Source organism: Eubalaena glacialis, chromosome 4, assembly GCF_028564815.1.
Source record: "Eubalaena glacialis isolate mEubGla1 chromosome 4, mEubGla1.1.hap2.+ XY, whole genome shotgun sequence".
Lineage (NCBI taxonomy): Eukaryota > Metazoa > Chordata > Mammalia > Artiodactyla > Balaenidae > Eubalaena > Eubalaena glacialis.
Genome location: NC_083719.1, coordinates 186,895,602 through 186,962,861, shown reverse-complemented (window position 1 = coordinate 186,962,861; position 67,260 = coordinate 186,895,602). Strand labels below are relative to the sequence as shown.

At 60.1% G+C, this 67,260-nt stretch overlaps 5 protein-coding genes across 8 annotated transcripts in view; 3 read left to right on the top strand and 2 right to left on the bottom strand.

Annotated features, from left to right (window-relative positions):
* Positions 1-22,451, bottom strand: part of SHC2 (SHC adaptor protein 2) — a 29,783-nt gene extending 7,332 nt beyond the window's left edge. For both annotated transcript variants that reach the window (XM_061190971.1, XM_061190972.1), the window contains exons 1-9: positions 21,950-22,451; positions 8,076-8,146; positions 6,300-6,360; positions 6,058-6,177; positions 5,525-5,578; positions 5,345-5,396; positions 5,131-5,257; positions 3,712-3,868; positions 3,009-3,066 (exon numbers count right to left, since the gene is read on the bottom strand). In XM_061190971.1, coding sequence (XP_061046954.1) covers positions 3,009-3,066; positions 3,712-3,868; positions 5,131-5,257; positions 5,345-5,396; positions 5,525-5,578; positions 6,058-6,177; positions 6,300-6,360; positions 8,076-8,146; positions 21,950-22,435 — 1,186 coding nt within the window. In that variant the 5' untranslated portion in view covers positions 22,436-22,451. The remainder of the gene's footprint in view (positions 1-3,008; positions 3,067-3,711; positions 3,869-5,130; positions 5,258-5,344; positions 5,397-5,524; positions 5,579-6,057; positions 6,178-6,299; positions 6,361-8,075; positions 8,147-21,949) is intronic.
* A 2,645-nt stretch (positions 22,452-25,096) lies between these two features.
* On the bottom strand, positions 25,097-30,827 carry CIMAP1D (CIMAP1 family member D). Its single transcript, XM_061189085.1, has 4 exons — positions 30,701-30,827; positions 29,690-29,797; positions 27,017-27,130; positions 25,097-25,581 (listed from the first exon to the last, which is right to left on the bottom strand). The coding sequence occupies exons 1-4, from the start codon at positions 30,825-30,827 to the stop codon at positions 25,097-25,099; spliced, it is 834 nt and encodes a 277-aa protein (XP_061045068.1).
* Positions 30,828-42,276: 11,449 nt separating this feature from the next.
* MADCAM1 (mucosal vascular addressin cell adhesion molecule 1) lies at positions 42,277-47,069 on the top strand. The gene is made up of 5 exons (XM_061188923.1): positions 42,277-42,346; positions 42,519-42,791; positions 43,150-43,470; positions 45,402-45,857; positions 46,727-47,069. Exons 1-5 carry the CDS (start codon positions 42,286-42,288, stop codon positions 46,834-46,836), a joined length of 1,221 nt encoding a protein of 406 aa, XP_061044906.1. The 5' UTR covers positions 42,277-42,285; the 3' UTR covers positions 46,837-47,069.
* Positions 47,070-48,179: 1,110 nt separating this feature from the next.
* On the top strand, positions 48,180-54,947 carry TPGS1 (tubulin polyglutamylase complex subunit 1). The gene is made up of 2 exons (XM_061190970.1): positions 48,180-48,553; positions 54,178-54,947. The coding sequence occupies exons 1-2, from the start codon at positions 48,180-48,182 to the stop codon at positions 54,710-54,712; spliced, it is 909 nt and encodes a 302-aa protein (XP_061046953.1). The 3' UTR covers positions 54,713-54,947.
* Positions 54,948-59,914: 4,967 nt separating this feature from the next.
* On the top strand, positions 59,915-66,153 carry CDC34 (cell division cycle 34, ubiqiutin conjugating enzyme). 3 transcript variants are annotated; one of them, XM_061190969.1, is made up of 5 exons: positions 59,915-60,248; positions 63,023-63,109; positions 63,198-63,295; positions 63,847-63,981; positions 65,647-66,153. In XM_061190969.1, exons 1-5 carry the CDS (start codon positions 60,072-60,074, stop codon positions 65,858-65,860), a joined length of 711 nt encoding a protein of 236 aa, XP_061046952.1. In that variant the 5' UTR covers positions 59,915-60,071; the 3' UTR covers positions 65,861-66,153. The 3 variants fall into 3 exon arrangements, with proteins under 3 accessions (XP_061046952.1, XP_061046950.1, XP_061046951.1); XM_061190967.1 differs by having other exon boundaries at positions 64,900-66,153; XM_061190968.1 differs by lacking the exon at positions 65,647-66,153 and adding an exon at positions 64,871-65,120 and having other exon boundaries at positions 60,015-60,248.
* Positions 66,154-67,260: the final 1,107 nt, after the last annotated feature.

Sequence of the window (67,260 nt, the reverse complement as noted above, 5' to 3'; positions counted from 1 at the left end):
GCCCCGCCCACACCTGTCTCCCTCCCGGAAGGAAGCCCCGCCATTTTGCACAGCAGGGTCAGGAGTGAAAAACCGCATAGAAGCCCAGCCCGGCGCGGGGGCTGTGCGGACGCGGAGGTCCACGGGGAGCCGCGCCCCCAGCCGCCCCCACACACACCCACGCCCGTCTGCCAGGCAGGAAAGCGGCCTAGGGGGCCAGAGCTTCCCAGTTTCAAGGGAAGGCAGGAACCCCAATGTTTATGTTAAATCTCCGCGTTTAAAAAATAATAACAAGGGCTTCCCTGGTGGCGCAGTGGTTGAGAATCTGCCTGCTAATGCAGGGGACACGGGTTCGAGCCCTGGTCTGGGAAGACCCCACACGCCACGGAGCAACTAGGCCCGTGAGCCACAACTACTGAGCCTGCGCGTCTGGAGCCTGTGCTCCGCAACAAGAGAGGCCGCGATAGTGAGAGGCCCGCGCACCGCGATGAAGAGTCGCCCCCGCTTGCCACAACTAGAGAAAGCCCTCGCACAGAAACGAAGACCCAACACAGCCAAAAGAAAGAAAGAAAGAAAGAAACCTTATAAATAAATCTGTCCAATCTTAGGAAATAATAATAATAATAATAATAATAACAACAATAAAATTCTGCTCTCCCTGTAATTATGTTATCAACATGATGCACGGTCAGGTCATTTGTTTGCTTGCGTTCTATTTTAGGCTTTCCTTTCTTTTCTTTTCTCAGTTTTGTTTTTGAATGTGTAAAGCATTTACATGGTTCAAAAGTCACAACTCCATGAAAAGGTACCCTGGTGGAGTTTCTCCCCGGGTCCCTCAGCACCTGGGTCCAGATCTGCTGGATCCTCACCAGTTTGCCTCTGCCCTGTTCCCAAAGCCTCACCACCGTGTATTATTAGACTGTTGGATTTTCGCTGACCCGATAGGTGAGAAATTGCATCCTGGGGGAACTTAATTTCCATTTCTCTCATTTTGAGCAAGGTTTAGCATCTTTTCCTAGGTTCAAAGGACACGTGTGTATTTTTTTTTCCCCAAAACTGTCAATCCATTTCTAAACGTCTCCATTTTTAATCGTTGGCAGGGAAATAATTATCTTTGAATACACTGTGGCCAAATGCAGCCCAAGGGCCTGCAGCCGCGATCTCTGCTTTATGCCAATTATATCCTTAACCCTCGCAGACACCTGGGCTCATACATTGGCTCCACCCTCTGTGGGCATGAGCAAGTAAGGTCACCTCTCAGTGCCTGAGTCTCCTCCTCTGCAAAATGGAGAGAATGGGAGTAGCTTCTTCACAAGTAGGGGTGAAGATGAAACCCTCTGGCTATGATTCAATATGTGTGCTGATGCTGCTCCAGCCCTGGGTGGTTGATGGGAGCTGAGGGGCCTCAGCCCAGGCTTCCCAGTCTGCACAGAGGAGGCACAGATTCTCCCGGCCTCTTATAATCAAGGTGAAGTATGAAGGAAGAAACCTGGGTTGCAGGAGTCCAAAGAGAGAAAATTCCTGGGCATTGGAGCTGGGGCATTGACATATTGGTAGGAGTTCTTGGCCAGAGACTTGGGAAAGGCATGATAAGAAACATGATAAGGCAAGATAACATCATGTGCAAAGGCTCAGGGGTAGGAAATGCTAGTGAGCCCTGGGAGTCAGGCCTGAGCAGCCCATGTCCCAGAGAAATAGCTGACCAGGGCCAGATGACGGCTGGGCACCTGCTGGGCACCCAATGCCACGCGTGTTCTTTAACCACAAGCACCGGGAGCCAGTAGGGTTCTGATGCTCGGCAGTGAAATGCCCAGATTGTTTGGGAAGATCTAAAAAAAAAGGCCCAACACATGTCAGCACGGCTGTGAGCGAACAGGCAGCCACAGCAGGGCTGGTGGGCAAACACACTTCCCGGCCACATCGGGGAGCCATTTGGCAGCTTCCCTACTGTGGCTGACGTGTGCACTCCATCCACAGCTCAGCATCCGTGGGAGGGACACACGGGGGGGGCCCAAGGGGTCTGCCACCCATCAAGAGGGGGCCACGTCAATAAGCAACTCCAAGGACAGGGGACTAGCACACAGCTGTTCAGAAGAGCACATGGGCGCAGCCAGAGCCCCAGAGACCGAAGGTGTCCGCAGCCTGCCTCGGGGTCCTGACTTCTTTGGGGGCCTGTTGGTGATAAAGGCTGAAAGGAGACACAAAAGTGCCAGGGGGGTGAGGTCGCAACCTCGGAGCTGGGGCAAAGGGGATTTTAGCCTTCCCTGTCACTGTAAATGTTGTATAACGTTAACATTTAAATGGCTGAAAACTCTACCATTTTGTTAAAAGCTCATGATACCTGGTGGAAATGTAAATCGAAAGGGCAGCTGTGTGATTTCTATCACATGGAACAGCGGCCACCGTCCCGGGCACGGATTCTACGGAGGCCCTTGAACAGAGCTGAGTGGTGGAGACGCTGTCGTGGTGAACAGCCGGAAAGTGCCCAAATGTCTGAGCGAGGACGGTCCTTCACGTGGCAGGGACTATGCCGTGGTGCAAAAAGAAGGGGGGCGACTGCCGTGCCCTGATGTGGGGAGGATTCCAAGCTGGGTTGTTACGAGGGGAAAGCAAGGTGGAGGGGTAGATAGCACGCCACCGTCTAAAAACCGGGGAAAGCCATGTATGTCTGAGTTGACTTGAATGTGCATGCAAAATTCTGGAAAAACCATGGAAACTACTAACAGCGGTTACCTGATTAGGGAGGTGGATAAAACAAATGGGGCAGGGGGACTGACTTTTCACTGGATGCCTTTTTATACTCTGGTGCTTTGAACCACGAGATGCAGTATCTATGCCCAAAATACAAGGAAACGGGTCTGCACAGAAAAAAAAAAAGCAGACGCTGTCAAATCTCTAAGAGCGCGGGGAGTGAACACAATCTCGCCGATGAAAGTGGAGTGACCCAAAGAGTGGAAGCAGTGTGAGGGGCGGTGTGGACCCAGGGGGAGGGCCGGGCCCCCCACAGTCCAGAGAGCAGCCGACAGTACCTGAGGGGCCCACGTCCCACTGCGGGCCTCGGGCGTCTCTTCGAGCAGGAGATGCTCCCTGAAAAAGAGAGCAAGGGGTCCTCCGGCAGTGTGCAAGCCCAGACCCCAATCTCCCACGGCAACCCTCCTGATTGGCCTGTAGCACCCCCTCTTCACAGCACAGCACGCCAGTCTCCCACGCCAACCCTCCTGTAAGCCAGATTCGAAGCTCAGCTCTGAACCCGTCCCCCGCTCCCTGGCCTCAATCTGCCCGCGTGCCCACCACACACCTCTGCTGCAGCCTCAGGGGCCGTCCCCACTTGGAACGCCTGCCCCGGCACATGCTGTCTCTTGCACCTTGATGTCCTTCTCTGCACTGCTCTCCTGGGCAACGCCTACTGACCCGTCAGGGCCCAGCCCAAACCCTGCCCTCAGGGACATCCTGCTGACCAGGGGTAGTCAGTCTCCCCGGTGTACGTTCTCATTATCCTCCTTGGAAGCCCTGATTCAATCACTGCTGTACCCATTTCCTCAATGTCTGCGATGGGAATCCCGTCTGAAGTGTCAAGAATAGGGCCGAGCAGATCTGGGCAGTCTGGGGAGGGAGGAGGGAGGCGGGGGCGGCGCAAGAGACCCTCCTCTAGGATCATGGAGAAGAGAGAAGGAGGAGCTGGGGGTCAGGCCCCCCTGGGACGCCCTCCCCACGAGGTCCGCAGAGGCTGACCTGGCCAAGGGCCCCGAGGGCACAGGGCTGCTGTGCGGGGGTGAGCCTGGAGTCCACCAGCCCGCCCAGGGGCGGCTCCTTCCCGGGAGTGCGGTTGTAGTAGTTGTGTCCTGCCTCGTCCTCGTCCCCCCAGGCCGAATCCTCCGGCCCGGTCAGCCTGCGGACACAGAGCCAGCAGGAGCACAGGCCCCAGCACGTGACGGGGGAGGGGGGCGGCTCCCGACAGGGTGCCCAGGACTCCAGGCTGAGCTTTGCAACGTGCGGCGGGCAAGCCAGGCCCAGGGACCCTGACCGCCCCCCATCAGCTGAGCGGTGGCACCAGGAACTGTTGCTGATGGAGGGCCTGGGTGCCCCTTTCTGTCCATCAAAGGGGATTCTGCACGAGTCTCAGCGCTTTGGCTGAACCAAGCAGGGCCTCAGAAAAGCTGGTCTCCGCCCCCTTTCCCCACGCCAGTCCCACCAGAGAGCCAGGGCACAGCGCCAGGCTTGCACCCAGAACCCGGAAGCCATGGCTTAGGGTGGTGACACCCCTCAGCATTGAAAACGCCCTCGCCCTCTGGCCCTGGATGGCGCCTTCGAAATTTATGCCATGGAGGCTCATCCAGGCAAGTGTGGTTCCTAAGAGCAAAAGAGGGGAAGCCGCTGACTGCCGCTCAGTCAGGGAGGGACAGAAGGTCGCAGTGGGGGCCCCAGAGGAGGGCCCTGCAGCCCGGGGAGGAGAGGGACTGAGGCCGCCCCAGGGTGCGTGTGCGAGGGGCATGCAAGCCCGTGCGAAGGCCACAGGGGCGTGTCCAGCTATGCAGGCCGGCCCCTCATCGGTGCATATCGGACTTCTAACAAATTCATTTATTCACTACTTATTCTAGCCAATTCCTGTCTGTCCAGATATTTAAATAGCCGACCGCAGGCCACTGCCTGTCTCTGCCAGCCCAGGAGCTAAGGACGGTTTCTACACTTTTACGCCACAGAACTGTTAAATGGCTAAGAAAACATCCGAAGAACACCATCTGATGACATGTGAAAGTCAGATGAAATTCAGAGTTTGGGGTGTCCATAAATAAAGTTCTGCTGGCACACAGCCCACCGCCGATTGCTCACACATCCTCCTTGGCTGCCTTCCGCCACAATGGCTGAGACGGCAGGGCGTGCAGTCTGGCCCTTTGCAGAAGAGCCAGCCACCCCCGTGCAGACTTACGATGACATATGACGGCCACCACCCGCAAACCAGTTCCCTGAGCCCTCACCTCAGCCGGGAGTGGGGATGTTTTTATCCCAGTTTTACAGACACGGAAATGGGGTCCTGGTGGCCGAGCCGTGGGCCACGAGGGGCACAGAGCAGGGAGGGGACAAGGATCCAAGCCCGGGGAGGAGGGGCAGGGCCGGCAGAGGTGCGGGAGGACGGGGCGGGCAGGCCGGTACCTTCCCGGGGGGACGACAACCCTGGGGGGGCTGTGCAGGTACTGTTTGAAGCGCAGCTCGAAGGCTTGGCCCACGGTGCTGATGACGCTCTGGGCGAGGCCCTCGCAGCACTCCAGGATGTGGCAGGCTGGGGGTCGTGGCGCAGCATCAGCGGGGCCTCGGCTGGCTGACGCGCTCCAGCCCGAGCGCCCCACCCGCCCCCACCGGGCCTCACCTCTCTGGTTGATGGGGTCCTTGGCCACGTAGGCCACATAATCCGCCATGTCCTGGGGAGAGAGGGCAGCGGATGGCGGAGTCCCAGCAACACGGGGGGTGGGACCGATGGGCACAGGCAGGGGATCTCGGGGCTGGGGGGACAGAGGGGCCGGGAGTCCACTCCCAGTCCCGGCCTTACCGTGTCACCACCCGACGCAAAGGAGATGGACTGCATGTGGTGGTTGGCGATGATCTGGCCGAAGAGAGACCACCAGTCACGGGGCTGCCGCTTCAGGGTCGGGGGAGGAGACAGGGGCTCGGGCCAGTCACTAGACCAAGGCCACAGGGGGGCCGGAAGGACAGGGGTGAGGGGATGGAGCCATCCCCTCGACAGGACGCCAAGATGACCGACAGCCCCACTGGACGGGCAGCCCCGCAGCCAGGGCAGGACGCAGAGACCCACGGCCACGCGGACAAACCCGCCCCGCACTGGTGGACACTCTCACACGTGCACACGTGGGCGCCAAGCTCAGACATGTCACCACACCCCCGACACAGACACACAGACACACGTGCTAAAATCCACACGTGTCCCGGTGAGCAGTTCACACCAACACCTGCACTTCACCCAAGGGCCCGGGCCCAGCGTGCCTCCAGGCTTCACCTAGGTGAGTCCACAGACCCTGCCCTGGGCGGGGCTGGCGGAGGCTGGGGGGGGCGGGCGGCGCTCACCTGGCGCGTGGCGGGAACGGAGAGGTTGAGGCCGTCGATGGAGATGCTGACAGCGATGCTCATGCCCGCGAAGCGCAGGTTGCTCTTGCCCAGGATGGAGGCCAGTGCCTTGTTGGGGGCCTGTGGGGGGCACAGGGCACCAGGAAGGTGGGCCCGCAGCGGAGCTCCAGCTGGGGCAGGCCCCGGGATGGCCATGTGCCCCCCACTCGCTCCCACCCGGAGGCCATGGGCCCCTCACCCACCTTCTTCTTCCAGGAGCCCCGGATGCCAGGCACGGCCTCATGGAGCCGGTTGATGGCTTCCCTGTGCGGGCGGAGGGGGGAGGGGGCTTAGAGAGCTTGGAGTGGAGGCAGCAGGAGCTCAGAGAAGGGTGGGGGTCAGAGGGCGATGGGCTGAGGAAGGGGTGCAGTGGATCCTGAGCGGGGAGGGGCTCAGAGGAGGGAGGGATGCTGGGGCACCTGGAAGCCTGGACCAGGGGCTCCGGGCTCCCAGCCACCCACCCCGTGTGCCCTGCAGGTGCCCCTGCCCTCAGCTCTCCCCTTCCAGCTCTTTCTTTCTCAGTGACCAGCGGACCTCTGAGCCACAGCCCACTTGACAGATCTGGGGGTCAGATTTGGGGCTGCTGACACAGCCCTTCAGCCTGAACCCCAAGTTCTGTGTGGCCACAGGCTGGCCAAGATCCCCATCTGTGGCGTAAGAGGATGACCTCTGCTCTGGGCCCCCAGACACAATGGCAGAACCAACCCCCCCAAACAGAATGGGAGAGACTTCCATGAAATGGCTCATCCCTACGGAGGGGCTGGAACTTTTACAGGATCCTGAGGGTCAGACGGACACACAGCAGGCTCTCAGCAATGTCGGTGCCGTGAGGGGAACCAAGCCCTCACCCCGCAGGTGGGAAGGTAAAATGGAGCAGCAGCTCCTCAAAATGTGAAGCAGTCCCACCCGCAGGTGCACAGCCTGGAGAACCGAAAACACACGTCCACACAAAGCCACACGGGCAGCCACAGCAGCCCAACTCGCAACAGCCCGCAAGGCAGACACCACCCGAACGGCCATCAACTGAAGATGGATAAACACAGTGTGGTCCCTCCACACATGGGAACATCACTCAGTCCTGAAAAGGGGTGAAGCCCTGACACTCGCTACAGCGTGGATGGACCCTGAGGACACGATGCTCAGTGAGAGAAGCCAGACACAGAAGGACCCACAGGGTGTGATTCCATTGATGGGAAACGTCCAGAACAGGCAAATCCGCAGACACAGAGAGTGGGTTCCTGGTTGTCAGGGGATAGGGAGGGGGTGGGGTGACTGCTAATGGGGATGCGGCTTCCTTTCAGGGTGATGGAATGTTCTGGAATTAGATCGTGGTGATGGTTGCATAACTTCGAAAACAGCAAAATACATCGAATTGTACACTTTGATTGGGTGAATTGTTTGATATGTGAATTATATCTCAATAGAGTTTTTTAATGTCTCTGGTGAATGCACTAAGTCGGTTTTCAACATGCAAAACAATGTGGGCCCCTCCTGCCTCAGCCCTGGTTGTACCCTTGACTCTATATGACTCAGGTCCAGGCAGCTCAGAGCATCATGACATCACCATGCCTTCTCTGCACCAAAAAGAAGCCGGGACGGTGGACATGCCCTGGTCGCCTTGGACGGGCTCCCAGCCCCTTGCAGCCCTGCCCTGAGTCTCAACCGGGAGCCAGCAGCACCGTCCCCCCGGGTGCCAGGACATGCTGGGGCGTCCTCAACACCCCTCGTGGGACCCACACACTCTCTGAGGGATGGGCTGTCGTCTCCAGGTTATGGAGATCATCTGGGGCCTGGAGAGCATGGGTGACCGGCAGGCGGGGACAGAGCTGGGACTGTGCCCCGCCCCAGATCACTCTGACCCTGCGGAACACTGCTCCCCAATCCGGGAAGGGGGAGGGAATTGTCGCCGAGTCCACCACTCTCAACTCCCAGCACGGAGCTACACACCAGACGCCCCCACCCCCGCAGCCGGGCCTCACCTGGTGACCTGGGTGCGAGTGCTGAAGTCCAGGGAGCGCATTGAGCGGAGGACTTCGATGCAGCCCATGTACTGAGGGGAGAGAGCACAGGGTCAGCGCCGGCCCAGCAGAGCCCAGCTGGGGACTGGCCGTGGAACCCAAGCCTCCCCTCCAGCGAGCCCCCCGCCCTCCCCTCCCACCACCCTGGGCTCCTCTGTCCTTATGAGTCCCAGCCTGGTTGCCACAGGGCCTTTGCACCAGCCAGCCCCAGCCGTCCCTTCCCCCATCTATTTGCGGACTGGTTCCCTCCCCAGCTCCAGGCTCCCGGTCACCTCCTCAGAGCCGCCCTCCCTGACTGTAAGTGAGTTGCTCCCTGGAAGCGGTGGATTCCTCCAGGCTCAGTCCTGGTTGCTCATTTCACCGTCTGCTGTTCATTCTCTTTCTGCTCCACTAGAACGTCAGCCCGGGAGGACTGGATGGTGGTGACCCTGTTCACTTCTGCGTCCCCAAGGCCCAGGACAGGGCCTGCGAGCAGGCGGGACAGAGGACGTCTGGCCCGCGAAGCCCAAAGCTTTGACTGTCTGACCTTTTCCAGGGAGAGTGTGCCCACCCCTGCCCAGATCACCATTTCCACGGAAGGTAATTCAGTAATTCAGAATCTCCAAGAGACGGTGCTGAGGGACAGAGAAGGCAGGAACAGCCGGGGCGGGGGCGGGGGGGCAGCAGGGTGGCCAGACGATGGCCACCAGCACCCTCCAACGTGCTGTTTGCACTACTGGGAGGGGACCTGGGACAGCCATGTGCAGCGTCTGTCGTATGATCCCATTGATGGGAAACGTCCAGGACAGGAAAATCCACAGGGACAGAGAGTGGGTTCGTGGTTGTCAGGGCTGGAGAGGGGGGTGAGGGGTGACAGCTAATGGGGACGGGGTTTTTTTTGGGTTGATGGAATGTTCTGGAACTAGATAGATTTGCTGGTTGCACAACCTTGTGAATGTACTAAATACCACTGTACTGTGATTTAAAACGGTTAATGCGGGACTTCCCTGGTGGCGCAGTGATTGGGAATCCATCTACCGATGCAGGGGACACGGGTTCGAGCCCTGGTCCGGGAAGATCCCACATGCTGCGGAGCAACTAAGCCCGTGCGCCACAACTACTGAGCCTGTGCTCTAGAGCCCGCGAGCCACAACTACTGAAGCCCGCGCACCTAGAGCCCATGCTCTTCAACAAGAGAAGCCGCCACAATGAGAAGCCCGCGCACTGCAGCGGGGAGTGACCCCAGCTCGCCGCAACTGGGTGAGGCCCGCGTGCACCAACAAAGACCCAATGCAGCCAAAGATAAATAAATTTTAAAAACAAAATTTTAAAAAGGTTAATGGTAGGGACTTCCCTGGTGGTCCAGTGGTAAAGAATCTGCCTTCCAATTCAGGGGACGCGGGTTCGATCCTGGTTGGGGAACTAAGATCCCACATGCCGCGGGGCAACTACGCCTGCGCACCACAACTACTGAGCCTGCGCACCTCAACGAGAGAGCCCGCGTGCTACAAACTACAGAGCCCACGCGCCCTGGAGCCCGCGAGCCACAACTACAGAAAGAAAAAAACCCCACAGGCCACAACTAGAGAGAAGCCCGGGCGCCGCAACGAAAGATCCCGTGTGCCGCAACTAAGACCTGACGCAGTCAAAAAAAAAAAAGAAAAGAAAAGAAATAAAGAAAGAAAATAAATAAATAATGGTTAATGGTTAACTTAGTTATGTGAATTTTACTTCAATTTTTAAAAATATTTATTTATTTACTTACTTATTTGGCTGCACCGGGTCTTAGTCGCGGCACACAGGATCTTTTAGTTGCAGCATGTGAGATCATTTTTTCTTTAGTTGCGGCATGCGGGATCTTCACTGCGGCATGCAGGATCTTTAGTTGCGGAATGCGGGGTCTTTAGTTGCGGCATGCATGTGGGATCCAGTTCCCTGACCAGGGATCGAACCCAGGCGCCCCGCACTGGGAGCGTGGAGTCGTAGCCACTGTGCCACCGGGAAGTCCCCTCGGCTTTTAAAAAATGATACACGCACACATGCTTTGACCTTGAAACTCCATCTTGAGGACTTTATCCCACAGACACACCAGTCTGCGGGCTCCCTATGTGTGCGCAGGTGGCTGTTGGGAGCCATACTCCACCTTCCCCCCAGGGCTCCGGCCCCCGCCCCCGCAGGACTGGCGCTGGGGCAGCTGCGCGGGTATTTACTGCCACCACAGCCCGGTGCGGAGTATGCCTTCCTATGCTGGCCCCGGGGTGCCCTGCCCACCCCCCACCCCCATCCGCGCTCGACCCGACACCCGGCCCTGCTCTGCAGCCCTGCCCCCCGCCGCCTGCCCCTCCCTTCCTGCAGGGCTTGCAGCACTGAAGGAATAAGCAAGAAATTGCAGACACCCCAAAACTCGACACGTCTAGGGTTGTGAGGTCCAACCCAGGACGCCAGTTAGGTTGGAATTTCCCATAAACGATGGATATTTTCTCCGTGTAAGTATGTCCCAAATAACGCACAAGACATGCTTATGCTGACGATTGTTCGTGTTCATGGGAACTCTAAATTTAACTGGGCAGCCTGTATCTTTGCTAAACCTAAACAAATCGCGGTACTGCGAATGGAAGAGTCTGCAGTCGTAGAAAGAGCAAGGCGCCGACTAGAAGGCACAGTGCCTTTTGTGTGGACAAGGGGGCCAAGGAGGAGCACACGTGTACACAGCACGTGTGGACAGTGTGTGTGTGTGTGTGTGTGTGTGCGCATGCACGTGTGTGGGTGACAAGCTCTAGCAGGACACAGCGGCTGCTTCTACAGATGCCGTTGGCTGACTGTAAAAGTGGCCACCAGCTCCTCCCCTCCCCCATCCAGGCCCTGGGTTGGCCATGATGCAAGCAGCACACAGACAGGCACAGGCACCCGTCACCGGAGCTTGCTCCCCTGCTGCTCTTGGGACCCTGCGACCCTGCCGGGGTAGCCTGCCTGATGACGAGACACATGGCCCACCCCCATCTCCCCAGCTGACATGGAGCCAATCGCCATGTGAAGGAGGAGACCATTCAGCCCCAGCCGACCCACAGCACCACAAGAAATAAAAAGTGTTTGTTGTTTTCATGCACTAGGTTGTGCGATGGTTTGTTACACAGCAGAAGTTACCTAGACAGTGACCAGGGGAAGAGAGGGAGCAAGCCACGTGAAGATCCAGGCAATGGGAACAGCATGTACAGGCCAGAAGTGGGAACAAGCTTGGAGAGACCAAAGACTCACTCCAGTGTGGCTGGAGCAGAGAACCAAGGAGCAATGAGAGATGAGAGGATGCGGGACCCTGGAGCTGTGATGAGGGGTTGGGTTTCATTGTGAGCAACTTGGGGGGCCGTGGGACAGCTTTAAGCAGGGAGGTGAACTGATGTGTCTCACCTTCATTGGATGGATGATAGACGATGTGTGGATGGATGATGGATGGATGGATGGATTGATGATGGATGATGGATGATGAATGATGGATGGATGATGAATGATGGATGGATGATGGACGATGGATGGATGGAGGATAGATGAATGATGGATGGAGGATGGATGAATGATGGATGGAGGATGGATGAATGATGGATGATGGATGATGAATGGATGATGGATGATGGATGGATGACAGATGATGGAAGGATGATGAATGATGGATGGATGATGGACGATGGATGGATGGAGGATAGATGAATGATGGATGGAGGATGGATGAATGATGGATGGAGGATGGATGGATGGATAGATGGATGGATGGATGACAGATGATGGAAGGATGATGGATGATGGATGGGTGATGGATGGACAGGTAGATGGAGGGACGGACAGACAGACAGGTCCGCAGGGACTATGTGCCAGGCATGCGTTAGACATGTAGAACCTCGAAGAGAATTAGCTGTGGCCCCTGCCCCCAAAGTAGACTCTCACACTGAGTGGACAGCTTTGGTGGGTGCTGGCTGCTCAGCAGGTACCCTCCCTCTAACAGAGCATGCATCTGCGTGGGGTGTCAGTGCTGCAGGGACCCAGGGCGTGAGGGGTCTAATTCACCCTGACTAGTGTACAGCTCATTCTGGTTGCATGACTGAAATTCTCCCAGGGCCCCCAGCCCCTCCCTGGGTGAAGTGGGGGCACAACTCAACTGCACGGGAGAGGAGATGCAACACGGGTCCCCTTCCCGGAGGGTGGAGAACACGCTACGAAGGCAGGGAAGGTAAGCGGGCGGCTGAAGCGAGTGCCAGGCAGCGATGACTCTGATAAGCCATTTGTCTTATGTCGGGCCCTGTTCCAAGTGTGCTGCACACATGACCTGTCAACACGCTCCACCCAAAGCCCGCACTACGGCGACAACATTACCCCTCGGGAAACAGCCCCGAGGGCTCTGTAACCTGTTAGCAGTCACAGGTCGTAGGCGGCAGAAATAGGATCTGAACCCACAGCCTGGGCTCTGGAGGGTCCCCCGGCCCTGCAGGAAGTGGTGAGGACTGCAGCAAACTACACGCTCAGGGGCCAGAGGGGCCCAGTGTTGCCAGACCACCTGAAATCCAGGGCTTTTGCCTGAAACGCCCCAATTTGTAAACGATGACAAGGAATTTTTATTTTTAAATAGAAGACAGAAAAAAAAAAAAAAGACAGAGGTCAAATTCAGCCTTGGGCCTGCCAGGGAGCACGACCTCTGACCTAGGATCCCAAAGTCTCCGAAGGCCAGCCGTGGTGTGTGGGTGACAGCCCGAGGAGGGTCTGTCCACATGCCCAGCCTCACAGCCTGTGAGAGGGACCTTAGTGGAAGGGAACCTCTGCAGATACAACCAGGTTAGGGATGTCAAGGTCAGATGGTCCTGGATTTAGGATCGGCCCTAAATCCGATGCCACACGTCCTCACAGAAGAAAGGCAGAGGGGGGCTGAGAGACAGACACGCAGGGAGAAGGCATGTGGAGCTGGAGGCAGGGCTGTGGCCCCAGAAGCTTGGAGACAGACTCTCCTTCAGAGCCTCAGAAGGAACCAGCCTGCCAACACCTTGATTTTGGACTTCTGGCCTCCAGAACCGGGAGAGAATACATTTCTGTAGTTTTAACTGCCGAGTTTGTGGTCATTTGTTACAGCTGCCCCCGGGAGACCGACAGAGAAGGCCGGGAGGGGACCCCAAACGGTGGATTTGCAGCCCACCTTCCCTTTTGCCAACGCAGAAACAGAGGCAACCCAGAGCCCGCCCTAGGATGTAAGGGGAAAACTGAGTTACAAGTGGGGAAACTGAGGCCCAGAGCAGGAAAGGGACCCAGCCAAGTTCACACAGCACACCAGGGCAGACACAGGACGAGCACCCAGCTCACCACACTCCCCGCAGGACGCTCCACCCCTCACGGTGCCATAGGCCCTGTACCATTACTACTTAGTGTTTTCATTTTAAATAAACTCCATTTATAAACATAACTGAGTTTATTTCTGAAGGCAACTGTAGAAAACAACCCCAAAGTCCATAAACTGGTGAATGGATAAACAAAATGTCATCCATCCACACACTGGAACATTACTTGGCCATGAAAAGGAGAGAAGCCCCGCCACTCGCTACCACGTGGATGGACCCTGAGAACACGATGCTCAGTGAGAGAAGCCAGACACAGAAGCACACACAGTGTATGATTCCATTGATGGGAAATGTCCAGAACAGGGCACAGGGAGTGGGTTCCTGGTTGTCAGGGGACAGGGAGGGGGTGGAGAGTGACTGTTCATGGGGACGGGGCTTCCTCTGGGGTCATGAGAATGTTCTGGAACTAGATCATAATGAGTGTTTCACAAATCTGCAAGTGCACTAAGAACCACTAAATTGTACAGCTTAAATGAGTAAGTTTTATGACACTGAATTACATCTCAGTTTTAAAAAAATGTGCAAAAACCAGGAGGAGAAAGCAAAAAACAGAAAAAGAAAAGAAAATGTGCATGAGTGGGAATTCCCTGGCGTTCCAGTGGTTAGGACTCCGAGCTCTCATGGCCGAGAGCCCGGGTTCAACCCCAGGTCGGGGAACTAAAATCCCACAAGCTGCATGGTGCGACCAAAAAAAAAAAAAAAGAAAGAAAAAATGTGCATGAAGAAAAGAGGAAACTGCATATGGCTACCATAAAACCTGGGTTTGATGCCTAGCATTGTTTCCTAATAACCATTAAAATAAACATATAATTATCAAAATGAAAAGTGTCCATCCGGGCAGAATTGTCCATTTTTGCTAAGACGAGTTAGTGAACGTTTATTGGGCACCAGGCTGCTTGCAGAGTGTCAGAGTCCCCTCCCAGATGCAGATGGGGAACAGACACACAGGGCTCTGGGCGGAGAGGCCCGGATGGTGGGCACTCGGGGGGGGGGGGGGGCCAGCGAGGGGGCCCTGGGCGGCAGCGGACTGCCGTGCACGCTTGAACACACCTATGTTACCCTTCCCTTTTAAAGGTCTGACCAAAAAAAAGTACATCCCCACAGATATGTATTGATTAAAACAGAAACAAATGGGGCCTTTACCAGGGAGAAATGTCACCTTAACTGAGTGCGTTAGTCTCCTGGGGGGGCAGCCTCGAACAACAGAGACTCCGTGTCTCCCAGTCCTGGGGATCTGACGCCCAGCATCCAGGTGAGGCAGGGCCGCGCCCCAGCTGGAGGCCCAAGGGAGGCCCTTCCTGACTCTTCCAGCTACTGGCGGTGGCCGGCAGGCCTGGGCTTGCAGACACACCCCTCCGGCCCCTTCCTCTGTGGGCACGCGGCCGCTCCCTGTGTGTCTGTGTCCAGATTTCCCTCTTCTGAGAAGGACATCAGTCACCCTAGATCTACGGCCCATCCTGCTCTAGGAGGACCTCACTTTAACCTGATTGCACCAGCAAAGACCCTATTTCCAAATGAAGTCACATTCTGAGGCCCGGCGGACATGAATCTGGGGGGACGCCACTCTCCCCCGTACACCAAGCGATCAAAGTTTCCAGCAGCCGCGTCGGGATGCACGGGCACCCCTGTCTCCTGACCAGACGCACAGAGGGTGGCAGAGCTGGCCTCCATGCTCCCTGCCAAAAACGCACAAGGTGAGCCCGTCGCGAGCATCATGAGCCCAGCTGAGGGCCGACACAAACTCAGGGGCAGCCTGCAAAATCGTGGGGTGCACTCCTCCAAAATCTGGGGAGCCCTGCACTGACGCTGGTCCTGGGTCCCCAAGGACTTCAGAGCATCCTCCTGGGCGTTCGCGTTTGTGAAAAGCCCTTAACATTCACCACGACTCCAACCTAACACCATTTTACACAGAACTCAAAGCATCTAGGGCATTTTTGGTTTGTTTTCTTTTCTACTGTGGCAAAATACACGTAACATTAAATTTAACATTTTAACCATTTGTAAGTGCACAATTCAGTGGCACTAAGCACCTTCACATTGTCGTGCAACCGTCCCCACCATCATCTCTAGAACTTTCCCATCTCCCCAAACTGAAGCTCTGTCCCCATGAAACGCTGACTCCCCACCCCTCCCCCAGCCCCTGGCCCCCACCACCTACTTCCTGTCTCTGTGGATGTGACTCCCCCAGGGACCCCCTGTGCATGGAATCACACAGTATCTGTCCTGTGTCTGGCTTCTCTCACTGAGCATCACGTCCTCAAGTTTCATCCATGGTGTAGCAGGTGTCAGAACCTCCTTCCTTTTTAAGGCTGAGTGATATTCCACTGTGTGGCTGGATCACGTTTTATTCATTCACCCATCAATGGACACTTGGGTTATTTCTGGCTTTTGGCTGTTGTGAATAGTGTTGCTATGAACATGGGTGTGCAAATATCTGAGTTCCTGCTCAATTCCCATAAGAGAAAAATACTTATCTCCTCCCTAGATGCACACACACACACACACTCACTCAACCTCACCCATATAGCCAGTCATGTATTTATAAACCTCCTGCTCTTTCGGGTGTATACCAAGAAGTAGAATTTCTGGATCACATAGTAATTCTATGCTTAACATTTTGGTATGGTTTTAATACGCATCGAATTTAATGGAACTATCTTGTATATTGACAGAAGGCTTCATTTAGTGTCATTCAGGCTTTACCAAGAGTTGTCTGCTATTTTGAAAATCACATGGCCTGCAGCAACTCTAATGGTGGTACTGGAGTTGCCAGAGTAACCCTAGAGCTGTTTGTAGCTGTTTTGTGAACGGTGGCTTCTGTCTCTGTCGCTGTGCGCCTAGAGAAGCTTACGCGTTTAAACACTGAAACATATTCTACGTTATAGTGAATTGCTGCCTCTGTGTTTCTCCTTTTTATTGCTGTTTTATTACCTCATATTGATTTGGGGGGGAAATAAATGTGCAGGTAGGTGTTATATATATGATGTTCATTTCAGGGTGGAGGTTACAAAACACTAGTTATAAATGAGCAGTGGTTAATTCAACAGTATTGCAAGCAGCTGTCTTAAGCTGGTGGTTCTCAAACATGAGTGGGTGTTGGAATCAGCCGGCAGGCTTGTAAAACATTGTTCACCAGGCCCACCCCAGAGTTTCTGACTCAGCAGGTCTGGGGTGGAGCCCAAGAATGTGCATTTATAACAAGTTCCCCGATGTCTGGGCACCACACTCTGCTCAGCACTGGTTCAAGCCAATTTGGTGGCCCACCTCCCCTGCCATGAATGGAGTTTGACATCTCCGGCCAGTGAGGTGTGGGGAGAAGAACGAAAGGGATGGCCTTTTCTTCCAGTGGACATGGTTGGATCTGCATGCGATACCTGGTGCTGTGGCCGCTCTTTTGTGACCATGAGGACAGCTAAGCCGGCATGCTGAAGACAGCAGTGGAAAAGATGGAAAGACCTGGGGCTTCAGGGATATGGTCAAGTCATTGAATTAATCCACCCTAGAGCCATCCTACCCCTTGCCTTCAAGGAATCAGCTGCATTTGCAGCTAAAAACACCTGAGCCCAGCTAACCTCCCAAGGTTCCCCACACACCACCACCTACGAGACCAGCCTTCAGGAAAGACTGAGCGATGGAGACAGCCAGGCCTGGGCCCCTGGGGCAGCTCTCGGTCCCTCTGTGCCCCATTCAAAGCCTTCCTCGTGAGAAACTCCAGAGAGCGCACGGTGAGGGCACCTCGAAAAGCAGAAAGGGCTTGTTAGTAGAATTTTCGTAAAAGTGTAATAGGGAAGAAACCTTGTATTCTATTACAAACTAATCACTGCGGGGATGTTGCCTAAAAGCTTAAACACAATGGCCCATCGCCGGGAATCCTGCCTCCTGCAGGAGGAAGAAATTAACACCTGCCCTCCGGAGGCTGACGGGAACCAGGAAGTGCTTGGCTTTAGTCCCGCCCCTTTCAGTATGAAAGAATCCTGCACGCTCTCTCAGGGAAGATGGCTCTTTGGGACGCAAGTCCACTGTCTTCTCCAGATCAAGTCGCTATTCCTTGCCCCAACGACTCGGCTCTCGATTTATTGGCCTGTCCTGCATAGAGCAGTACAAGCTTGGACTCGGTAACAAAAGGAGAAGTGCCCGGCGTGGAAACAGCCCCGATGGAAGGAAACGGGATGGATCCACAGACGGGGCAAGTATCCATCTAGACCAGAGCCGTCCAACAGGGAGACAGAGTGCCAGACGACCACTTGAACTTAGCTTAAAATGAAGCAAAATTAAAGTTGAGTCCTTCAGCTGCACCAGCCCCATTCGAGTGCTCGTGGCCACATGTGGCTACCAATGGGACAACAAGGATCTGGAACATTCCACGTCGCAGAGAGATCCTCTGGGCAGCACTGGTCTAGGCTAATCCCACAGGCAGTTTAGGGAACGTCACAGGACACAGTCTGGGGCTTTCTGGAAAAGGCATCCTTATTCACAGAAGGACCTGGCAGGAAGAGGGCTCTTTTCTGGAGGGTGAGGGGACAGAGGAACTGATCTGAGAAAGGAAAGGCATGGCAAGGGTGCTGCATGCGTTTCTGGGGATGGCTGTGACAAAGCCCCACAAGCTGGGCATCTCAAAACAGCAGAAGTTTCTTGTCTCCCAGTCCTGGAGGCCAGACACCTCTCACCCAGGTGTCGCAGGGCCGGGTCCTCCCAGAGCCTCCAGGGGAGGCTCCTTCCCGCACCTTCCGACCTCTGCTGTAGCCGCCCTCCGGCCTCCCTGGCCTCGAGCTGCGTGGCCAGCGTCTGCACGCATGTCTTCAGATGGCTTTCTCTCAAGGCCACCAGTCACTAGGTCCAGGGCCACCCGAATGCAGGAGGACCTCTTCTTACCTAATGACATCTGCAAAGACCCTATTTCCAAATCAGGTTGGGGACACTATTCACCCCAACACAGATGAAAAGAACGTGAATCCATGACAAGGTCACCAAGCTGTGAAATTAACCAACCCCAGAGCCGCCACCCGCCCGGGGCTGCTTCTCACGTGAGATGATCAATGTCCTTGTGGGTCTAAACTGCTCTGAGTCAGGACTGCAGCAATGCCGCTAAAGGCACCGCAGCTGCTACCACCCTTGCCGGGCTCCTTGACGTGGCTGTGCCTCCGTTTCCTCCCCTAGAAACCAGGTAGGAAATCTCAGGGTTGGAGGCTCCACACTAGTATCTAGAAACCCAGGTGCCCTGATTGCATCACTGCTCGCTGAGTCTCCCTTTTCTTGTCTCAAAATAGGGACCATTACAGGGTTTTGTGAGGGTTCTGTGACATCAGGTAGGTGAGTCAGCTCCTGTATTAGTTTCCTCTTGCTGCTGTAACGAATTACCACAAATTTAACATAAATGTATTCCCTTACAGTTCTAGAGGTCAGGAGTCCACAGGAGTCTCACGGGGCTAAATCCAGGCGAGGGCAGGGCCGGTCCTTCCAGAGGCTCCAGGGGAGCATCGGTTCCCGCCTTTTCCAGCTTCTAGAGGCGCCACATCCCTGGCTCGCGGCCCCTGCTGCATCCTCACAGCCAGCAGCGCAGCATCTCCCGTCTCTCTGCCTCTGACCCTCCCGCCTCCCTCTTATAAGGACCCTGGGATGACGCTGGGCCCCCCGGGGAATCGAGGGTCCTCCCCATCTCGGGGTTCTTAACTTAATCCCTCCTGCAAAGTCCTCTCTGCCTTGTGAGGTGACACATCCTCGGGGCCCGGGACCAGGACGGGGACGTCTTTGGGGCCGTTAGTCTGCCAACCACCCCGGTAGTTGCCAGGTGGCAGCGAGTTCAGGCTCTGAAAGGAACCTCAGCTCTGGGTTTGGTCCTGGATTCTCACCATGTAACCGCCCTACCTCTCTGTGCCTCAGTTTCCCCACCTTACATAAGTGGGAACAGCACATCCCCTCTTGAGGACCCAGGGTCGGACCTGCCTGTCCCTGCGTAATTTGGGATACGGCTGCTCCTGCCTTGACTTCACACTTCTCTGTGAACCGGGAGGGGACTCCGTGGCTCTCAGGACACCTGGTGGATGCGGGTGCAGGGAGACAAGCGGCTCCCAGGGGAAGAGCAGGGCACTGAGGCTGGTTCAGGCCCCGGGGGGGCCGCGCCTCTCCAGGCAGCCAGAGTCAGGGCACCACACCCATCAGCCAGCGACTCCTGCCGGCTTGTCTCCAACATGGACGCTGTGGCCCCTTTCTCCCCACCCCCACGCTGCCCTGGTCCATTGCATCTCTGCTCACCCGACTGCTCCCCAGCCTCCTCCTAGGTATCTCTGCTGCCCTTCCAGCCCCACCTCCAGCCCATTTCCACAGGAAAGATCCTTTCAGCTCCAACGCTGCCCTGCGACCCTGCCTAGAACCATCCAAAGCCAAGCTTCTCCCCACAGCCCCCAAATCTTATTCCTGCTCTTCTCTCCCTCCATCAGCCCCACCACGTGGGTCTCCGGCGGCTCCCCGAATGTGCCCACTGAGCCCCTGCCTCGGACTCTCTCTCTCCAATCGTTTCACGTCTGGGGCTGCCGTGGCTTCAGGTCTCAGCTTAAATGTCATCTCCTGAGAGGCGCCTCGCCCACCAGCCCGGCTAAAAGCAGCCACCAGTCTCTTGCTCTGACATCACTTGATTGTAATTTCTGCACAGCATCTACCAGTGTCTGCCATTTCCCTGTTTGTCTCTTATTTATTTACTGTCAGCCTCTCCCTCTAGAAATCTGAGCCCCGTAAGAGCAGGGATCAGATCTTTCCCATTTCCTACCATACCATCAGCACCTGGCAGGGCGAGGCATGCATTAAATATTTGCTGCATCGATGAAAACGTCAAGATCATTGGAATAATCCAACAGCCTACACCTCAACAACGCGAGTATCTGAATTCTGAACACTCCTAATCCCCGTGACCATGGCCGTTGGGCAGACACAGCTCGCCCCTGAGGGGATGTGGTGCGAAGCCCAAGGCATCACCCACAAAACATCTCACTACAAAATCAGTCTTGAATCCAGTGAAGCTGAGATTCAGCAAAAGAAGGGGCCACAGCCAAGTTAGAAGACACCAGGAGAGAACAGACAGACCCAGAGTTTGGGGCAGCCTGAGGCCCGGCATGTCTAACAGGCTTCCGGGATGCAGTGGACCCTGCCTGGACCACACATGGACTAAAGTCAAGGCCACTGGGGGCCGCCACAACAAAGCACCACAAACCGGGGGCTTAAAACAACAGAAATCTAACCCTGACCCTACAGTTCTGGAGGCTGGAAGTTGGGAATCAAGGTGTGACAGGGCCCTGCTCCCTGGGGGCGAGGGGCTCAGGGCAGGGCCCTTCCCGCCTCTTCCAGTGTCTGGTGGTGGTGAGCGGCCACCCTCAGTGTCCCTTGGCTTGTGGACGCATGGCTCCATTTCTCCCCCTATTGTCACGTGGGCCCTCCCGGTGCGTTTGTGTCCAAATCTCCCTCTTCTTACGCAATAGGACCGCCCTAATCCAGTGTGATCTCATCTTAACTTGATTATGTCGACAAAGACTCTATTTCCAAATAAAAAACATATTCACAGGTTCCGAAGGTCATGAATCTGGGGGAGATACTATTCAACGCAGTACGGGGGGTGGGGGGGGCGAGGGGGGAGAGGTTGTAAAAGAACCAAAGACAAAACAACCAACTGCAAAGACACAGACCTCCAGGATCCTGGCCCCAGAAACCAGACTGAGGCGCTGTGAATACTGCCGGACCCTGGATATGACAATGAACTGTGCATGGGCAGGGGCCTGGTGGGCCGGGGGTCCGTGCGGAAGCATTTCACGGAGCGTCTTCCCCCCCCCCACCCCGGGCCGCTTGCCTCCTGATGGTTCATCAAAAACTACACACAGGGGCAGACAGGCTGAGCGGGGAGCGTGCAACGTTCACAGGCGTGGGTGCAAGTACGGGCCGGCCTTCGGCCCACGTTTCTGTACGTCCGAAAGTTTCATAATAAAACCAGGACAAATAAAGACCCGTTCCCTTAGGGCACCTTCCAAGTTCCCGGAGTCTCACATCTCGAATCCTGGGGCCTAGCGGGGCCCGGCCCTTCTGCGCCCCACCTCAGGCCAAGGTCTCCGATTCTGTTGTCTGGGAAGGAGGTTTCAGTGGGGGGTCTGGGTAGCAGGACGCCCCCACCCGCGTCATCCCCCCCCCAGACTCTGGCCGACGGAACGGGGGCTCAGCTTAACCCGCGCATGCGTGCCCCCCTCCCACCAGCCGCCCTCTCCCCGCCCCTCCCCACGTGACGCCGTGGGAACCTGGACCCCAGCGCCTCCCGGGTGGTGGCGGCCCGCTGAGCGCGGGCTGGCGATGGGGGTCTAGGGTGATGGGGAGAGAAGGAGGGACGGAAAGAGACCTGGCTCTCAGCGTCCAGAGTGTCCAAGAGAAAGAAGTGGGGGATGGGAGCCCCTGTGCCCAGGCTGGGGCTCCGGGGAGGGTGGGATCTCAGGGTCGCGCCGGCCCACTCACCCGAACGATGTAGGAGACCCCGGGCCCCAGGACCCTGGCGTCCGGGTGTAGCCAGCCGTGCGCCGGCTTGTGGATGAAGCTGCCTTTGCGGATCCACTCGTCGGCGGCGGCGTCCGGGGGCCCGGCCGCCCCCCGCGCGCCCCGCGACCCCCGCGCCCCGGCGGCCCGGCAGCGGCTGAGCGCAGGCAGGGGGCAGGGCGCGGCGCAGCGCGGCTCGCAGGCGCCCAGGACCGCCGCCGCCAGCGCCGGGACGCCGGCCGAGCCGGCCGGCTCGGGCTCGGACTCGGCCCCGGACTCGGCCCCCTCTGCCGCCCCCGCGCCCCCCGCCGCCCGCGCCGCCGCCGGGCCCCGTCCCAGGAAGCCGGCTGGGGCCGCGAACTTCCACTGCGGCATGCGCGGCAGCAGCGCGCAGAAGGTGGTGGGCGCCTCAGGCTCCGGGGGTGCGGGGGGCGCGGGGGCCGCGCGCCCGCCCGGACCCTGCGTCATGGCCGCGGCCGCCCGACGGAGCCCGACCGGGCGCTGAGCCTGGCGCGGAGGAGGCCCTCCCGCTCCCTCCCGCTCGCTCCCCGCCCCCGGCCCGGTGATGTCATCCGTCCGGCCCAGCGCGCAGCCGCGGGGGGCTGTGCCCCTGGGACCCCCGGCCCTCGGCGCCCCGGCGCCCGGCGGGGAGGCTGGGGAAACTGAGGCCCGCCGAGGGCACGAGCGCTGACTCGGGTCCGGCAGCCAGGGAGGGAGCGAAGTTTCGAACCCAGGGCCGGGGCAGCGACCCCTCACTTCGCCCCCCACCCGTCGCCCGAGTTCCTAGAAGCACAGAGGCGGGAGAGACTTATAAATCACCTCCTTTCTTCCCTTTTCGCCGTGGGGAAACTGAGGTATGGAGAGGGGCGGAGGCGCGGTCAAGGAAGGAGAGCGCCCCAGACCCTACGTTCAGCCCCTCCGTTCCCACTGTTCCTGCCGGAAGTACTTGAAAATCAGGCCCTGCTTTATTTCCTGACAGGGGACCTGAGGCTCTGAGAGGGGAAGGGGTGTGCGCCCGAGGACACGCAGTGCAGACTCGTGACCTACGCTGCCTTGCCCTGGGCCTCACTTTCCCCGGCTGTAAGCCAGGGGCGCGGGCCGGAGGGTCACGGGCTCCTCCTCCATTTCTGGGGGGCCCCGTCCGGCGTCAACTCAACTGAACTCCAGGGCCTGAGCCTCCCAGGCCTGCCGGCTAGTTCGTCCGCCAAGGCCTCAAGGGTTGCCGCCTCTGCGCCCGGGAGCGGACTGTCCCGGTCACCCCAGGACCCAGCCTTCCTGCCCGGAGCTGGCCGATCCCCTCCCCTCCCCCTCCAACCCCGCCCCAGGCAGGGCCGGCTGCCGGGAAACAAAGGGAGGGGCCGGGGCCGGGGCAGGTGGGGATGGAAGGGAAGGAGGGGCGAGTCCGCTAGGGGCCGGATCGATAAATCAGAGCGGTGAGATCACCGCGCGGCCGCCTCCCGCGGGCCGGGGAGGAGGCGGCGATGGGGGCTGGCGGGAGGGGCGCGCGCGGCCGTGATTGGCCGGCGGGCTGGGCCGGGGGCTGTGATGCCCAAGGCCCGAGCCTCTCGCCTAGGGAGCCATTGTGCGCCTGCGGTCCGCGAGGAGAGGGCGCGGAGAGCGTGGCCGTGGGTCCGGGGGGGGGGGGGGTGACGTTTGGCAGGGTCTGGAGCCCCCACCTGCACTCTGTGCTCTCTGTGTCTCTGTTGTGGACTACAAACTTGTGGGCTGTGTGAGGGTTGGGTTGTGTGTATATTGTGTGGGGATGTGACCGTGTGTGTGTCCAGGTGTGGGGGACGGGGAGAGGGAGAGAGAGAAGGGAGTCTGGGTTCCCGCCCAGGTGTGTGTTTAGGGGGTCCTGGTATGTGTCCACCTAGCTGGGTGAAGGGTGTGTGTTCAAGCTTGGCACCCCAGGCTTGGGGGAGAGGGACAGAGCAGGAGAGAGCTGACCCCCACCCCAGGAGCCCTCTGGGTCCTGCCTACTATGCCCGCCCCCCCCCCCTGCTCCGGGTCTTCTCCTCCAGGGAGTCGAGGTGCAGTCTGTCCCTCCCAAGCTCCTGGGTTAGGGTCTTTCTGGGCTGGGGTTTATAACGTGTCATCCCATGGAGCACTCGGTTATAGGACTCCATCCACGTGTTTCCTTCCCACCCCTGGGAAACAGCGGCAGGAACAGAGCCCAAAGGGCAGGATTTACATCCTGGCATCAGAAGGACACACACTCTCAGTGCCCTCAGACAAGTGTCCAATCTCCCTGAAGCCCTGTTTCCCCTTGGTAAACATGACCTGCCTCCTGAGTCACTGTGAGATGATCTTATCAATATCTGGAACACGGTAGGAACCTACTGATGGCAAATGTTAGACTCCATCAAATTCCTATGCATCCTTCAAAGCCCAGCTTCAGTGTCCCTTCTTCCAAGAAGCCTACCTGGCTAGCTCCCCCCACTCAAAGCCCTGGGCCCACCTCTCCCTTCCTCTACCCCTGGATCCCGTCTCTGGTCCCATCCAGATCCCCAGGGGCTGCAGAGTTGGGGGTCTGGATCTCGAGAGCAGTGTTTGGGTTTCCTTCCTGTGACATGAACAGACAACGCGTGTGTGTTGCGGACAGCTCCTGGTGCCACGGGGATTTATTGGCAAGCAGCTAGAGGGTGGGGAGGGGCAGCAGGGCTGTTTCCAGCCTGATTCGGGGCTGGATTCAGTGCTTCCATGAGTAGCAGGAATGAGCCCAAGTTTGGCAGAAACCCAAGCTGTGCTGGGGACCCAGGCCCTAGCGGGCAGACGCTGAGTTCTAGGACACAGGAAGCCGTGCCTCCAGCCAGCAGCTCGAGAGGACCAGAGTGTCCCTTTTTCCACCCGGCCTGGCCTGGCCTGGCCTGGCCTGGTGTGACCCGGAGAGAAGAAACTGGGACACTGGAAGGAGGCTCTCCCTGTCGGGACCACGGGGTCACAGCCCCCGGGACTGGAGAAAGCAGGTGGCCTAGAAGGACCTCAGACAGTTCAGAGAACAGGAAGAAAGGAGGCACCTTCCCCCCACCCTGGCTTCTCCTAGGCACGCCCACCACCTGCCCACACCCCACGTCACAGCATGGGAAACTGAGGCTCAGCCCAGGCCAGGCGTCCTGTCCCCCGAGGGCATCAGGGTGCGGTGTCCGCGGCCATGGTGGTGGCCCGTTTGGAGTGGCGGATGCCCATGGTGAATGCCGGGGCCCTGGTCTTGGTCATGGTGACCTGCTCGGGGCTGTGGGTGCCGGGGCCAGGCGTCTCATCCGGGGGGCGTGGGGCTCGGGGCCGCCCCAGCATGGTGAAGGCCGGCCGGCGCTGACGGTAGGCGTTGGGGTCCGGGCTATCATACTGGCCTGGACCCGGTATCTCAGTGGGGTCCTGCGGGGGTCGGGCGGGGGGCGTGCGGCCTGCCACCGTGTAGCTTGGGCTGCTGGGCTTAGTGAAGATCTGGGAGCCCCAGAGGGAAGGCAGGGTGTAGGTGTTGGGGGCAGGGGCTGAGGTGTCCAGGGGCCGCAGGCGGAAGCGGGAGCCCAGGGTGAAAGCTGGGGGGGTCCGCTGGCGCATGGGGGCCACCTTCTCTGGGCTGTAGGCCCCAGGGCCGGGCGTCACCTCCAGATCTGTAAGAATGGGGCAGGAAGGTTGGCAATGGACAGGGTCCTCACCTCCTCAAGGACCTGGCGTGGCTCCCCATCGCCACATGCGTCGTGGAGCTTACAGAGCCCAACCTCCCTCTGTTCTCTTTCAAGCCTCTGGCCTTTGCCCAAGCTCAGCCCTCTGCCAGGCATGCCTCCCATTCCCCATTCCCACCTCCCAGGAGCTGCTTTTCCTCCTTCAAGACAGTGCCAAAGGCCCCTTCTCCCTGCTGCCTTCCCCACACCCTCCTAAGCAGAGCCCTCACAGCCCTTCCTGAGATCCCCCTGGGGTGGGTCTCTCCGCCTCTCCAGACATGGCCACACTGAGGTGAGATGGTCCCCACCTGGATCTAACCACACCAGGCTGGGGTCTCACAAAAAGCAAGGACGTGTCAAATCTACTTCAGCTCTCAGCAGTTGGCTTAGTACATGTTGGAGTGGATGGGTGAGTAGAAGGATGGGTAGCGAGTGGGTGGATGAGGAGTGAATGAGTAGATGATGGATTCAGGGAGTTGTAGATGGATTGACAGATTGTGGATGGATGGGTGTGTGGATGGGTGGGTGGGTGGGTGGGTAGATGGATGAGTGGATCATGCATGGATGGATGGATGGGTGGGTGGGTGGGTGCGTGGATGGGTGGATGGGTGGGTGGGTGGGTGGGTGGATGGATGAGTGGATCGTGGATGGATGGATGGGTGGATGGGTGGGTGTGTGGATGGGTGGATGGGTGGATGGGTGGGTGGGTAGATGGATGAGTGGATCGTGGATGGATGGGTGGGTGGATGGGTGGGTGGGTGGGTGCGTGGATGGGTGGGTGGATGGATGAGTGGATCGTGGATGGATGGGTGGATGGATGGGTGCGTGGAGGGGTGGGTGGGTGGGTGTGTAGATGGATGAGTGGATCGTGGATGGATGGGCGGGTGGGTGGGTGGGTGCGTGGATGGGTGGGTGGATTAGATGATGAATAGGTGGATGGGTGGGTAGGTTGGTGAGTAGATAGATGGGCAAATGTATGAATGGATGGATTGACAAGTAGCTGTGTGGTAGGTCAAAGATGAAAGGGTGGGTGGATGGGAGACGCGCTCTAGGTGAGAGGGAGCTGTCTGGAGCCCGCGAAGGGGATGGCTGCATTTGCCACAGTCCCCACTGCACCCTATTGTCTCCTGATGCCAAGGATGAGCTCCAGCTGCCCTTGTGGCACCACATGTGCCCAGGATCACATCACCCTGGGCCACTTCACCCATTCAGGTTCTCTCAGGGCCCCTGGCCCCTCTTCTGAGTCCACTGGATTTTGTCATTCCAAAGATGCTGAAGGTCTAAGAACTCGGGGGTGGGAGGGGAGAAGAGTACGGAGGCATGAGATTCGCTGAGAGCCTGAAGGGGCAGGGTCCTGGTAGGGCAGCACAGGTCAGATACTCACCCCGAGACTTGCCCCGGCCCTGCATGGAGTAGGCAGGGGTGCAGCTGCGGCCAAAGCGGGTGACTTTCGGGTCCAGGAAGTAGACCGGCCCGGGGCTGGTCTCCTGTGGAGATGCTGGGGAGAGGAGCCCAGGGTCCTAAGGGCGCCTCCAATGGCCCCACCGCCTTCTCGGTGCCCTGCTTAACCCTGAGGCGCTCCCACCCCCCGAGGCCCCTGGCCCCATCCTGGAGGGCAGGGACTCAGCCCACCGAGGTATGGTTGCCCTGACCTGGGGGCCCTGGGTCTTGACCGTCTGTGTCCCTGCAGTCAAAGCTGTCCCGTTTGCTGTGCCCCATCCCTGACCTGTCCTCTGCCAGGGGCTAGGGGACCAGCTCCTGGACCATTAGAATTCTGTGTAGAGTGAGAGAACCAGGCCCGAGTAAGGGTCCGAGGAGAGCCCTTCCAGAGCCTGGGCTTGCCTGCAGGTGGCCAGCCTGAGGGAGGGGCTTGTGTTGGGCTCTGAGAGCCAGGTCCTGGGGAAGCTCTCCGCCCAGGTCAGCCTCCTCTTCACACTAGCAGGATGTGAAGATGGACATTGAGATGATCCACGGAAGGGGGTGGTCCAGTGCCTGGCACTTAATAATTGGCACGGGACTTCCATGGTGGTCCAGTGGCTAAGACTCCACGCTCCCAATGCAGGGGGCCCGGGTTCCATCCTTGGTCAGGGAACTAGATCCCGCACGCCGCAACTAAAGGATCCCGCATGCCACAACAGAGATCCCAAGTGCTGCAACTAAGACCCGGCACAGCCAAATAAGTAATAAATAAATAAATAAATAAATAGATTTTTTAAAAAAGAAAGTGGAAAACATGCACCCATTTTAAAAAAAAAATTGGGACTTCCCTGGTGGTGCAGTGGTTAAGAATCCACCTGCCAATGCAGGGGACATGGATTCAATCCCTGGTCTGGGAAGATCCCACATGCCGCAGAGCAACTAAGCCCATGTGCCACAACTACCCAGCCTGCTCTCTAGAGCCCGCGAGCCACAACTACTGAGCCCTCGTGCCACAACTACTGAAGCCTGTGCACCTAGAGCCCGTGCTCTGCAACAAGAGGAGCCACTGCAGTGAGAAGCCCGCACACCGCAATGAAGAGTAGCCCCCGCTCGCTGCAACTAGAGAAAGCCCGCGCACAGCAACGAACACCCAACGCGTTCAAAAAAAAAAAAATTGTGGCCAGTTACTGCGATTGCCATTGTTACTGTCTATAAGCCCACTCCAGGATAAATGCACATGCATCTAAGTGTAGTAGGTCTGACAAGGATCAACTGGTTTAAGTACTATGCGTATGTGTGCACACATGACACAGTAAACACACATGAAGCATGCTCGTGACAAATGAGCACAGTCCAACTAATGGCATTTCCCACCTCGACGCCTTTGCCTATGCTGCAAGCTCTGCCTGGAGTCCCCTTCTTCTCCAGGGGACTCCACCAAACTCCTGCTCATCCTACGAAGCCCAGATCCCATGCCTCCACCTCCAAGAAGTCTTCCCTGGGCACTCAGCAAAGTCTACAGTAACCACCACTACCCCCGACTCCCCAGCCTATTTGTCCCTCTGTCCCAGGATGGGTCCTGTGACTGGGATTAGAACCTGGCAACCTAGGTTGCTCTGGGCCATAGGCTCGGTTCTTGATCCTTCCTAGTGACAGATGTGGTGCTGATTCCCTCGTTTGCCTTCTGGGGCCACTCGCAGCTTCCTGAGTTTTCTCTCACTTTGGTTTGGGATTGTTGCTGATTCTGAAGGCTGAGAAGAGGCTGCTGGCGCCACACCTCCCAACAAGCCTCTGTCCACACGAAGCAAAGTCCCCACAGAGCAAGGACCCTTCCAGCCCCCAGCCCAGCCCACTCGGGACCCCGAGCGCTCTAGAAAGTGGGTGAAGGAGCGTGTGGGCAACGCCATGAAGGCACAGGCTTGCGGGTACACGGCAGTGACACCATCCACACAATGGGCCGCTGGCTGTGGCTGGGGCCCCGTGTCCGCCCCATCACTGCATCCAATGCTCACTCACACCTTGTTGCACCCCTTCTGGCCAGGAGGATAGTGGACATCACAGAGGCGGGGTCGCCCACGGACCAGGCCAGCCCCACAGCCTGCTGTCTCGCCAACATTTCCTGTCCAAACACGAAGGATTCTCCTTCCACCCTCCCCGCGCCCCGTGGGACATCACGGCCCAGGAGCCCCCATCCCGCTGACCAAGGACCTGAGGCGGCACTCACACCCACAGCCCTTCTTTGTGGAGCTCTGACTGGAGACCAGGCACTGCTGTAACCGCTTTGAAGGCATCCAATCCTCACCTAATGAACATCTCCAGACATCCAAGGTGTATTTAATCCTGACCGCAACTCGGTAAGGACTGTACCGTCATTGTTTACAGAGGGGGAAAGAGACACAGCTTGCCCAAGTCAAGCAGCAAGGAATTTGTAAATGCCCTGCAAAACCACACACTACTCCCCTTCCATAAGGAAACAGGGGACCAGAGAGGCACAGCAGCTTCCCTGAGGTCACACAGCAGGGGTTACGTTGCACACCGTCCTGGCTTCCTGCCTGACTGAATGACAGCTTGGATCTAAGGGGGTGAGGAATACTCTGGGTGGGAGATTGGAGGCCCACCTCTCCCACACCGGCCTTACCCTCGCTGGGCCTCCGGAAGAGCGAGTAGGCGGGACCAGCCACCCTGGTGCAGTCGTGGTTGATGTAGCCGACGGTGGACGGCAGGGCGTACAAGCCTGGCCCGGAGCCTGCGACCAAAGCCTGAGGGTCACGGCCTGGGGCCATGCACCCTGAGAGAGGAGAGCAGACAGGGGACCAGCCCCTGAGCCCCCACCTGGCCTCCCAGCCAGTCTCCACAGCAGGGGTGCGGGAGTAGGAGCTGCTGGGGGTGGTGGGGGGAGTGGCAGGGGCTTTGTGAGTCACAGGAGTTACAGGAGGGAGGGGCTGCAGGGCTGGGGCACCCTGGGACCACTGAGGCCCAGACGCAGAGATACACAATCACAGGTGGGGAAACTGAGGCCCAGACGCAGAGATACACAATCACAGGTGGGAAACTGAGGCCCAGACGCAGAGATACACTGTCGCAGGTGGGAAACTGACCCCTGGACACAGAGATACACTGTCACAGTTGCAACGTTTGGTGGCCTCTGCAAGAATGTCAGTGCTACATAGGCCACGGAACCTGACTCCAGCGGCTTTGCTACAGATGGAAAAACTGTGGCAGGGCCGAGGCGGAGCCGAGATTCCAGGGTCAGCGTCAGAGTTAGGGAGGCTCAGCCCCCCCACAGACCGCTGCACAGGCTCCCAGGTTCTGCTCTCTCTGAGACAGTTATCACCAGTGAATACACTGCAAAGGCTTCTTGCTTGTTTTTCCTCGTGTCCGTCCCCCCACGGGACCTCTGCTGCTCTCCTGACCACTGTACCCTCAGCGCCGGGAAAGGTGCCTGGCCTTTAAGACACTCAACTCACGGGCCCACAGGAACGCCACGTTCACACCCATACTGCGGGAAGGAAAACTGAGGTTTGGGGAAGCGCAGGGGCTTAGAGACTCCCTCCTCCAGCCAGGCTCCCACACATTCCAGACACCCCAGCGGGGCGGGGGCATTGGAGCAGGGAAGTGTCCCACCACCACGGCCCCCTCGCCCACCTACCGTTCTCCAAGGGGACTACCCCGCAGGACCTCCTCAGACCAGTCTCCGGGATCTGGCACTCGGTGGCCCGCCGGCCCAGGGCCACCGGGGTCAGCCGTGGAGCAGGGTCACAGGGGAGGGTCCCCATGGTGGGCAGGGGCCGGTCCGGGGCTCCTGGTGTCAGCTCCTTGGCCACGCAGCTCTGGGCTACAGGTGCCGGCACCTTCCCCGATCCTGGCGGCTTCTGCGGGGTTCGCAGAGCCCCGGGCAACCACACCCTCCAGACGGCACAGACGGCCCCTTGTCTGTCGGCAGGGAGTCTGGGGCCCTGGCCCGAGCAGGCTGGCCAGCGGTCACTGGCCTGGAAGTGGGGCCAGGATCGAGTGTCGGCCAGGCAGCTGGATGGTCCAGGAAAGAATCCGATGTCAGCAGAGCCGGTCCCCCGGGAGCCAGCTGAGCTGGGCAGCCCAGGCCAGAGCAGGCCCTGGGGAGCCGGAGCTGCAAACAGGACACCCACAGCCTGGTGGCAGGAGGGACAGGTGAGGTCATGGGCAGCCTGGCCCCATTTCTACAGCTAGGGAAACTGAGGCACGGTCCAAGGTTGCCACTCTGGGAGCTGCTTCCTCCCCTCCTTCCTTCATCCAGGAAGGACTTATTGGGCACCTACTGTGTACTAGTTTCTGTTTGGGTTGGTGGGACATGATGGGAACAGGCAGACGAGGAGTTGATGTTTTCGGGAGGGGAGAGAGGAAATAAGCAATAAATGTATAAATGAGCACACCATATGTTAGAAGGTTAAATGTTCTGCAAACATACAGCAGAGCAGGGAGTCGGGGACAGCGGTGCAGGGGCAGGATGAGAGGTCACTGCAGTGAGAAGGTGAGGGAACATCATTTCAGGATAGGGAAGGGCTGTGCCGAGGCCCCGGGCAGGAGCTAGAATGGCAAGGAGGCGGCAGTGGTCCTCCAGGACAGGCCCCTGCCTTCCAGAAGCCAACAGGGATTTACTTCATCCCAATGCAGAGTTTATTTCCTTGACTGCACCGAAGGCTACCACGGTGTCAGGCTCCAAGATGGGGCTCGGGGAAACCTGGCTGAACAGAATTCACATTCCTGTCTCTTCCTGGCATCCTGGTTTGTTGTTGTGTTGTCAGCCCCTTTTGCACTGCAATGTGTTACCTACCAGTTGTGTTGAGTTACAATTCACATACCATACAATTCATTCCACAATGTATTTTTCATGCATTCTGTAATTTTTTAACTTTTTAATCAAAAAGTCATAGTCTGTGTCAAAGGTCATAAAACTTATATTAGAAAAGAAGATCTTAAAATCAGTGACCTAGAAAACTGTAGAAAGAATTAACAAAGCCCCCCCCCCCCCACCAAAAAAGCTGGCTCTTTAAAAGCATCAACAAATTTGATAAGGCTCCAGCTGGACTGATCAAGAAACCAGTGAGGTGAACCAGTCACAACACTGGGAACAGAGGACGGGCAGCAGTGCAGACCCGCAGGCTCAAGGGGTAACGCGGTCTGTGTGAAGCCAGAAAAAGACCTTTTGCTGAGCAGGAGCTGAGGCGCTTTCTGCGCCGGCATCATCGTGTTTAATTAACCCAGCATCTCGTAAGAGGTACTGATGCTGACCCCTCTGTGGTCACAGGTGGGGAGATGAGGCTCGAGGAGGGAGAGTGACAGGCACAGAACTCTTGGCTCAGGTTTTAGAGCAAAGCTTAGGGTCAAGGGCTTCTCCCGGGTTCTAATTCTCGCTCAGCTTTCTGGGAGTGCAGAAATCCTCTGGATTCCCGTCGCTCTAAGGATAAAATCCAAGCCCTCCCTGTCACACGAGGCCCCGCACGGTCTCACCCCCACTTCCATCCGCCCCGGACTCCTACTCCTCAGCCCTGGTCCACACCCCTGCGGCCACATCAGCCGGCTTCCTGCTCCTTGGGTGGGAACCTCGGGGCCTTTACCTGCCCACCCTCCCCCTGGGATGCACGTTCTGCAGATCAGCCCACAGCCAGCTCCATCCTCATTCACCTGTGGGCCCCAACACTGGACAAGCTACGTGCTTCTTTCCAGAAGCGCACAAACTCCAGAGCCGTGGACAGAAGTGGGCACTGAGGAGGGAGATGGGGGATAAATACTCCACCTCCCTCTCCTTCTGCCTGTTAGCGCCTCCCACTGACCCACACCGGCCAGACTTGCAGGAGCCCAGGGACACCCCACTGAGGTCAGCCGCCGGGGCCCAGGGCAGGCAGAGGAAGGACCCCAGCCCTCCCCATGCCTGGGGCCCCCAGCCCAGGCTCCATCAGCCAGCCCTGGAGTGAAGACAGCTAGAGACACTGGTTCCAGTCAGGATTCGGCCCCCACTGTTTCCTCTCTGTGTTACAGCCCCAGAGACGAGACCCTACATTCAGACTCCATTTCCCCTCTGTGCCCTAGGAAAGAACCAAGGGCTAACACGGAGTGCGGGGTGGGAGGGACAGACTAGACCAGCAGCCTGAGCTGGGAAGGGTGCTCTGGGGACCTCCAGGCCCAGCCCCCTCCCCGCCTGAACTCAGCACCCCCCAGCCTGCCGGCCCCCCCACTACTGGCTCACTTGTTTCTGCAACTCCAGCCCAGAAATCTTCACTCCACCAGGTGAGCTGAGATGCCAATTAGCTCAAAGCAGATGCAAACAGCCGTGTTTTAATCCGAACTGACACAGGGGCAGCAGAGGGCAAATCAAAGAACGAGTAAAAGGAAGCCTAGCTGGGCGTGAGAGCAGGGCTCAGGCCCAGCCACGAGGCCGAGGTGCAGGCAGTGTCTGCGGGAGACTGCAGAGCCGAGCCAATGCCTGGATACAGCCGGTGCTCCACAAATTTCAGCCCTTATCACAGTTACTACTTCAACCAGGATTCAGCTGTGCATCAGGCACTTTCAGGTACTGGGGAAACAGGGGTGAACAAAACCCATAAACTCCTTTCCTCCCCTTTTAATGGAGAGAGGCAGGCAAGTAAGTCTGTAGGTGTTAAAGGCAAGTAGCAAGGAGGGGCCGGAGGTGTGGGGAGTGCAGCTGGGGAAGCCTCACTGAGCAGGTGTCACTGGAGGAGAGACCAGAGGGAGGTGAGGAGCGAGCGGGGGAGACCTGGGGAGAGGGCGCACCTGGCAGGGGCACCGCCGGAACAAAGGCCCTGGGACAGCATTGCGCCCGGCGTGTGGGAGGGACCGCGGGGAGGCCTGTGGCGGTTGGAGCGGAATGAGCGAGGGGGAGAGAGAGGAGGTGAGGGCAGGAGGGGATGGGGTGGGTCGGGTGGTGCAGGACCCGGGGTCGCAAAGGGCTCGGCTCTCACCCAGAGGGACTTGGGACCCCCCAGGGCGGCGGGCAGAGCAGGGACGCGGGCTCGCTGCTCACAGGCGCCCTCTGGCGGCTTCGGGGAGAACAGGCCGTGGGCGGCACCGGGAGCCCGGGCGGAGGGGACAGCGGGGGTCTGGGAGGGGTGGGGTGGGGGAGATGCGGGGGAGGGATGGGGGGGTGTCAGGGAGGATAGTGGGGAATTGCGGGCCGAGGAACTGTGGGGCCAGCTTAGCTGGGATGGAGCAGGAGGGCGCGAGAAGCAGGTGAGTTCTGGGTCTACTTTTTTTTTTCTTTTTTTTTTTGTGGCCGCCTTGGGTCCTCGTTGCTGCACCAGGGCTTTCTCTGGTTGCAGCGAGTGGAGGCTACTCTTTGTTGCGGTGCACGGGCTTCTCATTGCGGTGGCTTCTCTTGTTGCAGAGCACAGGTTCTAGGCGCGAGGGCTTCAATAGTTGTGGTGCACGGGCTTAGTTGCTCCACAGCATGTGGGATCTTCCCGGACCAGGGTTCGAACCCGTGTACCCTGCATTGGCAGGCAGATTCTTAACCACTGTGCCACCAGGGAAGCCCTGGGTCTACTTTAAAACTAGAACCAACAGGGTTTGCAGGCAGATTTGATGTAGGCAGGGAGGGAGCTACGAGCCTCCAGGATTTGGTCTGCTCACCTCAAAGAATGGAGCTGCAGGTAACGGGGAGGTAGCAGAGGCGGGAGGGGCAGCCTTTAGAAGATCATGAGTTCAGTCTTGGGACTGTGGGCTTGGGACTCCATGGGACATGCACCTGGTCAGCCAGCTGTACAGGGTGGGTTGTTGGTTATCTATGGGCCCTGTGGGTTCAGAGACACCTTGGCTTTTACCCCGAGGGAGGTGGGAGCCCTGGAGGGTTTGAAGCAGAGGAGGCGAGTGGTCAGTATTAAGAGAAAGGGAGGTGTCAAGAATAGCTTTGACCTGAGTCTCCTGAAGGAAGTTGACCTCAACTGAGAAGAGGGGCCCAGTTGCTTTCCTTAGTTCTTTACCGTCCGATTCTGCCCTGCTCCTTCCTGACACACACACGCAGCGGAAGAGGCGGAGGCTGTGCGTGTCCTATCCTGGGGTCCAGCACATCACCAGTCTAAAGCAGGCGCACAAATACCCTAAAAAGAAAGGGGTGAGGGGTTGTTAACACTGCTGCGCTGAGCCGAGGTCCCCCACCCGTCTCTAAAACCATCTGGGAGCTAAAAGTGAGTTTGCACCCCAGGAAGCTGGGTTACTGGATGGCCTGCTGTTCTGTCCCTGGCATGGGGGCGCCGCAGGCCAGGTGTTTGTGGGGACACCACCCCATGCGGTGCCAGCTTTCCCCCTGCCCTCCTGGCCTGAGATCTGTCACTTCCCACCTCCCAGGGCCCTCGGAATTGTCCCTTATTCGGGCCTGACTCAGACTCACGTGCCTCGGTGGCCGCCTGCCCCTTTGTTCCAGGGGCGGGGATGCTAACAAGGAAGACTTGTTCTTCCAGGGATCAGGACTCAGAGAACCTGCCAGCTTCCCTCCTGCCTCCATCCGGGAAAGAGCCGGCGGCGACTCTCCACGTGGGACCAAGCCAAGCAGGGAGGCAGCAGCTCTCCTGTTCTGCTGGGTACCCCGCTGCATGCCCGCCGAGTCCCCATTATGAGGATGAGCACACGAGGTCCAGAGGAAGGAAGGGCTCGAATTGCGGGGGGGCTGGAGAGCGTCTCAGCAGGCTTTCCTGGAGCCCACAAAGTCCTACCCGACCACGACCAGGTCCTTTCTCCCCTCTCTGGCTTTATCCATCCCTCCAGGGCCGTCCCTCTGGCCTCCCAGCTGCAGGGCCTTTGCACTCACTGTACCTTCTACCTGGTACACTCCTTCCCACATAGCTGCTTCCTAATTCTCTTCACTTCCCCCAAGTCTTTGCTCAAACCTCCGCCATCTGCCCACCCAACTTCATCCTACAACTTGCCCCATGTCCACACTGCCAATCCCCCTTCCATCTTTTTCTTTTTCCCACAGCATTTATCACCCACTAATATAGTATAGCATTTGTCCCCAGCACAGTGATGGGCTGGAGCTCATGAGAGCTGACTTAGCAAGTTGATGTCCTGCTGGCAGCTCCCATCAGCCACGGTGGGAGTATTTACACCCAGGAATCAGCATGAAAAAAGCTACAGAGCAGGGCTTTTTGCCCTAAAGTGCCAGCTGTTCAACATTTATAGGCACACTGCTGCCTGTTTATTATACTTAATGTTTACACCTCCTGGTTCCCGCCCCCGCCCCGTCTCCATAAGAATGGAAGCCCCTTGGGGCAGGGTCGGCCCACTTTGCTCTCTGCTGTCACCCGGGCACCTAGAACAGTATTTGGCAACTGGTGGGCGCTCAATAACTATTCGTGTCTTAATGAGTGACCCTCATCAGGGCCCTTGAGACAAAACCACCCTCAGCATGAGCCTGGTCATCCTCCAGCGCTAGAGAACACACTCAGGGCCCCAGCACCGAGACCCTGGGCCGGGCAACAGGACTCTGGCCTCCTGGCACGGACTCCATCACAACACACGACCCTCGTCACGACCCCACCCCAGCCGCTGAGACGCCCCCGCAGCCCCGACGCCACGGCCCAGCCGCGGCGGTGCAGGGGCGGCTCCAGGCCCGGCCACGCTCCTCTGTGCGTTCCTCTGGGCCGGCGCCTTCCGGTTCGGGGTGGAGGACCCCCGGCCTCTTCGCTTCCCCGAACCCACACCAAACCGCCTCAGGGGCTTCCGCCCCGTACCTCCCCGTCCAGGTCCCGGGCGATGCCAGCGCAGCAGGAGCACTGGGGGCGGGACCTTTAAGAGGCACAACGCCGCTGTCATTCGCCCTAAAATACGCGCAGAAGGACACCCCCTCCCCAGCCGTCGAGTCGGGCCCGAGGGCCACGCCACCTCGTTGGCCAGTCGGGGCTAGAGAGCCCCTGCGCTGCGCGCGGCCTTGTGGGAAACGCGCCCCGGCCCGCCACCCCGGCGCCCGGGGCATGCCCGGACTTGTAGTCCGGCAGCGCGTGGCGGCCGCAGAAGACGCCGGTACGCGCGGGTGGCGGGAGCCGGGACCCGGGCGCTCCTGCCTTAGTGGCTGAAGGATGCGGCGCCTCCCGGGGCCGAGCCGAGCTGAACCGCAGCGTCCTGCTGGCCGAGGAACTCGTCATCAAGGACGGCGGCGCAGTGGGTGCACCAGTCTGGCCCGACACTGACCCTCAACCCCGGCCCGACCCTGACCTTCAGCCCCGACCCGTAACCTTCGGCCCCGGCAGGACTCTGATCCTCAGCCCCAGAAGGACCCTGACCCTCAGCCCCGATCCCTGACCCTCAGCCCCGACCCCTGATCCTCAGCCCCGGCAGGACCCTGACCCCCGGCCCCAGCAGGACCTTGATCTCAGCCCTCACCCTGCTGGGCACCCAGCTTACCTGGATCAGTCTCAGCCTTGGACGTTGGACCTTGGCCCCATTCCCTACCCAGCACCCACAGAGCCCTGCCCCAGACACCCGGGCGCAGCCCTGCCACCCCAGTTTCCCACCATCCCTGGAGAACCATCCCCAACCCCACCTTGACTGGGCTCTGAACTTGCACCCCCCCATCATCCAGACCTCGCTGCCAGGCTCGGATCCTCCTGGTCCCACTCATGTCACAGGTACAGACCCTGCACTTGAAACAGGCCCCTTGGGCAGAGAACTTTCCTGAGGGGTCTGCTCTGGGCGCTGACGGTGACCCCAGCCCAACCCCTCTCCCTCTCCAGGCAGGGCGCCCCGAGGCTCCCAAGTCGTCCACCAGCAGCCTCCCACCCAGGGTTTCCCAACCTCTGAGGTTCCCAGCACCGCTGGCACTGGGGCGCAATTGTTCTCCGGGCGCTGTGGGGGTGGAGTGGCTCCCTGGCCCCAGCCCCTCAATGCGGAGAGCCTCCACAGTGTGACAACCACTGTCCTAACCCCTCAGCACAGCGGGGGTCCCAGGGCTCAGCCTGGGGTCCGGTGGAGGACCCCAACATTTCCATTCTATGCTCACAGACACAAAGCCAATGCAAGCCCCCCCACTGGAGAGAGTCCCAATGGCCACACAGAAAAAACGGACAGAGAAACTGGTGCCATGAGTAAACAGAAAATCAGTTTTTAAAAGGTGCTTTAGGGCTTCCCTGGTGGCGCAGTGGTTAAGAATCCACCTGCCAATGCAGGGAACACGGGTTCGAACCCTGGTCGAACCCTGGGAAGATCCCACATGCCGCGGAGCAACTAAGCCCGTGCGCCACAGCTACTGAGTCTGCGCTCTAGAGCCCACGAGCCACAACTACTGAGCCCACGTGCCACAACTACTGAAGCCCACGAGCCTAGAGCCCGTGCTCCACAACAAGAGAAGCCACGTCAATGAGAAGCCCACGCACCGCAACGAAGAGTAGCCCCCACTCACGGCAACTAGAGAAAGCCCACGCGCAGCAACGAAGACCCAACGCAGCCAAAAATCAATAAATTAAAAAAAAAAAAAGGTGCTTTATTTAACCAGGCGTATCCAAAATATTATCATTTCAACATGAAATACTCAATAAATATTGAGATTTTTACATTCTTCACTCATACTAAATTCTCTAAGTCCAGGGTGTATTTTACTCTTACCTATATTTTCTGCTTAATTTTCATTGGAAGTATTTCATCTGTATATAAGCTTTCCTAAAACTGTAGATGAGGGAATTCCCTGGCGTCCAGTAGTTACGACTCTGCGCTTACACTGCAGGGAGCACAGGTTCGATCCCTGGTCAGGGAACTAAGATCCCGCAAGCCACGCGGCACAGCCCAAAAAAATAAAAAATAATAAAATTGTAGATGAAAAAGGAGATTCATAAACGCAAATTGTTCCAAACGTACTTAAAAGTTTTCCAATAAGTGGATCAAACGTCTGTTTTTAGGTTGGTATTTAAATTAAAAATTACATTTCAGGTGGCGAGTAGCCGTGCCTGGCTGGCAGCTCTGCCCAGGCCTGAGTTTGTCCTGTGCCCCAACCTTGTCACCTCCCCAGCCGGGCCCTGGGATGGATCAGCTAGGCTACAGCCAGCTGGCCTAGGCAAGGTTGGAATTTCACACAGCTGGCCCAGCGCTGGCCCTAGTGACCCACAGCAGTTCCTTGTCAACTGTTTGAATTCTTTGCAGCACTTCTGCCCTGGGGGTGGCCCTCCCGCTCCTCAGGGAACACCCACACCGCCATCACAGCACTGGGTCTGCTTCCTTGGTCAGGCAGAGCAGTGCCTTCCTCCTCAGACATAGCTGGTCCCCATACCAGGGCTGCCAAAGTGGATGCGTGGGGTGGTGTAGAGGGGGGAGGGTTTTCAGTTGGGGGTGGATGGGTACATGGGTGGGTGGACAGCTGGCCGACAGTGGCCAGAGGGACAGGTGGGTGGGTGTTGGGCGAGCAGACCTCTGATCTGAGCTCCACCCTGGTCTGCCCACACCTGCTAAAGTCAGTCTGGGCCTGTCCTGAGGGGTCTGCTCTGGGCACTGATGGTGACCCCAGCCCAACCCCTCCCCCTCTACAGGCAGGGCACCCCGAGGCTCCCAAGTCGTCCACCAGTCAGCCATCCTCACCCCCTCAGCCCAGCTCGGCCAGGGGACTTCAGGGGCCAGCAGGGACGTCGAAGGCCTGATGGAACAGCTCCTGTCCAGCTCTACAGCTGGCTATGTAACAGGCGACCCCTCACAGCCTCCGTCTCCTCCCCTAGCCTCCCTGAGACCACCGAGGCAGGGAGCCACCCAGGGAGGGGGCTCAGGCTAAAGTCTGGGGTGCTTCAGCACCAGAGCTGGGTGGGGCACCTGACAGGGGCCCCAAATGACCCAGCCCTGCCCTCAGGGCTCCAGCTCACCCCAAAGAAAACCCGTGAGGCTCCCAAGTGACCAGTGATGTTAGCGAGGGGAGCTGGCCAGCCGGGGTGCAGGGGTCCTGGGGGAACGGGAATCGCCCAAGGCTGGGGTGCTGGCCTCTCTGGACACCCTCCTTGGCCCTGAGTGCCCTGCAGAGCCCCGATGCCATCCTGGGAAGGTTGGGCTTGGGTGGGGGCCGGGACCTCCATGGGAAGGAGGCTTCCTACAGAGGCCACTGAGGACTTCCTCCGGGTGGGGCGAGGGGGCGATGCTGGGAAGGGGGGACCAAGAGCAGGAAGCCCAGGCTGGGGGGATACAGCCAGGACCTCAGCCCCCACCCAGGCGGCTCTCGTGGGCTCAGTCACCTAGGACAAGAGCAGATGTCCCTGGGGCAGGTGGGAAGTGCAGTTCAGTCCCCCCCCCCGCCCCCCCCCCGCTGGTGCTGGACCTGCCCCTGCCCCTCCTGGGGTCCATCCAGACCCCCTCCAGTCACCTGCCCCGTCCCTCTCTTCTTCCCCCACCCCTCCGTCTGTCTGTCTGTCTCTGTCTCCCCACCCGCCTGCCCAGAATCTTCTTCCTCTTCTTCCTCAGGGTGGCCTCTGCTGATGCCGCGGTCATCGTGGTCCCCTTAGCGCTGTCCTCTTAAGCCGCGGGTGTCATTAACCCTCCTCGTTCACGCAAGCAGAGGCTTGGAGCTGGAGGGGCCAGCGATGGCGGGGGAGGGGCAAGTCCACACCCTGCAAGGGCCTTGGCTGCCAGGGTGCCAGGAAGCCGGGTCAGGGTCTGGGAAGAGACCCATTCACCAGGCCTGCTGCCCCCCACCCGGGTTAAGGGCCCAGCTTCCCGAGAAGGGCCCACACCTCCGGCCTGGGGAGGGGCGGCACCTTGGAGCTGCCTTCCTGTGCGGCCTTTCCTGGCACCGAGGTAGGAGGGGGATGGGACCAAGGAAGTTAGACTCTGGGTTCGCACACTTGGGTCCCCCTGAGTCTCCGCTCCCCTCCCCTGCCCCCAGCGGCACCCCACCCCCCCCGCTCAGCTCCCCTCCCCTGCCCACCGGCCCCTGCTCTTAGGCCCCAGTTTCTACCTCTGACAATTAAGATGTTGAGAAGACAGACGGGCAGGGCTGGTGGTGCTTAGAAACAGCATGGCCTGGCGACTCCTCTCTTACACTGAAGTCAGGGAAACTGAGGCAGAAGTCACACCCTGAAGTCAGGCGGGGGTGGGGGGGCAACCAGGACTCTCCATCTTTTTCCTCCTGCGTGCCTGCTGCACAGGGGGTCTGGGGTCACAGCGGACGAGATCCCCCCATTCCCAGTACAAGGGGGATGTGACATCAGCCACTTGACCTCGTTAAGGACTGCGAGGAAGTCAGGGGGCGGGGGAGGCTGGCTGGGGAACTTCCCACTCAGGAGGCGGCATCTGGGCAGAGACGGAGCAGGGGAGGCTCATGCTAAGGTCCTGAGGCTGCCTGGTCTGGAGGCTGCCCAGTCTCATAGGCTCCAGCCACGGCCAGGAGTTGGGATTTTTCCCTCTGCCAGGGGAAGCTGTGGGGTGTCCACGTGCTGAGAGGGTGTTTCTAAATCCACTCTGGGTGCTGGGTGGTGAACGGCTGAGAAGGAAACTGGGGCCAGGCTGAGGGGCCCAGAGGAAAGAGTGGATGGATTCCAGCGTCGGGAAGATGAGGTTCTCAGGCCTCGCCGATGCCTGCTGGGGGCCCCCTCCCCCAGGCTTCTCGTGGGGAGCCCAGACCCCAGTCGCTGTGTGGAACAGAGCACTGAGGCCCCATGCCCGGTGTCCCAGGCTCCCATCACGCCTGCCCGTTTGGCGGACGGGAGACAGGCTCAGAGGCGGGTGGGCCTCGACTCCACACCCTACAGCATCCTCATCCCTGACGGGACCCATCTTCCAAGCGGATTCCTCGGCGCGGTCCACCGCGGGAGACCTGCAGCGCGGCCGCCCAAGCTCGGGGAGGGCTGCTCCCCACCGCCCCCGCGCGGCCGCTCCGGGCAGCGAGGGCTGAGACTCCCGCGACTGGGCGAGCCCGGCGCCAGCCCTGGGCCTGGCTCCGATTTCCATTCAATTGACCTCGACAGTCAGCCCTCTCCCGCCTCCATCTTCCGATCTTCAGTCTCCAAAATTGAAACCTGGAATCGGCCCAGACCCTCCACCCGCGGGTTCTGACCTCGGCCTCCCCCGCCCCCATCTCTGGCCCCCAGTCCCTGCCTCTCTGTCGCCTCCAGGGTCGGGGGTCAGGGTGGGAAACCCCCTCGGGAAACCCCCGGGGAGCAGCTGGAGGAGGGGGAGGGGAAGCGGGGTCGCGGGGCGGGGGGTGGGGGGTGGGGAGAAGGAGCCCGGGGCGCCAGTACTTAAGCCACCTCCCCCGCGGGCAGGGGACAGAGCCGGGGACCGAGCATGGAGCAGGGCCTCGCCCTCCTGCTTCCCCTCTTTCTGGGGCTGCTGCAGCTGGGCCGCGGTGAGCGGGGCAGGGGTCTCCTAGCCGAGAAGGGGTTGGGAGAGAGGAGGGGCTCGGAGAGGGGCAGTGCGGAGGTTTGGGGAGGCGAGGGAGGATCCCACATTGGAGGGCCTCCGAGGAGGGGGCTGGGGCTGGGGGCGCGGGGCGGGGCTGAGAGCGCCGTCGCCCGCAGGTGGGCCGCTGGAGGTGGAGCCCCCCGAGCCCGAGGTGGCGGTGGCCGTGGGCGAGTCGCTACAGTTCACCTGCCGCCTGGCCTGCGAGGACGGCAGGACGGCCTCGGTGCAGTGGCGGGGCCTGGACACCAGCCTGGGCGCCGTGCAGTCGGGCGCGGGTAGCAGCGTCCTCTCCGTGCTCAACGCCTCGCTGTCGGCTGCGGGGCCCCGCGTGTGCGTGGGCTCCTGCGGTGACGTCGCCTTCCAGCACATCGTGCGGCTCCTGGTGTTCGGTGAGCCCCCGCCCCTCCCGCCGCCGTGGCACACGTGGGGCCCAGCCAGCGGCCCTGCTTTCCCTCTATCCTTGTGCCACCTCTGCCTGGGAGGCTTCCGGGATTGCCCAGCCCGCCCCAGCTCAAAGCCGGCCTCGCAGGTCCTCCTGAGTCGATCTGCAGTCCGCTCCCTCCTCCCCGCATCCCCTCTCCCCCAATCCACCCCCAAACCTCCTGTACCTGACCCCCTTGCCCTTTCTGCGGGTGCGGCACTGGGTCTTCCCTGTCCCCAGGCACCAGAAGTCCCCACGCCCCCTCCTCAGGGCCCAGCCCTGACCCTCGGAGCTCTGCCCACCCCCTTCCTCCACTCCCTCCACAGCCTTCCCGGACCAACTGACTGTGGCCCCAGAGGCCCTGGTGGCCGGGCCGGACCAGGAGGTGGCCTGCACAGCCCACAACGTCACGCCTGCTGGCCCTGACGCCCTCTCCATGTCCCTGCTCCTGGGAGATCAGGAACTGGAGGGGGTGGAGGCCCTCCGGGATGTGATGGAGGAGCCCCAGGAGGGCGAGGACCCGCTGTTCCAAGTGACACAGCGCTGGCTGCTGCCCGCCTTGGGGACACCCACCCCACCCTCCCTCCACTGCCAGGCGACCATGAGGCTGCCCGGCTTGGAGCTGAGCCACCGCCGGCCCATTCCAGGTGAGCCTGTGCCTCAGTGTCCCCCAGGAAGTGGGTGAGGTCACACCACCCAGCGCCTGTGAGCCTTGATGAGCGGTGCCCAGTGGTTCTTATGGAATCCTGGTTAAGCCCCTCCCCTGCTGTGTCGCCACCTGGGCAGGTCACAGTACCACAGCCGAGAAAAAATTGCATTCGATCTTTATTTTATTTTATTTTTTAATTATTTAATTTATTATTTATTTTTGGCTGTGTTAGGTCTTTGTTGCTGTGTGCGGGCTTTCTTTAGTTGCAGCGAGCAGGGGCTACTCCCGTTGTGGTGCGCAGGCTTCTCATTGCGGTGGCTTCTCTTCTTGAGGAGCATGGGTTCTAGGCGAGCGGGCTCAGTAGTTGTGGCGCATGGGCTTAGTTGCTCCACGGCATGTGGGATCCTCCCGGACCAGGGCTCGAACCCGTGTTCTCTGCGTTGGCAGGCGGATTCTTAACCTCTGTGCCACCAGGGAAGTCCCTGCATTCGATCTTTAGTCTGTCCCTTCGTGGCAGCCAGGGGCTACTTCTCACTCGTTCATTCATTCAGCAGATTCGCTGAGCACCTACCCTGAGTCAGGCCCCATGATGTGCTGCCCTTCCTCTGCCCACAGCCCTCCAGGGCTCCCACCTCCCTTTGGGTAAAAGCCCAAGCTCCCCGCGCCCACGGAGCCCTGCAGAGACTGACCTGCTTGCCCCGTCTCCCACCCCCACCGCCTGCCTCACTTCCTCCCTCTCTCCCCCTCACTCAGTCTGCTGTTCCTCCGACACCCTAGGTGCAGTCCTGCCCCAGGGCCTTTGCACTGCTGTGCCCTCCACCAGGAATGCTCTTCCCCACATCTCCCTCACCTCCCTCAGGTCTCCTTCCCAGTGAGGCTTGCCCTGACCTCCCTGTCCAAGGGGTCAAACCCCACTCCCACCCCCACCACACACACACACACACACACACACACTCAGGCCCTTTCTCTTCTGTTGAATGTTTGGTGACACCTTTTATCAACATCCGACTCCTGTGTGCTCTCTTTATTTTTTTTCCCATTATCTGTCTCCTCTGCCATTGGTTTCATTGAGATAGGAATGTGTCACTCTCGTTCATGGCTGTCCCCCCAGTGGCTAAAACAGTGCTCAGCGCACAGTAGGTGTCCAATAGATACATCCTGAATGAATTAATCAATAACTGTTATCACAGAGCCTGGCGCATAGTAGGTGCACAAGAAATGCTTGCTGAATGAACTAACGATTGACAACACTTAACGTGGGGCCTGGCACACAGTAGGCACACAGTAGGTGCTCAGTTCATGTCAGATGTTATTAGTTTGTCTCATCTGGGACAGGCCCTGACCTCATCACCAAGCTTCTGGCAGCCTCTCACTAAGGAAGCACAGATTCGTTCTCTGAGAGGGCACCCCGATACTCATGTTAATGGCTGAGGCCTGGGGGCCGGGAAAGGTTTGGCTCAAGTGGAAGCAGGGGTGGCGGGGGAGGCAGGGGTGTGCTGGGTGGGTGTGCACAGAGTCCTCCGGATTTGAGAGCCATCACACAGCAGAACGGACAGATCCCCTCTTGGGGCCTCAGTCTCTCATCTGCACCACAAGGGGGCGGGGCACCCCCTTCCCTCTCCCCACCCCTCAGCCCCATAATAATAAGATCCAACATCTGTGTCACTCTCCACGCCAGCCCCTGGGGTGGGACCTCTCACCCAGCTTTCCAGTTGAGGAAAGTGAGACACGGAGATGTGGATGCTCGCTGGGGGAGGGGCATGACAGACCCCGAGCCGGCTCCTGCCCACTGGGATACCCTGCGATTCACCCAAGTGAATGGACGGGGCTTGGAGCAGTTCTGGTCCAACCTTGTGGTCCGGGTGGAGAGAGGGAGGGAGGAGAAGGGGCTGGGCAGCAGCAAGAACATATGGCTGCCGTGTTTTCCAGTACTGCAGGGCCTGACCTCCCTGGAGCCCCCCGTCATGACCCCCCCAGAGCCCAGCACCACAGAGTCCCTGGAGCCCCCCGTCACGACATCCCTGAAGCCCCCCGTCACCACCTCCCCCGAGGCCACCCCAGAGCAGGCCTCCACCCACAGCCCCAGGAGTCCTGGCCCCGTGCCCCGGAACAGCTCCACCAGGCCCTGCCGCCCGGAGATCCGCCAGTTGTCAGGAGCAGGGGGCTTGGAGCTGCTGTGTGAGGTGGTCTGCGGCCCAGGTGTGGCCGTGCGCTGGACCCGGGCCCCCGGCGGGCTGGCGGCCTACGAGACGCAGGAGGTGGGGGCCCAGGCTTGGCTGAGCGGCGGGAGCGTGCTGTGGGCCGGATGCCACGGTGAGGGCTGGTTCCAGTGTTGCCTGGACCCAGGGGGCCAGACGGCCAACCTGTACGTGGCCTCAGAAATATGTGAGTTCAGGGGCTGGGGCGGGCACGGGGGGGGGGCCTGAGAGGGAGGGGAGCCTTGTGTCTGGCCTTAGGCAAGGGGGGCCCTGCCAGCCTGTGTCCCCAGCTCTCCAGTGGACTTCTGTGACCCTGTAAGATCACAACTGCCTGCATGGCGATAACTAAGTTTCAGGGACTGTGTAGGTGTCACAGCACTTTGTAAACTCTAAACTCTATGGACTGAGACAGCCTGTGGAATAGAGACAGAAATAGAAGGGACTTCCATGGTGGTCCAGCAGTTAAGACTCCGTGCTTGCACTGCAGGGGGCACAGGTTTGATCCCTGGTCTGGAAACTAAGATCTGTGTGGCGTGGCCAAAAAAGAAAAAAAAAAAAAAAAAATAGAATACAGCCACTTTGGTAATTTCCGTTTTTCTGGTAGCCACATTCAGGAATAAAAAGGTAAAAATAAGTTTGACAATATATTTCATCGAACTCAATATATCTCAAACGTTATCATTTCAACATGTAATCTATAAAGAAGCATGAATGAGATTTTTTTTTCCAAACTAAGTCTTCAAAATGCAATGTGTGTTTTACAAAGACAGCGCTGTCCACTCAGACTGATCACATTTCAAATGCAGCTGTGGTGAGTGGTCCCTCACTGGACAGCTCACTTCTGACTACAAGGTCCTATGTACCTTTCAAAAGACTCACTCTAAAGGACTTTGGATAGTCCAGCGATTTTTGTACATTTCAGAAGGCGTTTTAAACTGTGAAGTCCTTTGTAAAATTTCAGGGAACTCGGTCAATCCGGGAGCCCTTAGCCGACTCTGCTGGGCTGCTCCCCAAACCTGCAGAGAGGTGCAAGACTCCGTATGCCTCTCTCTCCAGGCTCCCCACTAACGTCTGCATCCCTGTGGACGGGCAGCTTGGTGCTGGGGCTGCTTCTCCTGGTGTTCCTGACCTACCGCCTGTGGAAACGCTGCCGGCCCACCAGATGATGACCTGGGCTCCCTGCCCCGCCTGGACCACACGGAGGGGGATTTTCCTTCCACTCAGTTGCGACTAGAGGATGTTTGCAGGGTTCTGGACAGCAGGGGGGCTGACCGTGGACCCCTTACCCTGATGGCCAGCACATCCAGGCTCCCCAGCTGGCTGGGCTTCCCCTCAGTGGGGACCCTGGGGAGCCGCCACCCCCACCCCCCCCCCCCCCACGGTGCAGAGCTGGAGAATAAAGAGCATCTGGTCTGACCTCGGTGGTTCCTGTCGTGGTCTGAGGACACGGGGAATCCCCGGCACAGCGCCAACCATCCTCTGCTCTAGGTGACTCCCCAGAGAGACAAGGAAGGACAGGACACCCCAGCCCCACGTGGCCAGGGGTGGGGGGAAGAGGCGTGTGCTCTGTCTGGTGCCTTTCCCTGCATATGGGGACACTGGCACTTAATGAGTAACTAGGAGTCCTCAAAAGAAGCGGAGAAAAGTATTTGTTGGAGGGAAGCACGGGCAAAGACACAGAAGAGAGGTGGCTTGATAAGGGAAATTGCATCTCTTTTGGGGTGGCTGGAGGCTAAAGCGTGGGGAGAGGCGAGAGAGAGGCTGGAAATGATACCGGCAGATGAAGGGCTGTAGATGCCAGGGTCGTCAGCCTTCTGGAACCGAGGAGCTATGGGAGAGTTTAGCGCTATAGAGGATGCGGTGTGAGAAAGTTCCCTCTAGTGGTAAGGAAAGGTAACAGCCTGGGACGGGGAACTGGGGACCGTGGGTGGTCCACTCGCTCTGTGAACCCGTACAGCGGACTAGGAGCCGCGGAAGCGCAGACCAGACCCCTAACCCAGCCTGGTGGGGAGAGGGGGCCTTTCCCCACGAGGTGAGCTACAAACTCGCACGGAGATTGGGTTAGGCTGAAGGCCAGGCTGAGCACAAAGGCTCCGAGTTGAAAATCAGAAAAGGGGGCGGGAGCGGCGCTCAGTCCCGAAGTTGGGGTGGAACCATCCCGCCCACTCTCAGCAGGGCTTCCCTGGTAACCAATGAGACCGGTTGCTAGGGGACCATGCTAATGAAGGACTCGCCCACTACCAAGATGGCAAGCAATCCGGCTTCATACCAGAAACCAAGCCCTTCCTAGGGATCCATTTTGGAGTCTGGCAAAATTTAAGTTCCGGGCCTAAGCCAGGAAAGCCAACCAGCACACCTAAAGAGGAAAACGGAGAGAGAGTGAGTGCCAATGAGAACCTAAGGAAAACAGTGGCCTGCGCTGGTTATTTCCCAGAGTCTCCCCGCGGGAGCCGGGCGCCCTCTGCCCTCAACCAAAATGGCCGCCCCGGGTGACAGCGCACTGTGAAATATGGACGTCCTTCCGGTCCCGTTGCCCTCAGCAAAGATGGCGGCAGTGGAGAAGCGGCGGCTGGCTGTGGCCCAGGCGGCCAATTTCACAGGCAGCGGCCGGCCGGGGGTGTCCCGAGCAGCGGCGACGGCCGAGAGTGAGCAGGACTTCCTGCGGCAGGTCGGCGTGACGGAGATGCTGCGCGCGGCCCTGCTGAAGGTGCTGGAGGCGCGACCCGAGGAGCCCATCGCCTTCTTGGCGCACTACTTCGAGAACATGGGCCTGCGGTCTCCTGCAAACGGCGGCGCCGGGGAGCCCCCGGGCCAGCTCCTGCTGCAGCAGCAGCGCCTGGGCCGCGCGCTGTGGCACCTTCGCCTGGCTCACCACTCCCAGAGGTGCGGGGCTGGGCCGGGCCTGGGCGGGTAGGGGCCGCGGCCGGACTTCAACTCCCAGCGGGCTCCGCGCGGCTCCCCGCCCCCGGCGCCGGCTCTCGAGCGCGGGGCGTGGTGGGAACTGTAGTCCGCTCTGCCTGGCGCGGGAGGGGCGCGGATGGCGCCGGGCTGCAGGGCCCCGGAGGGGCCACCCGAGTGCTGGCGCCGGTAGCTCTGGCCGACTTGGGCTTGGTGATGCCTATTTGCAGGTGTTGAGGTCCCCCTTGCAGCCTACCTCACTTTTGAAAATCATGGAGCCCAGACAGGACTTGGCCAAGGTTGCAGAGCAAGTCCTCCGAGTCAGGTCTCTCTTAGCTGCCTCGTTCCCAGCGTGGTAGCATCCCCGTCCATTCAGCCAGAAAATGAATATTTACAGGGCTGGACCGTGGAGATAGAGAGCAATATAGGTCCCCCGCGGGCAGGAGAGACGTCCAGGAAGGGGCCTGCATGACACACAGGGAAAGGTGTTGCAGGCACGAGGCCACCGGGTGCACTGGCCTGGAGGCTGTGGGGCTGCAGTGTGCGACCCACGGGGGAGGGGAAGGCCGGGAGCCTTCGCAGGGCTGAAGCATGGAGGGGTGGAGGGGATGGCGCCTGCCCCCCCCACCCCCTTAGAAGCAGGTGAGGGAATGGTCCGTGTCAGGTGGATGGGGAGAAGCTGTTTGACTCGCAGCATCAACCAGACAGGGTGGGCGCTGGATGTGGGTGGGCTGGGTCTTGGATGGGGGTAGTCCCCAGAGAACCCAGGAAGGGGGAGGAAGCCAAGCAAGGGAACGTTTCAGCCTGACCCCAGCACCCGCCTCCCTGGGGGCAGCCCTCCCGAGAGAGTCAGGGTGCGGACCCCAAGCAGGGGAGCACAGAGAGGCTGGGAGGGAGCCGGATGTGGGAAGGGGTGTGGAGAACGGGCATCCCATTCGGAGCACCCGGTCTCCACCACAGGGGAAGGGCAAGCGGGTTGTCCAAAGTGACAGCCACAAAAGGGAATGGCCAGGGCCACCCCTGAGATGGGGACCTGGCGGGGAGCGGGCTGGTGGGCATCCATGGGTTCTGCTGGGTCTGCAGGGGGTTGTTCAGGAAGAGCCCCAGGTGGTCCATGAGATGGGAGGGCACTGGTTTGGGGGAAATTTCCAGAGTGGCTTGGGGACCGTTAAGTTGGGAGCTGGGAAAACCTCGAAGCAGGAAGGTGAACAGTTGGGTCGGCAGCTGAGACGTGTGACGGGGCCGGGTGGTTGTCACCTGGTGGCGGGGGGTGGTTGTGAAGGCCTCAGGGGAGCTGAGAAGAGCCCAGGACCCGATTCTGAGGAGCCACAGCCTCAGCGAACCCACAGGAAAGCGTGAGAAGGCAGAACAGACATGAAGGAGGGAACCAGAAGACAGGGAACCAGGACATCTTCCAAAGAGGAGAAGAGTCAGCGGCAGGGTCACCACGTGCAGTCGTTCAGGTCAAGCACTGCACAAGCCGTTCACTCCATAGACGTCACAGACGAGGACCTTTATGTGAAGGCTTTTTGCAGAGCTTTGCCTAATTTATGCAAAGGCACCTTGTGGGCTGGCGGCGGCCCTGCGTCCAATGGCCCTAGAGATGAGGGCTGAGAAGCGTCTGTTGGATTTAGAACCAAGGGGGCCATTTGAGTGTCCTGGGGCTGCTGTAACCAATTACCACAAACTTGGTGACTTAAAACAACAGAAATTTATTCTCCCACGGTTCTGGAGGCCAAAATCTGAAGTCCGGGGGCAGCAGGGCTGTGCTGTCTCTGGAGGCTATAGAGGAAGGTCCTTCCTGCCTCTTCCAGCTTCTGGAAGCTCCAAGCATCCTTGGCTTGTGGCCGCATCCTCGCAGCCTCTGCCTTGTCTTCCCATGGCTTCTCTTCTGTGTCACTCTCTCAAAAGGACACTTGGCATTGGATTTAAGGCTACCTCACCCCATCTCCAGATCCTGAACTAATTACATCTTTCAAAGACCCTATTTCCAAATCAGGTCACACTCCCAGGTTGTGGGCGGACGTGCACTTGGGGGGACGCTATTCACCATCCTGAAGGGGTGTTGGAGCGGTTCTCAGGAGGAGCAGAGGGCGAAGAGTGAGCAGGGTGAGCGGCCGGTGCTGCTGGTGCACCTGGTCTCCCCGAGGCGGGCTGCTGCTGAACTCAGAGATCCGTCCCCAGTCAGGAGCCCCATCACCTCGGCTGCCGGGTCAGAAGCAGAAGCCAGGCCAGGCGGGTCCCCCCGAGGCTGGGCAGCCTCGTCCCTATGCTGAGGGGTGGGCCAGGGAATCCCGGGGCTGCTCTTGCCGGCGACCTCAGCACGAAAGATCTGGGGAGAACTCAACCAAAATCCCCTCTGCTGTTGTCCCGAAATCACACGTGCTGGCTGCTAGGACTGGTGACGGCGGCACTGAGATTCCACCGGCGCTCAGAGCAAAAACACAGCAGACCCGGCATGGTGGCCCAGGGCCGCCTTCTAAGCCGCCACGAGCTAATAGGAACAGCAAGAGTGCCAACCGCTGCAGGGCCCCGTGGCCCCGGAGAACATGCAAAAGCACCAAAGGGTCTGAGCCAATCTCCTCAGCTCCGAGCATCCTCTGTGGGGTGTCCCGGGCTCTGTGGGGTGTGGAGCAGCCTCCCTGCCCCCACCCACTCGATACCAGGAGCCCTCCCCATTGTGACAAGCACAGACATCCTCAGACATCACCCAGTGTCCCCTGGGGGCAGAATCTCCCCAGACAAGACCCCCCAGATTATGGGATTCCACGGACCCCCCAGGAGACTACGTCCCATGACCATCTGACTTCTGAGGTCCTGGGATGCTGCACACATTTAAATACACACCTGAGTGGGAGGGAGGGGAGGTGACCCACAGACGCTGGGGGCCACCCTGGTTTACACCGCCTGACTCAGTGGGAATGTATGCAGGCATCTGGTGTGAGCAGGGAGAGGACCCAATTTCTTTCCAAACAATTAACCAGAGTCACTCCTCCTCAGCACTGCTAACACTGGGGTGGGGGTGGGGGGGCGCGGTCACTCTGTGTGGGGCCGTCCTGGGCCCTGCAAGTGTTGGGCAGCCTCCTGGGTCTCCACCCACCCAGTGGTGGCAACCATAACTGTCACCAGTGTCCCCTGGGGGCAGAGTCACCCCGTTGAGAGCCCCCGGTCTACCTCGGAAAGTCTCCGTGTCTCTGTGACAAGACCCATAAATAGGTTCTTTTTGAACAAATGCCCACGTGCTTTGCGAACTGCTCCGTGTGGGAGCTGACACAGGCGGAGCCTGAGGACCAGAGCCCAGGACGGCAGACGGTGTGGGTGCTCCCTCATGGCTGGGAGCCCCCCGGGAGGGCGGCCTCGAGATGGGGTGTGGCCTTCCTCTGGCTTCTTGCCTGACGCTCTCATCTCACTGGACCGGAACTGCCCCCCTGTGCATCTTCCTGCCCGCGACGCCCATGGTACACAGAACCTGGACAGCACTGAGTGGCAGCTGGTGACAGCTAATGACAGGCGCACGCGGGCCCCTGCCACACGCCAGGCACAAAATCTACCCTCTGTCCTCCCAAGAATCCTGAGACGCAAGGACTAGAACCCTTATTCTCCAGAGGAGGGAAGCAGGGCGCAGTGGCTAGATCCGGTGCAGGTCTGGGCCAGCCAGGAACAGCGCTGAGCGCACAGGGTGCTCAGGGGTCCCCGCACGCCGCCGCCTCCAGGGTGAGTGATTCAGCTCAAGACAACTAGTGGGTCGACCAGGTTCCTTGGGGAGGCATCAGGCAGAGCTGGGCGGATGGTGGACACTCAGGCCCCATCAGGACAAGCCGTCAGGCCACAGGGACACACCCAAAACCTCAGTGGCCTCACACAGCTGCTGCTGGGTTGGCAGGGGCTCTGCTCACTCAGGCTTGCGGGGAGTGGACCCTCCACGGGAAGTGGGCCATGCTCTCGTGGGGGTGGGGCAGCCTGCCTTCAAGACGCCCCCGAGATGCACTCCCCCCCCCCCCGTATTCACACCCTTGGGCAGCTGCCTGCGTTGCCACCCTGCCGGTTACTTGCTCCAGGGGCCAGCGCCGTGACCTTAGCACACTCACACTGCCCCGTGGGGAGAGGCCTCCGCAGGGAGCCTTCAGGGGACAGCAGCCCTGCCAGGGTCCTGGTTGCAGACTGAGCCGGGACCACCCAGCCAAGCTGCTCCCAGTTCCTGACTCAGGCTGCAACGTGATCTAGGTGTGGCGGTAACTGCCACGCGGCCACAGAGTTGACACGGGCATCATAACTGCCAGGTCCCCCGGACCCACTCGTCCTGGTGAAAGGAGTTGATAACAAAAGCTCCCGCAAGGGGTTATTGTGAGGCGGCAGCAGCTAACACGGTGCCAGTCCTGGGAACGGGAGCATGGCGCTGCGTCTGGCACCCACAGCGCTTCACGGAGTGATCTCACTGACCCTAAAGCGCCAGCACATCCTAAGGACCCAAGAAGTGAGAAGTGACTCCCAGATGGGCAAGACCCCAGGTCCTCCCCCCTCCCCTCTGGGCCTCGGTTCCTCCTCTGTAAAGGGCCTTGACCCACGGAGCTCACTGGGTGAGCATGTCCATCCCTGGGCCCTGCCCTGGGCACCTGCCGTGCTCCGGCCCAGCGTGGACCGGGCTCGCACCCACGCTGACCCGTACAGGTCCCACAGATAAGAGTGGAGCTGGGCTCCCAGAAAAGGCGAATGTGAGCCCTGGGGGTGCCCCTTCCTCTGTGGGACCCTTGGCCTGGCCGCTGCCCTGAGCCCCACTTCCCCTTTGCTTTAGTGGAGATGGAACTGGGCCTCGGCCGGCCGCCAGCTGTTGAGAGGAGGATGGGAATGAGACCCGGGTTATCTAGATGCCCAGGCTCACCCCAGCCCACTCACTTAACCACTTGTGAGGCTGCAGTGTGGCCAGGGCGCGTGGCGGGACCTCAGGGTCCTCATGGGGCAGGCGGTAAGTAGTGTCAGCGCCGTGGCTGGTCCCTGACTTGACCGTCGGGTCTGCTGTTGCAGCAGAAGGGCAGCATGTCTGGGTTGACGTGGCCACCTGCGGATAAATCTTTACCCACGAAGACAGGCGGCAGCGGGTTTGAGCCACAGTGTGGGTTACTGCCTCTGGGCCTGCAGGGGTGAAAAGAGGCAACCCAGGTTAAAAGGTAGGGATGTGTCCTGCCACAGTGACACCCCGTGGGCACACACATCATTGATGGAATGGAGAGTCCGTGGGTGGATGCCCATCGTCGGAGTCAGCAGCCGTTTCTGGGGCTCCTGGGCAGTGTTCTGGGCGCTGGGGCTGTAACAGTGACCAACAGATAAACTCCCTGACATAGGCCCCTGGGCTGAACTGGTGGGAGGGAGGGAACTCGTGAGGACACCACAAAGAGAAGTACAGGAAGGAGTTAGGGGGTCAAGGAGGGTCCCCCCCCATAAGGTGACATTGAGCAAAGGCTCAAAGCTGTGGGGAGATCTGGGGGAGGGTGCTCCAGGTCAGGGCGCAGCTGATGCAAAGGCCCTGAGGCTGGACGGGCCGGCGCGTTGGAGGAGGGGCCGGGGGGCAGGGGCGGGGCTCTGGCGCGGCCCGACGGCCCCTCCGCCCGCAGGACCGCCTTCAACAACAACGTCGGCGTGGCCTACGAGTGCCTGAGCGCCAGCGGGCGCAAGAAGAAGCCGGGGCTGGACGGGCGCACGTACAGCGAGCTGCTGAAGCGCATCTGCCGGGACGGGGAGGCCCCCGAGGAGGTGGTGGCGCCGCTGTTGCGCAAGATCCAGTGCCGGGACCACGAGGCAGTGCCGCTGGCCGTGTTCCGTGCGGGGATGCTCACCTGCTTCGTGCTGCTGGAGTTCGTGGCGCGCGCCGGCGCCCTCTACCGGCTGTTGGAGGACCCGGGCCTGGCCGTGGCTGACCGCCACGTGGGCCAGGCCGTGCTGGACACGCTGGAGGGGGCCCTGCAGGCCAGCGACGACACTGCGCCCGCGCGCTACCTGGAGGCCGGCTCGCGCCTGGGGCCCGACAGCCTGGCGCTGGCCATGGACCGCGCGCTGGTGGCCCGGCGGCCCAGCGCCCCCATGACCCGAGAGGAGTTCCTGGAAAAGGCGGCCGCCCTCTTTATCGCCAAGGTCAAGCCCGTGGGCTGAGCCCCTCCCTCGGCCGCCGCTTCCTCCACCCGGATACCTGGGGCCCTCGGGGTCCGGCTCACTGGGGCCAGGACTGGGGTGTCCCTGCATGCCAGGGGTGCAGGGAGCCCCCCTCACCCAGCTTCCCACCTGGAATGATGCCCGAGCGCCCTTCGGGGGGAGGCCAAGGGTCCCTTCCCGCCCGCCTGCCAAGGCCCCTCTCCTCAGCAGAAATAAAATTTGTTCCCCAGGCTGACCTGGTGTGTGTGTGTGTGTGCGCCCGTGTCCAGCCCCCAGCACGCTTCCCTGGAAACGCTCTCCACTTGGGCGCCCTCTGGCCAGCCCCAGCGGGTCCCACCACTGCCCAGAAATCCCAGGGAGCCCCTGGACTCAGCTTTATGAGAGCAGCGGGCATTGGGGCCTGGACGCACAGCCCCGAGACCTGGGAGGCATGGCTGGCCCCCAGCCTGCCCTCCACGAGCGCCCCGCCCCAGCAGTTCCTCCCTGGACCTCGGCTTCCCCAACCACCAAAGGGAGAGGTCAGCTGGGCAGGTAGTCATGATGGTGACGATAGAAACAGCTAACACATCTGAGACCTGACAATGTCTTGACTCACCGCCGCCCTATACGGAAGGTAATCCACTGCCCGCATTTGGCAGATGGGGAGACCAAGCCCGGAGGAGTGAAGGTCGCAGCACCAGCAAGGGGCCAGCAGGGATCCGAACCCGGGCCCGCACTCTGTAACCCAGAGCCACAGCGCCTTCACCACCGCCACGGGGCCCGTCCGGGATCCAGGCACACCCGTGAGTCACCAAGCACCCTGGGTGTTCCCCTTTCCGCCAGCAGGAGCACGTCCTGGACTGAGGATTCCGCAGGGAGCAGATTCCCAGCCCAGGACAGTTGCAGGCGGGTGACTTCACTCTCTTGGCCTCAGTTTTCTCCTCTGTTAAATGGGACCCAGGGCACCCCTATTTTGATTAAGGGAGATCACACAGGGACAGAATCTAAAGCCTTTTTCAAGCTACCAATGGCAGGGACCTCCCTAGCCTCCCATTTCCCAGCACCTGCCCTTGGCCGGTAATCGATAAACCAGTGAGTTGCGCTGTGTTTTCCAAAAGGAGCCACGGCTTCCTTTCTTTTCCCATTTGCTCCTCCTGAATCTCCCACCCCCCACCAAGGGGCAGGTAAGAGGTGGAATCTGCATCCCCTCTCCTTGCACTTGGTGGCTTTTGTGACAGTACTTGGCTTCCACGTCAGGGTCACGAAAGGCGGGTGCCGGCGGGGGACGCGGTGACCTGAGGAAGCACAGGCCACACAGAGGTTCCTGACTAGAGACTCCTGCTTTGCAGGTAAATGAATGAATGTTACTATTTCAAGCCACGAAGTTTGGGGGTCATTTGTTACATAACCAGAAGCTTCACAAAGGTGCCCCCTCTGTCAGCATTAGCTGTTACTGACACCGCACACAGGAAATGGGCCGGCATGTCAGCGGGCTGAGGCCCTTAGGGGGCTGGACGGCCTCGGGGAGCAAGCTGTGCTGAGGCCCCTGCGGCATGGAGCTCGCGGCCGGGCAGGGCATCCGCATGAAATGTGCAGTGCAGGTAGACTCATGGGCCCCAGCAGCCTCCGGTCAGCTCTGTGGTCCCCTGGGCTAGACAGTGTGTAGCAGGTGTCACTGGTGCCACCAGATCCCCTTCCCATCTGCCGAGGCTCACAGCTGCCCCACCAGAGACCAAGCCATGTGGCGCAGAAGGCCTCATCCCCCAATCTGGGGCAGGAGTGGCCAGAGACCACCAGGGGTCGTGGCCACTGAGTGACCACAGGGGGATCCAAGAGCTGGCCCGCTTGCCTCAGGGGACGCTAACTCACATTCCAGGGTCCCCCCCGGATCAGGCTGAGGCCAACTCCATCTGGGGTCACCTGCCCTGCCCCGCCACCTTCCCTCACTGCCAACCCTGAGTCACCATCACGCCTGGTCTTGGGTCCTGAAGTCCTGGTTTGACCTTTACAGGCACAGCCTGGGGAAGCTGAACTGTTCTGCTTATCTGACCTCACAGCAGTGTGGACGCTCGGACTCCCTGCCTTCCAAACCCCCCGCCCCCATAGTGTTCACTCCACAGCACCCCGAAGGCTCCTCCTCTTCCCCAGCTTCCCTGGGGGAAGGCGTCCTCCTACTGTGTCAGGGATCTGTCCTCTCCTCTCCTCATGCTTCCTCCTCACTTGGCATCTCATCCTGGCCATGGCTTCCATTACTGCCTGGTCACCAAGGAGTCTCAAATTCACGTCTCAGGCCCAGCCCTGCTCTGCTCCAGCCCTGGAGAGCCAACCACTTGCTGGGCGTCTCCTCAGGGACATCCCAAGGACATCCCAGGCCTGCCACATCCAGGACGGAGCCTCCGGTCAGCCCCCCTGACCCTGGGGCTCCTCTGGAGTCTGTGGTCTCTGAGGAAGCCCCCAGTCTACCCAGGACCAGGGCTCAGCCTGGATGCCTCCCCTGTCCCCTCAGCTGGCCCTTCTCTGCATCCTATAGGTTGCACATCATAGCTTCATCCTGCCTGCGCCTCCCCACACTGGTCCAGCCCTCATCCTCACTGCCCTGGGCAACCCCACCAGCCAGTAGGAGTGCTCCAGGCAACCTGGCCTCAGTGCTTGGTTCAGGAACAGCATGTGACTCCCAGCTGGCCAATGAGATGCAGCCCTGGGACTTTTTCTGGGGTGGCTGAGCTGGGAGGACCTGGGCTTGGATCCTGGAGCCATCTGGTCACCACAAGGCCTGTGAACAAAGTGAGCACTCAGGAAAGCTGAGCAGAGAGACTCCCCAGCTTCTTTCCTTGACTCTGTCCCCTCACTCTGCCCCAGGCACACCTCAGGCCTTTGCACGCGCTGTTCCCTTTCCCTGTAACACAGTTCCTCCAGACCCAAGGGGCTCACCCCATTCTGGTCCCCACTCAAATGCCACCTCCTGAGAGGCGCCTCCCCTGAGCCCCTATCCAAGATAACTCTCCTGCTCCACCCCCGTTGCTAATGCCTCACTATCCTTTATTTTTCTTCATAGCAATTATTGCTATCAGAAGTTGCTTACTTATTCAATAGCTTGCTTATGTCCTTTCTCCCTGTCTCCCCAAGGGGAGGGATTTTTACATATTTTATTCACTGCTGTACCCCCGGCACCTAGATTTGTCTGTGGAAGTCCATGAATTAATTAATCAATTTTCCAGAGGAAGACTCTGACGCTCATAGAAGCGAGGGTATTCAGTTCCTGTGGCTGTCATAACAAACCACCGCAAAAACAAAACAACACAAAACAAACAAACAAAAAAACCAAAAACCTCAGAAAACCCCACGACAACACAAGTTCATTATCTTACAATTCTACATTTGAGGACCATTTCCAAGTTCATGGCAGACCTAGATTTGAATTGAGGGCTCTTCTGTTGCATGTGATGGAAGGCTCAACTCAAACTGGCTTAATAAGAAAAGAAGTAATTTATTGACTTGCACCATTGCAAGGGGAGGCCAGGCATGGCTGGATCCAGGAGCACAAACAGGGTCTTCAGCACTTTCTCATCAGTTGGCTCAGCTTTCCTGAGCACCAACTTTGTTCACAGGCCTCGTGGTGACGAGACGGTCCTATAGCTCCAGGTCCAGGTTCTCCCAGCTCAGACGTCTCAGCAGCATCGTGTCCCCAGAAAAAGGCCAAGTCACATGCTGTTCCTGAACCAACCACTGCAGCCAGGGGGCCTAGGGTACTCTGATTGGAGGACCCATCCCTGCAGCCAGGGCTTGAGGATCAGTCCAACTGGAACCTTGCAGACTAAGAGTGGGAGACCCCATGGGAAAATGGAGGTGCTGTGGCCAGAAAATGGGTAGGTAGAAACCCCAGATGTCCACCACCTCAGGATATTTCAGAGCCTGAGGTGCAGGCTTTCCTGGGGGACAAGGCCTCATGTGGGACCAGCTGGAGGGGCCATAAACCTGGTACCACTCTTTACATTTCCAGGGCCGCCCCCACTCACCCAATAACTCCTGCAATAACTCCTGTGGGGTGTACGCAGGGAGACATCTTGGGAAACGTCTCTGGAAGAATCATAATTAATTCTAATTATTATTCATCAACAAGCTGCCACATGCCGAGGCTATGACACTGGTACTATGGGCAGAGAATGAGGGGCAGAGAATGAGGAACAGAGAACGCTTGGAACAGTGGACAAACAGGGGTGTGCAGCCCACTTTATAGATGACGGGCCCCTCCAGGTCCCTCGGGGTGCAGGGCAGAGCCCCCTTACTGATGAAGCTGCTGCTCTGCCCAGGGCTTTCTCAGACTCCGTCTTCCATCCCCACAGATGACATCTTGTTTTCCTTCCCCAGACGGGTTTACCTGCCTGTCCTCAGCGGGGACCAGCCCAGGGCCAGGTGTCGGGGCAGCCAGGGGAGGAAATTAGCTCAGCTCAGCCCGAGGTGTTGGTGCAACTGTTGGCTGCCCGGGTCACCTGCCAGCAAGGCCACCACAGGCCTCGAGTGCCACGCCCACCCTCGTGGGGCGCTGTCACCTGCGGACGTGCAGGGATGGAGGCCAAGCCCCATCCCAACTCTCCGACCCAGAGCTGTGTGGGTGTCCGGGCCCGGGGCGCAGACAGGTCAGCGCTCTGGCAGGGTCGGGGTGAAGCCCAGGGTGGGGTCAAAGGTCGGCCTGAGACGCGGGCACAGCCAGGGAGGGTCAGGGCTCTGGTCTGGGGTTCGGCCCGGACGGGTGCCGAGTCCACGCTGCAGAGGTGTGCCAAGTGGGGAGGGGGCTGCGAGCGGCGGGACCCTCCCGGCTCCAGCGCCCGGGGGTGGGGGGGGCCCGGCCCGGTCACAGGTGGGGAAACTGAGGCTCGGGACGGCTCCGCCCCGGCCCCGCCCTGCGACGGGACGTCACAAAAAGGCCCCAAAAGCGCGGCGGGCCGAGCCGGGCGGCGCAGCGCAGCCCTGCCCGCGGCCCCGCGCACAGGGGACCCGGGCACTCGTCCAAGCCAGGGCGGCAGCGGCGGCCTCCCCGGGTGTCGGAAGCGGCAAAGCGCCTGCGCGTGCGGCCCCCGGGTCCCGGCGGCGCACTCGGCGGCAGTGGTAGGGCTCGCTTCCCGGCGTGCCCCGCGGGCGGGCGCGCAGGCGCGGTCAGGGCGGGCGGAGCGCAGGCGCAGGCGCGGGCGGCGGGGGTGGGGCGCGGAGGCTGACGTGAGCGCCGGGCGGCGGTGCAGAGCTACTGGAGCGCCCGGCGGCTCCGGGCGGCGGTGGCGGCGCAGACGAAGAAGGCGGCCCCGGCCCCGGCCCCGGCCCGTCCCGCGCCCCCACGGCCCCGCGGCCCCAAGCGCCCCCGGCCCCGGGCCCGTCCGCCGCCGCCATGGCCCGGCCGCTGGTGCCCAGCTCGCAGAAGGCGCTGCTTCTGGAGCTCAAGGGGCTGCAGGAGGAGCCGGTGGAGGGCTTCCGGGTGACCCTGGTGGACGAGGGCGACCTGTACAACTGGGAGGTGGCCATCTTCGGGCCCCCCAACACCTACTACGAGGGCGGCTACTTCAAGGTGAGCGGCGGGGTCAGGGGGCAGCGACCCCCTCTTCCGGCTCCTCGGGGCCCTTCCCCCGCCTCTGCCCCCTGCCCCTGCCCGCTCCCTTGGCGGGACCCGTTCTCACTGTCTCTTCTCTTCACGGGGTTTCTTCTCTCTCTCTCTCCTCCTCGCGGGGCCCCCATCTTCTGTCCCTCCTCCTCTCGGGGCCCCCTCTCTCTGCCCCGCTGCCTGACCGCCTCTGGCGAGCTACGGGCCCTCGGTCAACTCCTCTGGCCTTAGGAGTCCCCGAGAAGCGCCTGTTCCCTTTAAGGCCGCTTCATGTCCCCAGAGGGGAGGCCCGGGACCCTCCCTGTTTCTCTGGGTGCGGGGCCCTTGCTTCCCCCAGCCCCTGGTGCCCGTCCCCCTCCTCCCGGCCCTGCCCGCTGCCCGGAGCGGACAAAGAGGCCTCCCCAGAACCAGCCAGCACTGTTGGGAGGGAGGGAGGCCCGCCGCCTGGGGGCTGGCTTGGCCACTGGCTCGGGTTCCAACAAAGGCCCGGATGGGGTTGGCAGCCGGGACCTGCTTGGAAAGCGGCCACCCTGGCCGATAGCAGGGGGCCCGGCCCGCTGGGCTTCATCCTGAGCTTTACGTAACCTGTTCTCTCCGGCCGTCGCTCCCACCCTCCGCCCTGTCCCCGGGAGCCACGCCACAGAGCCCACCCAGGTCCGGGCCTCAGAAGCTTAGGCTCTTCTGCGCCCCGGCTGGCCCTTCTCAGGTTCCTCTGAGCAGGCGGCTTCTTGGGCCCCATGTCGCCCGCCCTGGGTCGCTTGTGGGCGCTCTGTGAGCGGGGAGGTCAGGGCTGTCCCCGGGACCGGCTGTGTTTCTGACAAGTGTGACGAGGGCTCAGGCCAGAATCTGGACAGGATATGAGTCCACATGTGGCCTTGGAAGGACCCTTCCCAGATCAAAGGACTTTGCTCCTCGAGCCAGACGGACAAGGCAGGGGGTCTCCTTGTGAGAGAAGTGGAGCCTGGGCCCTCAGCTGGAACACCCCCATTGCTGCCTGCCAAGAGCCCAGCAACCAGGCTGGGAGGCCCGGGCGGGGGCGGGGTGGAGCTGGCACTGCCCGGACAGATGTCTGTGTTTGCACTTTTGGCTAACATTTTAGCCACGCCTGCTCAGTGGCCTGGAGGGGCCAGGCTGGCCTGCTGGGGTGATTCTTGAGTTGAGATTCCCTCGTTACTGGCGTGGGATGGGGGGATGAGCATGGACAGTCCTGGGCTGAGTTCTGATGTGGAATCCGTCTTCCCCGTGCAGGACACGGGTTGGGGGCTGGTCACCAAATGGTTTAACCAGCCCTCCTCCCCCAGCCTCTTTTGTCTGCATCTGGGAGCAGCTGGCTGTGAGGATAAGGGCCCCACTCAGAGCTGGAATAGCATGAGTCCCACCCTGAGGCCAGGCCAGGACTCTGAGCAAGGGTGCTGGACTGGAAAGAAGGGAAAGGACCTGGGTTTCTGGCTGTTGTCCACTGTTTGCAAGGGATTGTGGGTAGGACCTTCCAGGCTGGCTTTGGGGGGATGATCCTGTTATTCTAGAAACCTGGGCTGGGGAGGGGCGCTGCAAATCTGATCGCGTTCGCCGCGAGGGTCTGTCCTCAAGGAAGGCAGCGTGGGACCCACAGTGGTTCTGCCACCCTCAGATCCTCCTGTTCTGAGGTGGTTGGCTGGGGAGTGGGGGAAAGATGTGGAAATACAGGGGCTGGAAGTGCCCGGGGGGCACCATCGCTTTCCAGCACCTTCCTCTCAGCTCGCCCAGCCTCACCCACTCCTCCTAACAAGCCAGAGGGGCTCCGGGCAGCGTGTGCTGAGGGGTGCCCCAGAGACCTGGGTTGGGGAGCCCCTCCGCAGCTGCATTCTGTGTGCCCTCAGGCAAGGTACTCTCCTTCTCTGAGCTTCAGTTGGCACAGCGGTAAAGACATTTCTGGGACTTGATGGGTGTTTGGTGAGGGGAGGCCTGTCCCCCTACTCTGCTAAGGAGGCCTCAGCTGGTCTCTGCCTTCACTTAGAAACGCAGCCCTGGGCTTGGCGGGACCAAGGGGCAGGGTCTGAGGCCCGAGTTCCAGACTGACTTCAGGCCTCAGCATGTTCACTCCAGAACAGAGGGCCCTCCCCCGAGTGCCCCCAGCACCCCCTGCCCAAGAGGACGATTCTCTAAAGATGGGGGGGCCTGCAGCAGAGGTGTCCCACGTTGGCCCCGGGAGCCTAAGCACCATCAGGATCCCAGGACTGGGGCTTAAACAGGCGAGGCCGGGGCATAGCTCTCCCTCGCAGCCCTCCCCCCTCTGCCCGTGACCTTCCCGTTTGCCTTCCTGACCCCCCAGGACTGATACCTGCGGGCAAAGAGCCTGTCCGCCTGGTGCTGACTCATCTCCGCCCCCGGCGCCTGCCCAGTGGACACCCGTCTATTTTAATCCTCCCCACAGGCTGGAGACTGAGGCTGGAAGCCCAGCGCGGTGCTTGGGCACCCGGCTCCCGGGGCTGGGCCCACCACGCTCCCTGGGGCTAGGGCTCTGGTCCCCCCAGAGGCCTGGGCTGGGACGGGCCTGGAGCTGCTCCCCGGCGAGTGCCCACCCCCCACCCCCCGCCACCTACAGCAGGGCAGGGACCGGGGTCGTCAGCTCAGCTCGGTGACCCCGAAAAGCCCCCGGCCCGTGAGGGGCGCCGGAGACAGGCGAGTCCCAGGCTGACCGCTGTGTGTGGTCTTGGGCGGCCTGACCTGGCCCTGGCTGAGCCTCTGCTCTCCCCCACCAGGCGCGCCTCAAGTTCCCCATTGACTACCCCTACTCTCCGCCAGCCTTTCGCTTCCTGACCAAGATGTGGCACCCCAACATCTACGAGGTGAGCCTGCTCCTCCGGGGGGCGGGGTGGGGCGGGGGGCGTGTGGACGGGAGCCTCGTGGGTGCTGACCCCCCCCCGTGCCGCGCAGACTGGGGACGTGTGCATCTCCATCCTCCACCCCCCCGTCGATGACCCCCAGAGCGGGGAGCTGCCCTCGGAGCGGTGGAACCCCACGCAGAACGTCAGGTGAGGCGGTCGGCGTCGGGCAGGCCAGCCCTGTGGATGTGGACACGGGAGGACGCAGCTCCCTGCGGGGTGGCAGCGTCTGTGGGAGCCACCTCCCGCCAGAGCCCCCATCCCTGCCGGCCTCTCCCCCATTTCCTGCCATCCCTGCCCCACCCACCTTCAGGAACGGTCTCTGGGACTCCTGTGGCCGTGTCTGCCTGCCCCTGGGGTCCCCCCTCCTTCCTCGAGCCCCAGGGAGCGCAGCCCTTCCATCCCCCGGTGCTGTGCTCACCCTGAGCGGTCCGGGCACTCTCCTCCTCCCCAGGCTGGAGTGAGAATGAGTGGCACAGGGGATCCACTCCAGGCAGGATGCCCCAGGGAGGGGACAGGCCTGCTCCAGCGGAGGGAAGATGGTCCTGGCCTTGGCTGTCCACCCACGTCCCGTCCCAGGAGCCCGGCACGCAGCAGAGGGCAGGTGGAGGGTGGCGGACCGGGTCGGGGCATGAGGCTCCCGGGCGGGCAGCCCCTGGGCCGTGGACCGCCCCCACGCCGACTCCTGCTGCCTCCCCTAGGACCATCCTCCTGAGCGTCATCTCCCTCCTCAACGAACCCAACACCTTCTCACCGGCCAACGTGGACGCTTCCGTGATGTACAGGAAGTGGAAAGAAAGCAAAGGCAAGGACCGCGAATACACGGACATTATCCGGTGAGTGGGCCTGGGGCCTGGGGAGGCAGGGCGGCCCCTCCTGAGCCCTCCTCCTCTTGCCGGAAAAGCTGGGGTCTTTCTCTCGTGAAGCCTGTGGTCCACATGTGTACTGTCGTGTGGACGTGCCGTGTGTGTGTGCGTGTCGCGTGTGCGTGGCGTGTGGGTGCATGCACCTCACACAGAGATAAACACCCTGGTGTCCGCCAGGATCTAGCAGGGTCTTGCCACATCCTTCTGCTTTGACACTGAAAGGGCAGAGATCCCGCCGGTACCCCCCCATCCCCCATGTACGTGGACCCTGCGTGCTGGGCCGTGCGCGCGTGTGCGTGGCCACGTGCTTTTCCCCACGCAGTCTTCTCCGGGACCATGCTGTGCAGGGTGTTCCATCTTTTCACCTAACGGGAGTGAATTTTGCAATTTTGAAACTTGGAGTTATTTTCTAAAGGCAGCAAAGCCGTGTGGTATGAGCATGTTTAGGAAATAACTTCTCTTATGAAGAGTCAGTTTCTCCTGATTATAAAAGCAGCGCATCACTTAGGAGTTTGCCAGGGTGAACTTCTCTCATTCCCGTTGTTTTCTGTTTTTCCCCGTGAACAGGCAGGTGCCCGGCCTCGCAGGGGAGTCTGTGCGAAACATTCCCCAAGGGCCTGCGCTCTCTGCTCTGTTGTGTTCGTTGTGTCCCATGAGCTGCTCTAGGAATCCCTGGGGTTTGTGACTTGTTTCATGACAAACTAAACACTTCACTAAGTCTCCTCCAAAGAGGTTTTTAGTCTGTCATTTGCTTCTTAGAAAAGGGAGTAGGTTAGACACGTGTCTCCATGACGACCCAGCCCCCCCCAGGCCCAGCATTCACCCGGGGAAACAGGTCCTCGTCCTCACCCGCCTCCAGGCGCATGCTCACCCACCGTGTCCGCGCAGCTGTGGGGACCTGTGCCCGTGGGCCGGCCGCGCGACCCCATGGCAGGAGCTCCAGAAAGCCCACCGGCACTGTCGGGTGGTGGGACCCCAGGCGCAGCAGGTGCGGTCAGAGCTCCCGCCGGCTACCGTCAGTTGGATAAAGCTCCGGACGGAAAGCGCATGCTGGAGACACGGTGCTGGTGACAGGAAGACGCTCAAGTACAGAGAGGAGAGGACCTGGGACCCCAGCCTGGTGGGGATGTGCCGAGCGTCCCGCCATGGGCGCCTCCCAGTGGCTGGCCCTTCCCCTGGGGCTGCTGAGCAACCCCGCCCGCCCCACCCGCCACCCGCCACCCTCCACCCTGCCCCTCACCCACTGACCCAGCCCAGCGCCGTGGCTGCTCCCACTTCGCCTGACCTCAGCGGCCCTGAGGGCCGACCTGTGCTTCTCTTCCTGATGAGCCGACACCCTCCCTGTGTCTGCACAGCCGTCATCCTGGTTCAGAGCCCGCGTTCCACCCCCTCCCGCATGCGTGTGCTCGTGTCTGTGCGCACGTGTGTGAGCAGAGGCCCGTGCACGCGTGGGGGCCGTGAGCGGTTGGGCCCGTCTGCTCTGCCCCGCTGCCCCGCCCCCCCGCCCCGGCCATCCTGTCGCTGGCCCCCGTGGCCCGGCCGTCGCCCCGGTTGTCCTACTCTGTTTCACGGGAGCGAGCGCGGGGGCCCCGGGGCTGCCGGCCGCAATGAGGCAGACCCCGCTTCTCCCCGCAGGAAGCAGGTCCTGGGGACCAAGGTGGACGCGGAGCGGGACGGCGTGAAGGTGCCCACCACGCTGGCTGAGTACTGCGTGAAGACCAAGGCCCCAGCGCCCGACGAGGGCTCGGACCTCTTCTACGACGACTACTACGAGGACGCCGAGGTCGAGGCCGAGGCCGACAGCTGCTTCGGGGACGACGAGGATGACTCGGGCACCGAGGAGTGCTGACACCGCGTCTCCGCGAATAAACTTACAGATTTTACCTCAGCCGCCCACTCTCTGCCGCCGCCACTACCTCCGGACACTGCGTCCGCCCTGTCCCCTCCGCCTCCGGGGAGGCCGCTGCGCTCGCGGCCCCGCGTGGGCCGGACGCCGCTCGGGGACCCTGGCCCGCCTGCCCCACCCACCAGCTGGAGCCAGAGACTCGGGGTCCCGGCTTGAGAGCGGACAGATTGACTCGGGGTCACCTCTTCTCTCTGCTTGCGGTTGTTTGGAATCTAAATAAAGCGACTTTATGAGAAGCCCGAGGACCAACCTCTCCTTGGCCGTGAGGCCAACGGGGCCCAGGCGGGGACGCAGGCCCTGGTGCCATGCATGTGACCCGAGACAGGCGGCAGCCGCCCCTCCGAGCCTGGAAGCTCCCCAGGGGTCCCTGTCAGGTTTGCTGATTTGGGGGGAGGGGCCGCAGAGACCGGGGTCTGGCCAGGCGGGGGCCTGGGGTGCGTTCTTGGGGCTGAGGGGTGGCCCCAGGGGTCCAAAGCCCCAGCTCCTGGGCAAAAATAAAGTTTTATTGGAACAAAGCCACACCCATTTCTTCCCCTACATTTGGCTGCTTCTGAGCGGCAGCTTTAGAACTGGGTGATTGCAACCTAGCGTCTGGGCCAAAAGCCAGAAATACCATCTGGGCGTTTACGGGAAAGTTTACCCCACCTGCAATCACCCTTGGGCCTGTTGGTCCAGCCCCTCTGCTCCCCTGGGACCCCTTCTCCCCGTCCCCAGGCTGCTGTAACAAACAGATCCAGACTCGGTGTTCACCCTTCATCACGCTCGGCTTGTGTGGGTCGGGGTCACATGGGTGTGAGGAGGGAGGGGTGCATGTCCCTGCCCCACCGCCTAGATGACTGGAGCCTCAGGGCCGGGAGGATGAGGGCCCAGGAGCCAGGCCAGTGCCCACCAGCCTCAGGGTCACGCGGTGCCACTTGCCGTGCACAGGACAGATGGGAACAGGCGTGAGCCCCCAGACCCAAGGGGAGGGGTTGAGGACCCACCCTCTAGGGAGCGTCTGAGGCTGGAAGCCAGGGTGTAAACGCCCAGCTCTTGTCCCCAGATCCAAAGGAGCTTGTGCACACAGTTGCCACGCACCGGGGCCTCGGGATCCTGTACTCCCACCCGGGGGCCTCAGCATTGGGTTTGCCCAACGTTGGGTTTGGGTTCAACGTGGATTTCAGGTAAACAAATTGTTTTTACTCTAAGATCATCCCATGTAATGTTGGGGACGTAATCATACCAAAAAGTTACTTGTTGTGTATCTGAAATTCGTCTCTTCTTAGTTGCCAAAATATGACGCCCTCCCCTGCCCCCCAATACCAATGAAACCTACTTCCTGGGGTTATTAGATTAAACAAGGT

Excerpts from the sequence above, each read along its gene's own strand:
- CDC34 (XM_061190967.1), top strand. The coding sequence starts at position 60,072 with ATGGCCCGGCCGCTGGTGCCCAGCTCGCAGAAGGCGCTGCTTCTGGAG. Across the intron at positions 63,110-63,197 it reads GGCACCCCAACATCTACGAG|ACTGGGGACGTGTGCATCTC; the intron begins GTGAGCCTGCTC and ends CGTGCCGCGCAG. Across the intron at positions 63,296-63,846 it reads AACCCCACGCAGAACGTCAG|GACCATCCTCCTGAGCGTCA; the intron begins GTGAGGCGGTCG and ends TGCCTCCCCTAG.
- MADCAM1 (XM_061188923.1), top strand. The coding sequence starts at position 42,286 with ATGGAGCAGGGCCTCGCCCTCCTGCTTCCCCTCTTTCTGGGGCTGCTG. Across the intron at positions 42,347-42,518 it reads GCTGCTGCAGCTGGGCCGCG|GTGGGCCGCTGGAGGTGGAG; the intron begins GTGAGCGGGGCA and ends CGTCGCCCGCAG. Across the intron at positions 45,858-46,726 it reads GTACGTGGCCTCAGAAATAT|GCTCCCCACTAACGTCTGCA; the intron begins GTGAGTTCAGGG and ends CTCTCTCTCCAG.
- TPGS1 (XM_061190970.1), top strand. The coding sequence starts at position 48,180 with ATGGACGTCCTTCCGGTCCCGTTGCCCTCAGCAAAGATGGCGGCAGTG. Across the intron at positions 48,554-54,177 it reads CTGGCTCACCACTCCCAGAG|GACCGCCTTCAACAACAACG; the intron begins GTGCGGGGCTGG and ends CTCCGCCCGCAG.
- CIMAP1D (XM_061189085.1), bottom strand. The coding sequence starts at position 30,827 with ATGGGGACCCTCCCCTGTGACCCTGCTCCACGGCTGACCCCGGTGGCC. Across the intron at positions 29,798-30,700 it reads GGTAGTCCCCTTGGAGAACG|GCTCCGGGCCAGGCTTGTAC; the intron begins GTAGGTGGGCGA and ends CTTTGGTCGCAG. Across the intron at positions 25,582-27,016 it reads GGGCCGGGGCAAGTCTCGGG|ATCTGGAGGTGACGCCCGGC; the intron begins GTGAGTATCTGA and ends CCATTCTTACAG.